Source organism: Pithys albifrons, chromosome 19, assembly GCF_047495875.1.
Source record: "Pithys albifrons albifrons isolate INPA30051 chromosome 19, PitAlb_v1, whole genome shotgun sequence".
NCBI classification, from domain to species: Eukaryota; Metazoa; Chordata; class Aves; order Passeriformes; family Thamnophilidae; genus Pithys; species Pithys albifrons.
This window is the reverse complement of record NC_092476.1, coordinates 6,445,331-6,502,764: the sequence shown is the minus strand read 5'-3', so window position 1 is coordinate 6,502,764 and position 57,434 is coordinate 6,445,331. Positions and strand designations below refer to the sequence as shown.

Genomic DNA, 57,434 nt, shown 5'->3' with positions numbered 1-57,434 from the left:
GCCATGGCATTGCATTGATTTCTGTGTTGTAGGGTCCCTTCAGGAGTTCAGTGTTACAGTGAAAATCAATAAATAACTCTGCATACAAAAATGTTCATATATTTAAAAAAATCATTATCTATTAAAAAAAAAAAGAAAAAAAGAGAAAAATCTCTATCATCCCCCAGACTGTATTGCCCACATCATCTTTATGATTATTGAGCCCTGATTCAGGAAAGCTGAGAAAAAAAGTGTGCTAGAGCAATCCCATATCAGGACCAGCCCAGGACCACACATACAGCTCTCCTTGGGAAGAGGAGGCTGCAGTGATGCCTCCCTGGAGAGAAAGGAGAACCGCAGGGGCTGGTACAGGGAAGGGTCAAGAGGGCCCATGTCCATGGGTGATACAGAGAGGAAAGATTAAAATGTTTCCCAAGGCCTTTGATGGTCACCAGTTTGTTTTTCACATCTCTGCAGGGGAGTGATTTCCGACTGGCCGTACCAGAAGATGAAGTGTTTTCCCTTTCTGTGCCTTCCAGGCCTGTGTCAGCCCCTCGTACCCTCTGGATCTCTGTGTACAGGCAGGACCCGACTGTCCAAAGGTGCTGAGCACCTTCTGGAGAGTTCATTGGCATGGAGTGAACAGGCTTTACACAGGAAGGTAAGTCTCTGCATGAACCAAGGGTAATCACCCTGATCTTGCTCTGGACACCTTCCTTTTTTTATCTCTTTTCTTTTAAACTTTAAGAACTTCAGACACACACAGAGGCACATCCACACACAAGTAGCAAAAATAAAATCTGGACTATGTTTGGATGATCTTCACTGACAGTTCATAAATGCCCCAACACTGCAAGGGGACATGATTCAGGCAGTGCTGGGGACCCCTTGGGACATCTGGGCATCTCCCAGCCCTGGGGTAGGAAGAAGGTGGATTGCTTGAGGAGGATCTCATCTTCCTTGTGAAGGAGTTCTTTAGGACACGATGTAGACCTCCAGCAAACTGGCCACTGCGTGCATCCGGTAGAAGATCCCAAAGGGCAGGCAAATGTCCACGATGGCTGGCCACATGGAATCACCATAGAAGTTCAGTTCTGTGTCATTGTCAAACTGGGGCCGGGCACCAAACGCTGGCATGATCCAGAGCTGTTGGAGGAAACAGGAGAGTGGCACCACAGTGAGAATGATGTGAGGTACAGCAAAGTACCTGCAGCCACAGCTACCCAGGGATGGGAAAGGAGCGACCTTTTGAGCACAGGGCCTGTGCCAGCAGCCTGCTCTGCAATAAGATCAAGCACAATCTAGTGCTGTACCCTAAGACTGGGTTTGATTCATGCTCAGAGATAGGCTTGGACCAAGGGCTGAAGCACTCACTGGGGGAAGAACTTCAGTGTGTTGTGTGTTAGCACAGACCTGGCCTGTGCCAACTCTGTGGATGGAACAAGCATGGGAAAGGCTGAGCTGGGATTAGCTTGGTCTCCCTAAGCCACATGCATTTGGCTCAGAAGCCCACCCAGCACGTGTGTCTGATTGCATGGGAGTTGTCTGCTCATCCTCTGTGAGCTTGTGTGTGAAATCAATGTGAGGACAGGCTGTAACTGACCAGCTGGGGATTTGGAGGCTCTCTAGAGACATAACGTGCTTGGCTTCCTTGGAGGTGCAGCTGTAATCCTACATTTCTCTGGCAGGGAACTGCAGTCCCCTGGCTGCTCGTGAAGTGGAAACTTCAGCTGAGGTTGTCAGTGACCAGTTTCTCCTCACAGCAACTGGGATCAGGGGTTGGGTTCCTGAGCCTGGGGTTTGAGAACAGATGTGCTGCCATTTCTCAAGAAAACCCAGACTTCACCCTAATTATTTGTCACTTTGCAACCTTTCTCTGGGGGTGAAGGGAAGGGTTTAATGTATTTTATTACTTTTAATAAGCTTTTCTACACATCCACTAATCCACAATAAAAATACTGAAACTGTTTCTCTATTGTGCCTGATATTCTGGTGTTAAGTGACAGGTCTATTGGTGTAGCCTAAAATGTCTGAACTTCAGGGCAGTTGCTCTTTTTTTTTAGGGACAAGGGAATCACAAATCTGAACTTAAAAACATGACTATGTGTGTTCTCTGTACAGCAGAGGCACAGAACGGACTGTTTTTCCATGGCGCACCTCCTTTCCTTTACAGACCCTTCTCCTATGTGCTTGCTCCCCTCTTCCCCCTGCCCAAACTCTTCCCTCTGCAGGTACTCACTATGACATTGCTCAGCAGGAGGAACATGGAGATCTCCCTTAAGAACTTCCTCCTCCAGTTCATCTTCTTGGGGGCGGTGAGGGACCGCACGAGGTCAGAAGGACACACGGTCTCAGTGCCAGAGGCAGTGCCAGGGGCCAAGGTGCTGCCAGTGTCGGGCATTCGGAGGGACACCGCGTTGATGTTGACAAAGGTGAGCCCATAGAGATCCTTCTGGTGGGAGTCATGCTTACAGTCCTCCTTGGGGGGCTGTCGATGAAGGCCTTCGATGATGAAGATGTTCTGGAAGGTGTGCTGGGCTATCATCAGCAGGGCATAGGTGAGGTTGAGTGCGCTGATAGTGTCCCTTGGTGTGCTGGCCACAATGGCCACAATGGAGTAGTAAGAAATGGCATATGGCCCCAGGGCTGCCCCCATCAGCAGGGCCACGTCCAGGGTCCTGGTGGGGTTCTTGTGTCGGTCCATGTCCCTCTTGTCAAAGCGGTAGATGACAGAGCCACCGATGCAGACAAGAGACATCAGGCTTAGACAAACAATGTTGAAGATGTAGTACATGGTGAGCGCTTGGCTCTTCTTGCTGGACTCAGTGTTGGAGTTTACCTGCACCTCATAAAGAATGAGGACTCCCAGACCACTCACCAGAATGATGAGGCCCAGCATGATGCCTACAAAGAAGGTCCTTCGGAAGAGCCTGAACTTCAGGCGCTGAATGTAGTGGGAGTGGTGGTCTATGAAGCGTCCAACGTTCTTCCACATGACATAGACCATGGCAGAGGCAAAGAGACTGTACTCAATGTTAAAGGGATACAGCCAAAAGTAGCCATTCTTGAAGATCTGGCAGATTTGGCTGTTGCAATTGCATTCGTCAACTGAGCTACTTCTCATTCCCACTGAAACCAGAAAAAAACCAGATAGATGCAGTGGGATTAAAACAAGGAGTGAACAATCATTAGCAGCTCTGAAAAGCTGGATGCACAGGGTCAGTGAAAAACAAAGCCAAGGACAAAAGAGCATGTGAGCCCTTTGAAAACACAGACACTTCAACCTCAGCTTTCTGCTGCTCATGTTCTTCCTTACAAAGTTAACTGGCAGGTTGAATCTCTCTTTTTTCTTCCCTTCTTCATTCCCATCCCATTTGTCTTCCACCTTTCTGACTCCTCTGTGATATACATTAAATAAACATCCAGACCTGGCTTTTAACAAACCAGCTCTGCCAAAGGCATCTACTGCTCTAGACAGGCCCTCCAAAAAGGCATAAAACCTGACTCGCTGAACAATTTCTGCCTCATGGGCTTTCTCTCTGGACCAGATGGCTTCACAAATGGCCAAATTACCTTTCAGGAGCCATCTGAAGATTTCCTCTGTCACGTTCTTCTTCAGCTTTGAATGTGCTTTGTGAACAGACTCGTCTGTCACTGCTGACATCCACACTGCCAGGTTTGTAGTCAGTGTCAGCATCAAGCCACACCTGCAGAAGGAGGAGAAGGTTCTTGAGACTAAAGCAGTGGCTGTAGGCCATGTTGCTCCCATCCATGGTATTGATGTGCATGTGCTCAGAGGGACTGGGAACTGCCTGATAGTGGTGTGAGGACTCCAGTGGTCCAGGCTAGAAATCCTGACCCTTGCTTTGCTGCCCTCACTCTCCTCTCTTCCTATTTTTTATCCCTGTTCATGAGAACTTGCAAAACCTGATTCCTGTTGTTAGTTATTAGATCTGGATTGGTCTCCGCAGATTGAGTCTTGCAAAAGTGGACAAGATCTTATTTTAGCCTGAGGCTTGCCCACTGTATTATCTTTCCCAGGGAAGCAAAAGTCAGTTATGAATCATTTTATTTAGTGATAGGTATTTATTTAATACTATCTACTTTCAGTAATGCTTGTATTCTTTAATTGAGTCCCAACCCTGATAGATCCACAGGTCATTAACCTCAACTGTTTGAGATGGGATGTAAGGTTAGCTGGAGACACTGAGCAGGTGTAGTTTTGGGCAGCATTGAGGGAGATGAGATTATCCCCTTGTTGCATCCTAGCTGTGTAAGAGAGAAAGTTTGTGGTGGCTCAGATCTCCTGGGCCAGTGGGGCTCAAAGATCAGCTGTGCTCACCTGGTAACATTCAGGTGCACGTGGATGCAGTCTTTGGCAGAGACCCACAGGAAGTATGTCTGGCAGGGGCAAGAAAAGGAGTTGTTATTTCCAACAAGACAATAAAGCAAAGCACACATCCTGAGAGAAGGGCCTCTTTTGCTTGGGTCCATAAGGGCCCAGTCTACTAGCCCATAATCCTGGCCATTTGCTGGATGTCCATTTTTTTTTCTCCCACTGTCCTTTTTTTGCCCATGTCTAAATTGTCCCTCTCTGATCCCTTCCCTCCTTGGCATTGTCTGAGAGCAAGTGGTTCTCTGTCCTCCTCCTCTGTGCTTCATGAGAAAGGAGGCCTGGCTGGACTGGGGCTACTTAGAGTCTGTAACAAGTCAAAATATCAGAGGATGGGAACAAGTTTAAATCAATGCCTTCAAGTGAGTTGCCACAGCTGGAAATTTTCATGGCTGGAAGGAGAAGATGTGGGCTGGGTGGGGGCTGAGTTAAGCCTCTGCATTTGTTGCTGGGGCAGCTGAACTATGTTCATGAGGTCAGAGCTCCTTCCACTGGTGCCTGTGTCTTTCTACCCCTCCCCAAGAGAGGGCAGAACCATCTCACCTGGGTGACCACGAATATTGCTTGCACGATGGGGTAGATGATTTTGATTGCAGACAGGCAGCTGTAGAAGCTTGAGTAATATCCTATTTTGAACACATCCATGACAAGGCTGAAAATGGCAAATAGGATCAGGCCTCCTGTTGAGGAACAAAAATATCTGTAGTTGGACAGATGTGTGAACACATGGGCTAATGCAGATAGATGACAGGAAGAAGAGGAACTATTGGCATGAAGAGGCTTTGCTTCTACTGCTGTTTCTCCTTTTCCGCCACCCAAATTATCATGGCACCAACAGAATCATACAATAATTTTGGCTGGAATGGATTTTCAATCAACCCTGTACTCTGGGGCTAACAGCTCTGGCAAAAGCTGTGAAGGATCCTGGTGTCAGTTACCAAGAGCCCTTGCAGATACAGGGAGATCTGGCAGTGAATCCAGTGGAGGGAGCAGGAGCTGACTTGAAGCAGGGCATGGTGCCATGCCCCAGTACAGGAGGAGGCTGTGTCCACAGGGTTGCTGCTTCTCATGTAATAACTGGTGCTCCCATGAACTGTCCACCCTGTATCTCCCCTCCAAGCCCAGCACCCAAGCACTCCTACCTCTCAGCCAGATGGGCCCAGCATGGGAGTCCTTGCAGAGGATGGCACCTGGGCACCGGGAGGTGCCAGCGAGGTAGAAGATGATCCATATGATGACTATCAGCATCATGACAGTCAGCAGGAAGAAGACATCATAGTCATGCACAGCAATCTTCTCAAAAGCCCCGCTGCTCACCAGCGTGCAGGCCAGCAGGGCCAAGTGCACGGCCAGCAGGATGGAGAACATGCGGCCACCCTTTTTCCACACTTCCTTGGAGGCAGGAGTGGAGGGGGCCTGGTGGCTGAAAGATGCTATCTGGCTCAGGCCCAGGCTGGCCTTGTCATCCTTGTGTCCACAGCCCATGCTGGAGTTGGGGTGTCCAATGTCGCTGTCCTTCCGCCGGGGCTCTTCGGTCATGGTTCAGCCAATGCTCTGCCTGAGGTCAGTGCTGTTGGGAGGAAAGTCCCATGAGTGAGAGGTGACACTTCATTTGGGACAGCCCAGGGCTGGACCAAAGCAGGACACGTCATGAGGAGAGGACGTATCAGAGGAACAGGGAAGGCTGAGACAGGGACCGCAAGAAGAGGGATGAGCTCATTTTCAACCTTTCCTTTCCTGGTTCCCTGAAGGCTGTTCTTGCTTAAGATGCTTTTGCTCAGTGAGATTCCAGGTCAGTTTAACAAAGCGATTCTAATTGGTCACGTAACATTTACGTGTTTATTGATGCAAGATATTGGAAAAGCACCAAAAAGCACTCACAGGATCAGATATCCTGGGGCAAACAGCCAATGTGGTTTGGTTTCTAAATGCCAAATACTAGACATTATGAGAAGTGGTTTTACTTCCTGGATGAAGAACAGGCCAGGAGAAAGGTAAAAATCCCCGGGAATCTTTGGACCATCGCATCGTAATTTTTACCAGCTCCTGCAGGAAGGGTGTGAGCTATCTCTGCTGTCACACCCTCTAAAGTCCTTTGCCCATGTCAAGTTTGGTATTTCATTGATTCTCAATGAGAAGCCTAAAACAAAGCAAATTAACCACACAAAAAAGGCCATTCCACCAACCTGTTTTGCCGCCTGGGATCTAAATCTCTGTTCTTGCCAGGCTGAGAAGTTTCCCTGTAGCTGCAGCTTGTTCAGTCAAAGAATTTAAACCTGTTGAAATGTCTCTGTGATTTATACCATGTCTGGAGCTGACAGCAGGGCTTCGTGGGTTTCTCAGAGAAAATCACGTGATCCATTTTGTGCAACAGCTGATTTTGGGGAAGCTGGACAAAGATGAGGAGATAAGGATTATTTACCCAATGAAAGCATGAGTTGACAACACTGCTAAGCTTGGCATGGACCGCTCGGTCACAGGGTCACGGTCACCAGAGAGCAAAGTCACTCCATCAAACCCAAACCCCATATATCCATGAGATCTCTTCCCTTGAGAGAAGATGGCTTAGATTATGAACTTCTCTTTGCTGATGATTTTGTGCTTGACCTTCTGCTTAACTGAGCACAATAAATATTGTGCCTCGCCCTGTCCTATTCAAATCAGTCTGCTCTAGGCCTGGAACATCTCTGAGGAAAAGGAAGAAATTTGCATTTGTATCTGTTCAATGCCAAGGGTAACTCAATCCTTTCCTACCCATGACAGCAACAATGAGGAAGAGCACTAGAGCAGGGCAGGATTTGGGGACCAGATTTTGTGTTCCACTTTGTTGACACACTGCTTTTGGTTTTTCAGGGTGGGGACACCTTTCTCTGGCCCTCAGGAGCTTAACTTCTCTCCTTCCAAGGAAACAGTCATATTATAAACCACAGCACAGATGGGATTCAAGCTTTAGCCAGGTGAGGTGAGAGCTTCTCCTCAATGTCTCTTTCACCCCAGCTGTGTGTTTCGTGGAGGAGACGGGCGGACCCAGGGCAGTTCTGAGAGGATGGGGACAAGTTTTAGTCCTTGGGGATGCCCCTTTTGGAGATGTCCCTGCCACTTTCCCCCTCTAGGGCAGGCACAGAGGCCGTTTGCTGTGTGTTTTTCTCAGCCCCATTCCTGCCCGCTCATCACTGCGCTCCTTCTCGCGGCGCTGCAGGGGCAGCACCAAACTGGGCTGCGTGGGATGGAGAAGGAGCTCAGGATCCGCCGTACAGCCCAGGGAGATGTCCGTATGTCCCTCCCGTGCTGCCACCAGCTGGCTGTCACCAGCAGCACTGACTCTGCTCTGCTGATCCTCAGGGCTTCCTTTTGGAATCAATGTCTTTTCTCAGTCTGTAGCCTTTCCCAGGGGAAGAAGTAAATCTGAGCTGATAATGACGTTTTTGCAGAAGCCAAAGGTTCAGAGGACCCTCGGGCTAAATGCATGGTTTATCCTCCCTCTTTTGTCCTTAACAGCCAGTAATAGAGGAAAGAGTGTTTACTGCCTCGGGCAATGCCCCCAGTCCCCCTGGCAGAGATCTTAGAACACTCGTTTCATGACAACAGCGTAACAAACTTAATTAGTAGTAATACAAGAATCATTAAATAACCCCGGTAATGAATTGCAGACATTACTGTGCTGCTTTTTCACCTGGAAGGATCCCGGCCACAAATACCTCCGTGGCTACTACATCCAACAGGACTAGCCCAGGGAGGCTGAGCTGATGCAAACATACCTGCCGAGGTTAGCAACCCCTGAGGGGAGCAGCAGACCCTGCCTGGGGCACTTAGAAGTGTCCCCAGGCAGCCGGGATGGTCACTCCGTGTCTGTCTCTTGGGGGTTAATCACTGCAGCCGTGTGGGTGCACCTGGCACTGCTTTAGGGCCACCCTCCAGTTCTGGGGCATTTTTCTCCTTACAAAAATACGTTGCATTTCTCTTAGTTTTTCTTCCTCTCTGCTCAGTGCCTTCCAGCCCTCTCTGCTGCTGACCTTCAGTCTTCCCCCATTTTTCCACTCTTCCTACCTTTCTCACCCATCTAATGGCTCTGCCTTCACCTTCTCCAAACCCCATGTACTGACCCAGGGCCTTGGTGACACATGCAGGGTCCAGCCCTGCAGATCTCCATTCCCAAAGCCAGGACATGACAGGCAAAACGAACAAGAGAGGAGCAGAAAATTCCTCCTCCATGACAGCATATCTCAGGGGATACAATTCACCGGTTCACCGTTGGGTGAGTGTGCTGGGACAAGTTTTGTGATTTGCTAAATGTCAGGGCTTGGTTCCATCCTTCCTGTCAGCAGAGGGTGCCCAGGGCCCATGGATGCTGTGCTGAAGACATTGCCTGGGGTTGTCCTGCCCCTCGAGGGTCTCACCCAACCAGGAATTCTGTGTCAGCATAAAAGACACCAGAGGCCAGACACTGCACCCCGTGCACATCTAGTGAATACTGAGTTACTGACAGGAGTGGGTTTGGTGTTTTAGTCTCCAGAGAGGAAAACAGGGTGAAGAAGGGAATTTTTCCAGCCTATGCAATTTTCTTTGGTTTATCAAGGATTTCTGTTTGTGCAGTTCATTTGTGCAATTCCCAGGAAAGCAGAATTCTGTGGGTATAGGCAGGGTAGAAGAGGGACAGGGATGGTGACTGAGTCTGCTGTTGTCTTCCTAGTAACACTAGGGATGTATATATATGGATAGATAGATATATATGTATGCTTGTTTTGTGTTTGGAAGGGGGGGGTTGTTTTGTTTTTTTTAATGGAAAAGCTGAGCTGTGAACACCTGAACACCCATGGCATTGCTTAGAAATCAGTCACAAACTGCTCTCACCCATCTCTGCATGGAGCAGGATTACCCATCCAGGTCCCAGGTGCTGCTCTGCTCTGACAGGGATGTGAGTGGAGGCAGTAGGACCTCATGCTCCATTGACCCACTCTTCCTCCTGTGATTGCTGAGATGGGGTAGCTATGGAGAGGGTCATGGAAGGGTATCAGGGATACAATTCATGAGCCTTTCTGGCAGCCTGCTCTGCTTTGGGGATGTGTAGACCTGGCAAACTGTCACTGTGTGACCCTGTGCCCAAGTTCTTGGCTGAGCCCGACGCAGTGATGCTGCTTAATTGGAGCTTTTAATGTGCCGTGCAGCTGGTGTGTGTTACAAGGAGCCGCCGGGGCCGGAGGATGCTTAGGACCCAGGGGAAGCGCTGTGGAGCCTGGCTGGCTGAGCTTGGAACAGCTCCTGCCTCCCCAGCCAGGACTTCTCAGGTGTCCTGGTACGGCGGAGCTGCGCAAGGCAAGCGGGGTCCTCCTGGCAGCTGCCCCTGCCCCACGTCCATGCCCATCCTCTGAACCCCCTGGGCACCCATGTGCTCGCCCAGGGACTCCTTTGCACCATGAATGACCAGTACCACCGGGCTGCCCGGGACGGCTACCTGGACCTGCTGAAGGAAGCCACCAAGAAGGACCTAAACTCGCCGGATGAGGATGGCATGACCCCGACCCTCTGGGCTGCCTACCATGGCAACCTGGACGCCCTGCGCCTCATTGTCAGCAGAGGGTGAGTGTGGGCGAGTGCACGGTGCTGGTCTGGGGGATGGAGTAGCTGGGATCCCATCTTTCCCCCTTCCCTGCTCGCAGGTTGGTGTGCCCCCCAAAATGATGGATTCTGTCCACAACACCCTGATCCTGTCCACCCGGCTGTTAATTTTCTCTGCTTATGGTGCTTTGAGTCTAATCCAGGGCCCCTGGTAACTGCTGTTTTCCCCAGGTCCTCTGACCCTATAAACACTCCTGCCCCCAGCCCCATTTGCAGCTCCCTGGGTGGGGATGGGTCCTCCCTGCAAGTGCTTCATGGTCCTTTACAGACCCTGTAAAGACAAGAACATTGGGGCACTGCCATGAAAAAAGCCCTTTTGAATGAGGGGGCAGAGAGAATAACTGCTCCTTCTGCCCCAAGAATGCTCAGAGAGAGGTGTGTGCAGTGCCAGCTGGCAGTGGGTGACACTTGCTTGTTTTACCCAAAGCAAGGCCCCAGTATGTGATCCCTGGGCAGCCTGTCATGCACCTGGAGCCCAGGAAATTCAGAAGCAGGTTTTCCAAGAGCAGATTTCTTTAAGCCCAGTCTCCCCCACAGGGGCTGCTGGTGTGTCTTCTGAACCTCACCTCAGGCTGCTAAATCTTAGGGTTTCTGGCTCTGTAAGAGTGCATGTGGTGGAGAGGAGGGAGTGGGACTGAGGGGACTTGTCAGACCAGAGGGAACTACACAAGAAGGTCTGTGCCAAGACAAGATCTGCCATTCCTGGTTCCTCCCGGAGCAGTATATGACTCATGTGTTCTTACCAAACCCCAAGGACATGTGCCAGCATTTTCTTACGCTCCAGTACCTTTTTTGAGCACCTCATCTAAAGGCAGCCAAGGTGGGGGTGGCCTCTGCCTTGTGCTGAGAAATTGGTGGTGGTGCTCATTTTGATTTATGTCTTTCTAATACTGAGGAATGATGCTGAGGAGATTGGCACCCTGGATGTACCTTGTGCCACCTTGGAAAGGCTTTTCTTCTCCATGTTGCGCCAGGGCTTGGAAAGGCTATCAACTCCCAGGGAGGGATTTTCTGTGTTGACCCTAAACTGTGTTAGCAGCCACACCTCTACTGTGCCTGTTCCTGGGCTCTTTGCATCTCCTGAAACTCTGGTTTGCTTGTGCAAAACCTTCAGCCGACTTCCTGACTGTAATTAAAGGCAGACCTCCTCCACCCATTGCTGTCCTTCCATTATAAAGCATTTCCCACAAAGCCCAAGGGCTGCTTTTTCATGGACAGGCCCATTTATAAATTCACATTGGATTAAAAGGTCCTTGTGGGCTCAGTCATGTTTGAGTGCAGCTTGGCTGCTGTTTAATTAACAGCCTAATATACATTTGTTCCTGACAAGGAAAATAGCCTGGCAAAAGCCCAGTGCCCTTTCCGTGATGGATGGTGGAGCAAAGTGTACAGCTGTGGGTCTGCAGGATGTGTTTGCATTCATGCATTCATTGCCACATGTCAGATCCTTGTCCAGGGCCACACAGAGATCAGCAAAGTGCTCAGCCTGGAGGCAGGCACATCCCTGCTCCCTGGAGATGGCTTTGGGTCTGTGAGAGGCAGGAAAGTCCCAGCCTGGGGTCAAGGCTGCCAGAGAAGTGAAATAGTGCAGGACCCAGGAGAGCCTGAGGGCAGACCCTGTAATCTTCTGCCAGTGCTTAGGATGATATGCCATGGTATTTAAGTCTTGTTCAGAGATGAAACTCAATGCTGTGTTGTGTATGTTACTATCACACCTGCACTATAACAACTGCAAGGCAAGAGGGAGGACCCCTGAGTATCCCAAAACATCAGGAAATTTTACTCTGACCTCTGCTGCCAAAACATTCCTCCTTTGGAACAGAGAGCCCTGTACTATGAGGGAGGGAAGTGTAGGACCATGGAGTGGAGGCTTTGGAGCTGGGCTGTCTCTGTGCAGGGATGGGGTGGGGGGCAGCTTCAGGGTCTGAGGGGGCTGGTGAGCTCCAGCTGGGGTCCAGGGGGATGTCAAAGCGCAGAGAGGGATGGGAGAGTCCCAGGGCAGTAAGAAACACCAAAATCTCCTTGCCAGTGCTGGACAGTGGCATTGGTGCCCAAACAAGCCAGGAGATTGAGTGCTGGGGCCAGGCTGTTATGAAATGTCTTTAGTGAGGGTGGCCAGAGGCACCCTAGGAATGCAAGGCTGTGGGAGGGAGCTGCTGGGGGCCAAGATCTGATGGTCATGCTAGTCTGATGGACACTTGGGGTTATCCAGGCTCCTTAGTGAAGGAGACCTATCCATATGCTGTGTTCAGCAGATTGTGGTGTTGGGCTGAAATGGGGAGGGAGAAAGGAAATACAGTAAATCAGTTGGTGGATCCTTGAAGAAAACTTCTTGCCTCAGCCTATGGGGAAAGGGTAATGAAGCAGGCTTATTGCTCTGTCTATATCAGCTGGTTATGTGTCTGTGCCTCTGTGCCCCCTTTGCAAGGAGATGGAGAGAAGCTTTGGGATGGAAGGATAAGCAGTGGCTCATCCTTCTTGTTTGCCACACAAAAAGCCTTTTTCTTCCTCCTGGCTGGGCTCCAGTGAGGAAAACAAACTCAATTAACATGATGGCTGGGAAGAGGCAGACTAGCTGGCATTTAGCACTGCAGCTTTTCAGAGGCAGTAATTCTTCAGTTCATTATGAACTGCTGTGGCAGTGGCAGGCACCAGTCCAGCTCCAGTTAGCTGCAGGTCTGGGGGCCTTGGTGGGGAACAGTGGACTTGGAGTGGACCTCAGGAGACGGTGAGGATGTGTCTGCAGGTCTGCACTCAGCTTTGTCACCCAGCATTCCTTGGCAGAGGACGCTTGGGAGGTCAGTGGCAGAGGGGACGAGTGGCTCAGCGATGGTTTGGGGGTGACAGTGGCTCCTGACATCAGCCAGGCTGCTCGAGGGCATCCTGTCACCCTGGCCAGGGCAGGATTGCAGCGGAGGTTGCAGCAAGGCACGTGAAGGTGATGTGCATCCTTTGCACGCCACAGGTTGCTGGGAGCAGCGTGGCTGTGTTGGTGGGGACCTTCCCCTGGGTGATGACCTGTCGGGAAGGTGAAGGAGCAGGGTGGAGCACTCTTGCAGCTCCTTTGCTTCCAGCTCCTGAGCTGTCTGCTGGGAGTGAGGGTGAGCCCTGGGCACGGCGAGGTGCTAAGCCAGCAGACGTGCCCCCGGGCACTGCCACAGCACTAACAGTCACCCATCACAGTTACTGCCAGCCCAACTGTTTGCTGGGACAAGAGGCACAGAGCCCTGAGATGACCCTCACCTACAGCATTGGTGCTGGATTTTTGGGGTCTGAACTTGGGGAACAGCTGAACCCTTGAGCTACTATCACTTGGGCAAAACTTGTAAAACAGGACCCAAAGCTTTGCTCTGAGTCCAAACCCTCATCTATTCTGCTCATTTCTAAGTCTTGCTTGGGTCACTGCCCTGACTGGCTGTGCTGAAAGTAGTGAGGATTGTTCCTCAAGACATGCATTACTTTTTTTTTCTCTTCCTCTATCTAAAAACATTTTATGAGAGCCAGAGACGCTCTGCACCCAGCTGGCTCCTGGTCTCACGGCCCGATTCCTCACACACACCCATGAGCCAAGGGTGAGCCAGCCCATTGCTATTGGAGGAACTCCACACACGCACCCAGGGAAGAACATTTGTAAGTGCCACTGGATTCCCTGGCTAATTGGGATCCTATGGGAGAAGTGGAGGGGAAAAACCGGCAGGAAGGGAGTGAGTGTGCATGTCATGGTGCAAACGCAGTGACTCAGGACATGTACATGTCCACCTAAGGGGCCCAATTAACAGTGTTTTTAATAATGATTATTACAGTTGACTCAGCACTTGAAAACGCTTTGAAGTAGAGAGGTGCTACACTTTACACCTGTTATTAAAATACGTTCCCACTTAGTGGACCCTGCAGTCAGCAACTCCTCGTGTGCAGTGCCTTGGAGGTGAAGTTTTGCTCAGACAGACACCTGCCAGAGGGAGGGCCTCATGTTTATTATCTGAGCTGGATCAAACATCCCTACTTTGCAAGTCACCATTCTTCTTCGCTTCTGATGCATTTTTAGCGCCTGCGGCAGACATTTATAGGGCAAAGGCCCTGAGATACCTAATTTTGCTTTAATACTCTTGTTTCTAGGCAGTGGGAATGTCCAGGGAAAGCTGGTTTTGCTGCTCTTTCCCCTCACTTCCTCTCTGATGAAAGTAGACCTTCAAATATGAATCCCCCAAGACCTGCCTGGCTTTTTCCCCTGATCCCTGAACTGGACAGACACAAGGAAAGGCTCCAAGATGCACTTTATGGTTTGAGGATCCACACACTTGGCTTGGGGAGTAAGACTATTTGCAGTGAGTCCACTGCTCAGTCACTGTCCACATCATGAGTCCATGTACATGTTGGGACCCTCATGGTATCCTGGCTCACCTGCCACACACATCAGGCTCATTCAGAGCACACATAAACAAACGAACAGCCCTTCACACACTCCAGTCCCACTGCGAGCACCAGCAGTTCCAGTTTCACTGGCTCTTTAAATCCAGCACCATCAATAATTTACTCCTCTCTTGCAATTCATCAAATATTTATCCTCCCCATGCATTTCCCAGCCTGGACGTGTCACTACGAGGGTAGAGGCAAGGGCTGTGGAGTTACCACTCCTTTAAACTCAGGATTGCTGGAGCACTGGCTGCATCTTCCTCTCCCTTTCTTGGCTTCATGGCTCCTCAACTCTGTGATCTCCTGCCCTTCTCCTCCCTATCATCCATCTCTGAAGCCTTTCTCTGCTTCTATGAGAGATATTGAAGGCTCTGGCTACAGAAGACCTGCAGGATTTGTGGGTATTTTTGGCCCTTGCACAGTTCTGAACCTTTTGAATAACTTGCTGAACTTGCCAGAGGGCTCAAGGTTGTACTTACTAAGTGTAAATTTTGTGAAAACATGTGCATGGTGGAGCTACTGCTCATGTTCCCACGGGGAAAGCTGAGCACACCTCATAGCAGCTCTCAGGGAATACAGCCAGGGAATACAGCCATGTCCTGGGTCCAAATCTCCAGCTTAACCTCTGGACTCTGTCTTTATTACTTCTGGCTCTGCTGCTCCCTGGACAGCAGTGTCCCCAGTGGGCAGTGGGGTCCCCGCCTGCAGTGGGAGGGGGATAGTGTGCTGGATGAGGCTGATCCTGGGGCTTGTGTGCTGGCACTAATGATGAAGGTGCAAAGCAGCAGGAAAAAGAGGCCCTTCTGCTCCTGTGACCTCTTACTCTTTCTCTGGAGTAGTTTTCAGATCCTTTGAAGTAAGACAAGGCATAACACAGAGCTCATGGGATTTGGAAGAGCGTTCTCGCCTCTGCTGCTCCCAGCTCTTGTCGACACAGATTCTAAAGCAGCAAGGAGTTAAGTAACACAGGGTGAAGGTCTCAAGTGTGCATTTCAGGAGTTGGACTTGATGATCCTTGTGGGTCACTTCCAACTCTAAATATTCTATGATTTGCCTTCTGCACTCCTGGTGTCACCATGGATTGGAGCTGAGGTCTCTGTGGCAGAGGAACAGTGCTTGGTTCCTGTGGAACTCTCTGAAAACGTGGTGCAGAAATGGGCAGGAGCTGTGCTGATCCAGAGCTCTGCTGCTCAAGAGCAACTCTCTTGAGGGTGGTGGAGCTGCACAGCCTTAATAAAAGGCTTTGCCTTATCCATGTGCACGAAGGGAGAGTGCCTTGTTGACAGATACTGCTGCTGGCTGCATATCATTAGCACAGCTCTGGAGAAGGCTGGTGCCAGCAGGGGTGTGAACTATCTCTTGTTTCACCCGAACACAAATACAGAGGAATGTCAGGAGGACAGACTTCTCTTGAATCCCAGGTTTGTGTCTGTCCTGTCACAGGAGGCAGGAGATGTGGGCAAGCGGTTGTGTCCTGTCAGCAGCTTGCTGAGGCAGGGGCTGGCATGGTGTGAGAAGAGATGCTAATGGCAGTAGTTGAGTGCCCAGCTCTTGAGGAGTGCAGAAACCTAATCTCTACTTTCTCTGAAACTGGATTCTCAGGATGTGCTAATACCAATGTGCTTCAAGCTGTGCAATTGAGACCAAGCACACTACAGCAAAATGTCCCACAAAACCCCTATGCCAAGGCCAATGCCGGAAAATTCACTTTTATTCTCTACTATCAACAGGCACCTTGTACCCCAAATTTCCCCAGGCACCAAGGAACAGGAGGGTGGGAAGGTGCAGCATCTGGTGGGTTTCAAAACCATTGCTGATGGTTGTTTCATGGTGATGCTACTGCTATAGTGGGATCCCAAAGTGTCCCACCCAGGATGTGAGGTACAGAAAGGTGTTTTGGGTGCCTCTCCACAGAATCTGAATGAAGCCAAGATCTGAAGTCAGAATCTGACTAGAATTTAATGGGATGTTTGAGATCTGAAACTTTATAACAAGCTTAAGTCCTGAGCTGGAATCAGCCCTGTCTCAGTTCTGAGATATTCAAAACCTAGTTTGTCTCCCTCCAAAAGTTGGTTTCATGCAGGAACTTATTTTTCCTGCAACCTGACTTCAAGTTATGTGAATTGCCACAGATTTGCGTGTCAGACCTTGACTTTTGCCTCAATGATTCCATGTCGTACAGCCCTCTAGAAGACCCCTTTAAATTAAGCTCTGGGGGTCAGAAGAATATAGCTTCATATTTCAAGGAGTCAGCACTTTATGGTACTGATTTGTCCCTGCACTGCTGGGAATATCTCAGTGGACTCTGTCAGCTATGCCTGAATGCTAACTGGTTGTTTTTGTTGCTGTCTAGGGGTGATCCAGACAAATGTGACATCTGGGGGAACACCCCTCTCCACCTGGCAGCAGCCAACGGCCACCTGAACTGCCTTTCCTTCCTCATCTCCTTTGGGGCCAACATCTGGTGCCTGGACAATGACTACCACACCCCGCTGGACATGGCAGCCATGAAGGGGCACATGGAGTGCGTGCGGTACCTGGACTCTATCGCTGCCAAGCAGAGCAGCCTCAACCCCAAGCTGGTGAGCAAACTGAAGGACAAGGCCTTTCGGGACGCGGAGCGGAGGATTAAGGACTGTGTGAAGCTGCAGAAGAAGCACCATGAAAGGATGGAGAAACGGTACAGAAAGGAGATGTCGGATAATTCAGATACCATGAGCTTTTCCAGCTATTCAAGCAGCACCTTAAGCAAGAAGTTCCAGCACATGTCTATGGTGACTTCCCTGCCATACTCACAGGCCACCATCCATGGCACAGCCAAGGGAAAGACAAAAATACAGAAGAAACTAGAGAAGAAAAAGCAGGTGGATGGGACTTTCAAGATCTATGAGGATGGGAGGAAGAGTGTGCGATCTCTGTCTGGTCTGCAGCTGGGCAACGACGTCATGTTTGTGAAGCAGGGCACATACGCCAGCCCCAAAGAGTGGACTCGCCGTAATATCAGGGACATGTTCCTCACGGATGAAGACACTGTCTCCCGTGCCATAAGTGACCCGGGTTTGCACATGGACTCAGCCCACTCGGAAGTCAGCACTGACTCTGGCCATGAGTCCCTGTTCAATCGCCCCGGGCTGGGCACCATGGTGTTCCGGCGCAACTACATCAGCAGTGGGCTCTTTGGGATCGGCCAGGAGGACGGGGGCACGCTGGGCGAAGACAACACAGATGGGATGGGGGTCAAACTGCGGAGCCGCCTGCAGCGCTCGCCAAGTCTCAACGACAGCATTGGCAGTGCCAACAGCCTGCAGGAGAGGAATGCAGAGGAGCTGCCCTGGGACGAGGTGGAGCTGGGCTTGGACGATGATGACGAACCAGACACCAGCCCCTTGGAGACTTTTCTGGCTTCCCTGCACATGTTTGAGTTCATCTCCATCCTGAAGAAGGAAAAGATTGACTTGGAGGCCCTCATGCTATGCTCAGACAATGACCTGAAGAGCATCAATATCCCACTGGGCCCCAGGAAAAAGATTGTGGATGCCATCCAGAGGAGACGACAAACTCTGGAGAAGCCAGATGTCATTGTAGACACTGAACTGTAAGTAGGAGATGGGGCCTCTGAGTGGTTAAACCCTTCAGGAGGTTGAGATGTGGATAATGTAAGGCCTTGTTTACAACCTTCTTGGAAGAGTAGGAGTCCAGGTAACCTCAGCACTTCTGTGTGTGGGCAAATTCCTGCTCGTGCGGAAACAATGAGAGTTTGGAGAGGTGGCAATAGCGTTAGCTCATTACTCAACAGCCCTAATGTGACTGGGCAGGACGTGAAGCCCTTGTTTCATTTCATAACCAATATGAATGCAGACTGCTCTGTGGTCTGATGCTTCTCAGTCTCTATAGCTGAGATTTTCCACCACACTCAGGCTTGTCTTGACTTTCCACCTTTTGAAGACATTAGGAAATCAACCGCAGTTCCCGGTGGGAACAGGCTGATGGCAGTGTCCGGTAGCATTGGGAATCCTTGCCCAACTGCTTGAGATCTTACTCAGACCTCTGAAGATTGCATGTCTGGGTTGGAGTTGTTGCTGTTTTATGGTGTTTCCAGGGTTTGGTTGGGTTGGGTTAAAGGACTGTGTGCCTGAATAGAGGTGAAGGGAAGGCACTGGTGTGGGTGTCCCCATGTCCACTGACACACCAATTCACTGTGTTGTTTGGGTTTTCCAGCCTTCAAATACCTGTGTGCTGCTTTTACATGCTTTCAGTACAGCTCAGTCTTGGATCCTCTGTGTGCTGACAGATTTTTCTCTTTCCCTTTGCAGATAGCATCAGCATCTTTTTTTTTTTTTTTTTTTTTTTTTTTTTTAATGCTTGAGAAACAAACCCAGTTCTAAGTTGCCAGAAAACACAAGCCAGAGACTCCCTTCCTGGGGCAGCTGAAAGCTACAGCCATCCCCACCAGTCCTACTGGACTGCTCCCTCGCTCTGCCCAATGTCTGTGCGATGCTCCCAGGCCGTACCTGGTACAGAGGGACAACTGCTGAGATTGGACCAGGCAGCACCAACCTGCCAACCTTGAAGGAACCATGGTCTCCTGCTCACTGGAGGAAGAAGTGAACTGCACAGATGGCTTGGACACTGCTGTCACAGGCTGTGAGACCACATGAAGCCATGAGTGGAAGGAGATAACAAAATATTTTCAAAGGGACCCAAAATAAATAATTACAACCCATTATTTCTTGAGCGAGTGGTTGTTTTGGGGTTTGGGCTTGAGGAGCAGAGGGATGGGGAGCTCTGTTCTCTCTTCTAGTCCTTGTTTGGTGAGACGCATCATCTCATTTGATTCTGTGCTTTTGGAAGGGTGTTCACATTACCATGGTTTGGGGCTGTTCAGCCTGAGACACACCAAGCCTGACTTGAGCCAGCAGGTGCCCAGCATGTCTGTGGATCTGGTCTGTGCTGACTGGAGAGCAACAATCCAAAATGAAATAGTGGTTTGAACATGTGGGTAGTTGCCATCCAGAGGTCAAATGGTTGTTTTATGGATGCAACATTTCTGTCCCATCTCTCCAGGGCACTGAGCTGTGTCAGCAGTTTGTGTGTGAAAGACCTTGACTTTTGCCTCAAGGATCTTCCCAGAACCAATATAACACTGAGTTGCAACTCAGAGCCTCCTCCAGGCATCCCTGATGCATCAGTGCTCAAAGCTCTGCTCTGAACCACAGCATCAGATGCTCCCACAGACCCACTGCACTCTTGCTGACCACTGCATACTGAGCCCTCAGCTCCCAGCGCCAATGCACCATTTCTCATACATGATCTCTGGATGGCTCCTGGCTGGCAGGAGTGTTTCTGGGGTCTGGCAGTGGGATGGGGACCTGGACACATCCTCATGGCCCCTTGCCATGTGGTGCTGGCAACATGCCTGTCCAGGCTGTCATGCAAACTGCCACATCAGGGAAGTGCTGCAAGTTGTTACTGGTGCTGCTCGTCAACCTTCTCTCACGGATGCAAACAATAAGGAATGACCTCGTTATGCTCATCCTGGGCCTGGCTGGGATCTGGACCACACTTGCCCCTTTGGAGATGTGGAGGCTGTGGTTTTGCTGCTTGGAGGACGGGTATTTGTTTGGTGTGAAGCTGTGCTGCTCCCTGACTGTGCTTGCCCTAGGTGTGTGGGTGTAGGGGAACAAAACTACTCTTTGGAAATTAGAAATACTCTTTGCAAAGTATTTCTCTGTCCTACTGCCCCCCAGGTGGCTGAAGCCAGAGACCAGGAGCACTGTGGAGTCCCAGGCTCATGTCACTGCACACAGAGAAGATCCTGGATGAGCTAAACACCATCACTGCCCTGACAGTCCAAGATCTTTCTGCGCAGATGCAAACTGATTAGTTTTTAAAGTAATTTTAGAGCTAACAGTGCATTTATATTTGAAATTGCAAGTTCTGCATAACTCTTGGCTCAGTTTCCAGGTGAAAGGGCGAGTGATCAGATGTGCTGACTCTGCAAGTTTGCCGTGAAGGCTGCGCAGCACTGGGGCCCCAGCGCTGTTTTCTTTGGTCCCTCTCCAAAGCCCGGGGCTGCTGTCCCAGCAGGGAGAGAGGTGGCTTGGCTGATGTCACAGCTCCCTCTGCCGGGACCGGGTCTGGGAGAGCAGGATAGAACCCACAGCCCACTGGCACACCCCCAGAGCCTTGGCACACCCCCAGAGCCTTTTGTGGGCCAGGCACCAGCATGTGGTGGGTATTTGGGGACTGCCAGGAAGCTGGAGTTTGCAGACTCCCTAACTTTTCTTGTTTGCTTAGGAGCAACCAAACAGTTGCTGATGCTGACAGAGATCCTTTCTTCCAACTTGTCTTTCCTTCAAAGAGTCATTGAAAAGGTTTGGTGCCATGACAGTACCCAAATGCCATGTGACATTTCCCTGCACAGGTACAGGACCAAGCCCAGAAATACCACTTGGTATCACTGAGCTCTGACACCAACGTGATCACCTCTGTGATGCAGGGAGAGATCAAAACTGAGCTGTGGCACCAGTGCAGTGTGGCAGAGCCCAAGACATGGGCTTGGAGCCATGGCTGCTCCAGGTGAGGTGAGAAAGATGTCTGTGGGCATGGGGATGGCTGTCAGAGGCACCAGCAAACACCCACCCAGAGCAAACACCCACATCTGGAGCTCATGCATATTCCTTGGATTTAGGTTTTTTCCTCGGTTTCCAACCAGGTTGTCTGCCACAAAGTGTGGGGCCACAGCCCTTGCAGGACATGGCATTCAAAGCCCTGGCCAAAGAGGTGTCTCCTGCTTTCCAACTCCCTCCATCCAGCTGTGCTGCTGCATCCCACTGGGCTCCTGATGGAGGAAGCACGAGGAGGGAACACGTTTGTGCCCAGATTCTCATCACTGTTGGCCCTGCCACTGCTCTGCCCATTGACAGCCCATCTTCCACGGGAAACCTCAGAGTGCTCATTACTGTCCACAACTGAGAACAACAAGCTCCTTTCCGAGAGGGTGCTTGTGAAAGCAGGGTGGAGGCCTGAGCTGGCACACCCTGGAGAACACCCTTAAATACCCTCCCAAACAGAAACCCAGCCAGGCCACAGGGTTCCCGGACCGCTGCTGCCAGCAAGCAAACACCATCCTTCATCCCTGCCCGTGGCACCAGAGCTGTCAGGCACGCGGCAGGTCCTACGGACACTGTGGCAGTGGATGGCAGCACCTCCCCATCAGGAAACCTGTGATTCTGGGGATGGTCATCCCTTAACACCCCAAACCACAAATGCCAAACTGTCCTGTACCTGCATTAAATGGGGCTTCCCAGCAAAACCAGTCCCTTGGTGCAGGAGGGGGTGTGTAGGGAGCAGAGCAAGGCCAAGGGGCCCTGCCAGCAGTCCAGCCACTGCATGGATGCCCCATCCTTGAGCCAGACATCCCCAGCTCCTCAACTGTGAGCATCACTCAGAAGTGATGCTGATTCACAGGCCATGCCTTTATTCCCTGGCAGCTGCTGCAAGGGTGAAGGTATTGGCACTGATTAGCGCTCAGGTGCTTTTGTCTCCCCATCCTTGGGAGCTGGCTGGGCCCCCAAACCACAGGCTGGAGGATGGAGAAGGCAGGGGATGTTTTGGGGATGAACAAGGTGTGTGGTGGTGCTGTTGGAGATGCAGGTTTGCAGGTACCAAGTGAGCATTGGAGCATTCCTGCTTGGGTGCTGGATACCACCACTGGCCCATAGGGACGTGGCTGCTTCCCCTGGCTGCTGGGAGCACGGTGATTATTGACTGCTCCTCTGGGATGGCACGTGTAGTCTGTCATGCCACGTGGGACTGACACGGAAACCAAGAAAGGGCATCACCCAGAGGGCACCAGGTAGGTCCTACAGGCAGAAGGGACCAGAGGGAGGAATGTCCCATGGGCTGGAGCACCCAGTTCTCAGCCCTCCCTTCCCCAGCCTTGCCTAGGGCCTGTGATGGCCGTGGTGTCCACACTGGAGGGTGACACTGGGGTCTGGGACCTGCCAGGCCAGCACAGCCCATTGCATCCCACTTGCTTTACTATTTCCTGCCCATCCTGTCAGGGATTCATTTCCTGGCCCAGCAGCTGAGTAACACAAGGCTGTAGGAAAGTGGAGGGCCAGGATGGGAGCAAGGGGGAAGGGGGTCCGTGTGGAGTCCCCCTGGCATGCCACGGCTTTGCCATACCTTCCACGGTCCCCCCAGCAGTCCAGCACAGGGCTGGATATGGCACCAGTATAGACTGGTTTGGATTGCAACACCTCACAGGGGCCTCGAAACTGCTTTTGGGACCCTCCATGGCTATTCTGAAAACCAAAGTGCCCTGAAAAGCAGCAGCATGGACACAGATCAGTGTGTCTGTGAGAGAGCTACTGAGCAGGTTGGGAAAGCGGGAGGAGGAGGGTCATTTTATTTTGATTCTGGCTTTAGGTATTAACAGGGTAAATTATTTTTTACATTTGCTTAATGCAATTCAAAAATATTACCAAAATATCATTCAATGCCATGGATTCTGCTATCCATTTTCTCAGGGCTGGAGTGAACTCCTTGGTACCACATTGTCCCATAACCCATGGCCCCAGCTTGCACCCAATAAGAAGCACAGGGACACACCTGCAGATGGCACTGACCATCCCAGGGGGAGCCAGGGCAGAACAAGGTGTGGGGCATCCCTGATACCCCAGACACATCTGTCTGGATTCATCCCACTGGTCACTGACAGAGCTGCTGGGAATAAGTCTGCTTCAAGCACAGGCACCACCTGATCATCCCAGGTCATTATCATCCCCAGCTGCTGAAAATCCCTGGCCCCCATGACACCTGAGCTCCTGGCTTGCTCTGGCATAGCCCTGAAACCAGCAGTGAGGATGGGGTTGTGTCCAGCACTGATCATGGAAATGCTGAAGCTGGAGGGAAACTGAAACCAGGAAACCGTTACCAGGAAACTGTTTTAGGAGGACTTGAATCAAGCCCAGTGATGGAGCTGGGTCTGTGCCATCCCACGTGCTGGGGTGAGGGTACTGAGCAGCTGGGTAACCCAGCACCACAGCATGCCCTGTGTGAACAAGGGATCAGCTCACCAGTCCCAGGGGTGGCAGATCAGATCAGATCAGATCAGATCAGATCAGATCAGATCAGATCAGCAGGGGAATGCAGGTTCTAGGGGTGATGGTGAGTGGGAAACTCTTGACAGCTGTGACAATACCAGCACCAGCTCGTTGGTAGCATTGCTAAATGGGATCATGTGCTCTGCTAGGGTGAACACTGGCACTGCAGGATTGATGCCCTGTACATCCTGCCCTGGATGCTTTGGTGGGAGAAAGCTGAGTGGCAAAGGCAGAGAGAGGGCTGTGGGACCCTTGGCTGTTGTGTAGGCCAGGCCAGTGCCTGTCACTGCATGTGATGCAGCACTACCTGCCCTGTGGCACCAGGGACTCCTGGTGAACTCTGCAATATGAGCCTGAGCTCTGGGGGAGCTCTGAGGGGAGTGGTGACCTCAGCTTTCATCATTATCTCTCACTTTTTGGAGTGACAGGGACAACTTCCAGCTGTTCCTGCTCACTGATCTCTGCCTAAGCTTTAACCTTTCAGGATGCACTTTGACAACATTTTCCTGTTGCAGGACACCAAGCTCTAACACATGAGCACTCTACAAAGCCAGTAGAGCCCAGGAGGACCTGGTGGGGGAGCAGCCATCACCAGAGGAGACACCCAGGCAAAGGCTGGACCACCTGACCACTTACGGAATTGCACTGGCTGGAGCAGAAAGTGCAGGGCTGCCAGGAGGGCATCCAGCCCAGAAACCACCTAAACCCAGACAGTCCTGTACAAGCAGAGATGGATTTCCCAAGGGTTCTGTCCCCCCTCTGGTGAGGCTGCAGCTGCTGGTGCCTTGCAGAGGTAGCAGCAGGCTCAGCATAACACTGCTGTGGCCCAAGGACAGGCTCTGTCCTCGCAGGAGGCGCCAGGGACAGACCCGTCTGCCACAACATCCCTTTGTTCCCACATGTTATCTCACCACCGAGAAGCAGCAAAGCTGGGCTGGCATGGCCATGCCCCAGTAAAGCCTGGCCCTGGCTGCGGGGACCCTCACCCATGCTCATCCCTCTGGACACTGTCCTGAGCCCTCTGGCTGTGTTTTGGAAACATGCCCATGGCTGGGATAGCCACCCTTCCCATGTCCATGTCCCTGGAGTGCAGTGCCATCAGCTGTGGGCATTGATGGTGACAAACACAGAGGAACATGCAGGAATGCTGGAATGCCAAAAGGCCCGAACAGAGCAGAAGATGGATCCTGGCAACTGGCCTGCTGCTGCCTTTTACCTCTGCTGTGATAAAGCCACAGCTTGACCCTTCTCCACAGCCACAAACAACTCCTGAGCATGTCACCATGGTTTGGCAGGTGCACCAGCACCTGGGATGGCCGTGGGCTACAGCACTGGGGTCAGCTGGGGATGCCAACCCCCAAACCCTTCCTTGTCCCTGTCTCTGTAAACTTCCCATATGAACATCCCGTATTTCAGCCACTCCAACCTCACTGGAGTTTCGGAGCAGACCTCCCAGGGCAGGGGGCTCCCGCGGGGTCCCACGAGGTGAGGGAAGGCAGAGCAGCAGGGCTGCCCACCTGAGGAGGGATGGGGAGATGCACGGGGCACCCGTGACCCCATCGGAGCCGCTACCTCCGAAGCAGGGAGCCCAGCCCTCGGCCCCGCTCAATAACCGAGCTAACGAGAGCCGCTGTCAACAAGTCCGCAGCTCCCCAGCCGGCGCAGGAAGGACGCCTGCTCCGGGGATCCGGGAGGAGAAACCTGTTTCACTGACCTTGCTCCATCACCGCCTTCCTGGCTGCGCCGTGGGCGTTTGGGGCTGCGGCGGGGGGCGAGCGGCTCGGCCGCCCCTCAGGGGCACGGCGAGGAGGAGGAGGAGGAGAAGAAGGAGGAGGAGCGGGGCTGGGGCCGCATCGCCGGCGGGTCGGGGCTGCGGGGGACGCGGCGGGCGGGAGTGCGAGACCCCGCTCCGTCGATGCGGTGCCTCGGCGGGGCTCCTCGCCTGCCTGCGGAGCCTCGCTCCACCCCTCACCAGCTAATAAAGCCTCCGCCGCGCCGGTCCCTCCTTTGCCACTGACTCACGAGCTGACCCAGCCCAACCCCCGAACTGCCCCGCAACTCCATTTTTTGACCTACAAAGCCGGGCTCATCCCCACCACTCTCCTGCTGCCTTACATAAGAGAACCCAGCACCCAACCAAACTATGCGGCTCTTGGACCCCTGCAAGTGATGCCCGAGGGGCAGCAGTGGGTGCTCGACGGTGGGGTCTGGGCTCACTCACACATGTGCAGGGACTGCGCTGCCCTCGAGGGCACTCACAGATGCCCACAGAAAGCATCTCCCCAGGGGCTTTGCCTCCATTTCAGGGGGTGGGAAGGGGAAGTGAGTAGCAGGTGTTGTTCTTGGCACAGTGTCCTGCCTGCTCTGGTGCCAGTGAATGCCTTTACCCCACTGTCCTGGTGCTTTGGCACCCCTCCAGGACCCCGAAACCCAGCCAGTCGGGTTTGGAAAGCAGGCCAGGGGTGGCTGGGAAGGTGGAGCCTTTATGGGCACCTGTCGGGCTGTGATGGTCTGTGCTGGTCCCCACTGCTGCTCAGGCAGCAGCTCTGGCCACATCCTGTCCCTTCTCCTCTGCCCTGGGAAAAGCATAAAAACATACTTTTTGGTTTTGAGTTGCTTTCACAGACAAGCGGGAAAGTGTGAAGTGGGACTATGCCCCAAAGGGTCCTGAGGTGGAGGATGAGCATCCTTGGGTGAGAGCGTGGACAAGGTGACAGCGCCTGCCAGCATCCCTGTGGGAAGGCTGCTGGCAGAGGGGCCTGTGGGGGACCTGGCAGATGCAGGAATAGCCAGGGAACTTTGTGCCCCAGGATTGGCCGCGGTGCCAGGCCAGGATGGGCAGGGAGAGAGGCAGGAGCCGGCTCGGCCACAGCCCAGCGCTGCCTGACGTAAGAGGTTATACAAGCCCGTGCAGGAGGGTGCTGGGAGTAGCACTGGCATGTCTGTGACCAGAACCCTGCTCTGGCTCCAGGATAACGCCTACAGGAATGGGAAAGCCCTGCCTCGTGCCGGGCACCCCTCTCAAAACCCCAGCCTGGCAGAGAGTGCTCCCTGACCCTCCCCAGGAGGCATTTTGGAGGTGGTGAGAGAGGCCCCTGTGTGCCAGCAGAGTAGCACATCTCCTCCCGCTGGCACCAGGTGAGAGATCAGCCCTCGGTATTCGAGGCAGGCAGCGGAAGGTGTTACTCACCTGGCCCGGGGCTGCTCAGCTCCGCCGGGCAGGGATGCCACGTGCTCAAGCTGCCTTTCCCAAGGGAACATCACCCAGTGCCTCCTGGGCGGCTTTCCATGCCAGCGGGGATGAGCAGGTCCCCAGCCCTCCCCAGGCATCCCATGGCACCAGGATCTAGAGGAGCAACACGGGACGGATGCCTTCCCTTCTGGTGACCACAAGCTCTCTTTCTCACGACTCCAGGGACAGGTGATGCCAAGAACTGACCCAGTCCTGACAGCAGGATAAGGCTATGTTGGGACTGAATGCCAAAAGAATATTTTTTTACATTGTTTCTTCTCAAAATTATTGTGTATGTAAAGGAGGGAGAGCTGGCAGCACTGTCTGTCTCTACTGAGATGTTCTCCCCACCCTGGATCCCCACCAGTGCCACCACCAGCAGACTCTTCCCAAGGGACTGAGGGTATGTGCCCTGTGCTTCCATGGGGCAGGGGATGAGCATGAGAACCTACTCATGATATCACTGTGGGCTTGTCTTCTGAAAAGGTAGTTTTATTAACCACAGAACTTTTTACTGCAGGACTTTTTACTATGGGTTTCCCAGATCTGCTCTTGGGGCGAACCAAAGGTCATAGGAATATTTTTTCATGTCTGACAGTGGGTTTTCTCCCACTCTAGAGCAGATGGAGTGAAGTCCTGGGTGACAAGTTGTCCGTGGCCTGGGAAAACCCAATGATCCACATGCAGGCTGGACCTGGGATTTCCTATCAGTTCCAAGGAGACTGATTTCACCCCTTTTTCCAATGAAACACGAGTCTTAGTCACCCCTCTTAGTCACCCCTCTTCCAGCAAATTTCCTGGTTTCCCACCTTTGCCACGTGCTGGAAGGTGATATCCATCTTGGGAAGTTGATCCAGGCTGGCCAGTGGGGCTATTCCCAGAACTGCGCCTGCCCCTCTTGGTAAATCTCACTATCAGCTCCCTGCCTGGCTCCAGCTGCTCGTGACCCAGACGGGAACGTGGTCACAGGATAAATTCTGTGTTTTTCAGTGGATCCAGCCACCCTTGGGCTCTCTGGTCTGGCAGGTGCCTGGGTGGTGCTGGCGACACCACGTGAGCCCTCTGTGCACTTTGGTGGAACCCTCCAGGCCTTGCCAAGAGCCCTGTGACGTGCCACCGCAAGTGCTGCAGGAGGCCAGTCTTATCTCACCTTGTGCCAAGCTTGGCTTTATTGTTGATTGTTCTCTTGCCAATCAGGAAGGTAAAAACAAACCCTACTTTTTCTGCAGAATTGCCCTCTAGGTCTTCATTCTTGCTGTGTCACTGTCCAGCTGCTCCAGAACCTCCAGAACCTCTGGAGGATCATGGCCACCTGATGGACCCAAAGATTCCTTGCAGGATAAAGTGATGGCTTCAGGGCTGAGCTCTTGTTCATTTTGCACCCAGCCTCATCCCTGTGGTCCCTCTTTACCTGTGCCCTCTAGCCCAGCAACTCCTAGAACTGAAGGATTGGCAACCCTGGAAATTTGAGGATGCTGAGGATGGCTTGGAGGTCCCCATGGCTGCTGGAGCTGGTGGCTCTGCCTGCTGCAACAGCTTCTACACCCACAGTTTAGCCCTAACCTGGGTTCTATTCTAAGCCCTATTTTTTTTCATTGGCCTCCTCCCTCTTTTGCTGTGCCCCACTTTGCCCTCCTGTTGGTGAGCTCTGGCTGCCCCTGACCCCAATCCCAGCAGGACCTTGCTGAAGTCAGTAATAAAACACACTGGTGAGGTGAGGTTGCTTGGGTCAGGGGTGGCTTCTGCTTCCCCAGGCTGGGATTAAGGAGCAGCACCTTGGATTTACCTGCAACAACTTATGATGGGAGGGCAAAAGCAGGAGGAATGGGGCCAGGGAGATGTTTCTTTCGTGGGAAAACCACTTGGGGGATTAACAGCTTTCCTGGTGTTTGTGTTTTCTTAGTAGGTTGCAAAAAGGCCAGTTTTAAAGCACTGGGGATGGAAAATGGCTCCTTCACCCAGTGGTGCTGGTAGGGCTGGGGATAAAGCCATGTGCCAGGCAGAGCTGACCCACAGCCTCCTCTGGGCTCCTCCAGATATTCCCTTGGCGGACTAGGATCCAGAGCACCACTACTCCAAAGGTATCATTAGAGGAGTCGGGTTTTTCCAAGCTAACTGGTTGTATGGGTCGGGCCATGCTGATGAAATAGCTGCCAGGCAGCAGGTGAGTTATCCCTCTGGATGGCAGGGAGCACTGGGCGCCTGCCTGGAAGAAGAAACAAAAACTGCCCTTGCTGTGGTGGCCAGTTCAGCAAAGGCTCTGGTGGGTTGGCTGCCTGTGCCCACTGGGAAGGAGGTAATGGGCAAGGTGGACACACTTGGATGAATCCCCAAGCCTGACAGGGAGATGAAGTTGCAACAGACCCTCTCCCCATCCCCTCGGCTCAACCATCTCCTCCTCACAGAAGCCAAAAGAGGGAAAATAGGCTACGGTTGAGCGAGACCTGTGAGATGGGAGCGCGTTCTTGGACTCCAGCTGGATTTGGGCAGCACTTTGGCTCCCAACCAAATTTCCAGCCCGAATGAGTGACACAGCTCATTGGCTTCTCACCCTGACTGGGAGTCTCGCTCCCTTCCAGGCACTGCCTCCCGGGCACAGCAGGTTACATCATGGCCCCAGCTGTCCTCACCTCCCCTCCGGCGGGAGCAGTGTGGGATCGGGCACCTGCCTGGAGACTGTGGCACCTAATTGCTGTTTGCACCCAGGGTGGCACCAACCTGTCATGCCAGAGAAGAGCACAGACCCGTGCCTGGTGGAGGGCAGTGCCCATCCCAGGTGCAGGGACAGCATCGTACAATCCCTCCTCTTGCCAATTAAAGCTGTACATGGGCTTCTTAATGAGCACGGAGTCTTCTGTCTTGCAAGAATTCCTGGTTTCCATGATTTCAATGTATCCTGATCCCACAAAGAGAAGCAACAAAGTCAAGATTCAGGTCCTGGTTGGTGCCCACATTAGCTTTGTTTGCTTAAACTGGGCAAACTCAGCAGCCCCAACAGAGCCTATCAAAAAACTCCTGGGGGAAAAGACAAAAGAGACTCAGCCCTGAGCCCTGAACTCCCTCCTAGCCCCTTTCCCTTCTCGCATGTGAAGCCAGCAGTGGAAGTTGGCAGGGAGACTTGGCCCCCAATAATAGCTGTGGGTAGTGGCACTGAACCATCCCATCTAACCATCCTTACTCGGCCATGGATCAGCCCAAGGTGGCAAGTGCCAGGTAATGCCATTCTGGGGTCCTCATCCTCCCTCCGCATGCTGAGGAGGTTGGAAATGTCCCTCTTTCCTCGAGAGGGCAGAGGATGGAGCCTGGAGTTACCCTGCCTGCACCCAGCATTAAAAATGTTGTGTGGGTGTCTGACAGGGAGCTGCTGGGCTGGGTGCCTGCCCACGGGGACATGTGTGTGGCCAGCCCTGGTGGCTCTGGTTGGGGGTCAGGAGAGCACCTGGGATCTGGGAGGGCTGGGGTTGGGAAGCGCCATGTTCACAAGGAAAAACATACTCAATTTCTGAGAACTAGAAGTGTAATGTTGTGTCCAGGAGTGTTGTTCCAACCTCTGGCTGATGACTGGTCCTGAAGCGGTGGCTGGTTCCCTCCTCAGGGCTGATTGTTGCCAGAACAGGACCTCATAGAATTCCAGGCTCACAAAAGAGCTGCCAGGCCAGCAAGTGAAAAGACCCTTGGTGGTACCATTGGTGGCAGGCTCAGAATTTTGGAAGCGGAGAGGAATGGACCCCACGGCATCTGCACCGCACACTGGCGTTGGGTAACACCTGGCCAGGCAGTGACGCCAGGGACAGAGGGGTGGGGGCAAGCAGTTTCGGTCGGGGTAAGAGCAGAGGCACCCAAACCAGTGATTACCTTGGCCCTGAGCTGCTAAGTGGAGGAAGTCTGTGATTAGTTGACACCTCCAGCCAGGCTTTGGAAATTAAACCGGGCTGGAACTGAGGTGGATGACAACTACTTTATTCACTGCTGATATATAAAACTGAAAACACAGTCTGGGTACACTATCAGGCTGTTCTGGTGGTGGATATGCAGTGAGTCTCCAGGGGCATTTGAGGTGTTCATGGGCAAAGGTAGGTTTTGGTGCTGTGGCTTTCAGCTGTGGGCTGGGATGTCCAAAGGCTCAAGGCAGGGCTTTGTGCTGGATTTGGTTTTCATGTGCTTTGAATAAACCTCTCTCCACCAGCCACTCTTGTGGGTCTCACTCAGCCTTGGGAAGGGAAGGAATTACACCTTGGGGCTAGTCCCTGAGCTTTGGGTTCCTTGTGTTTGCAGGTGGCTACCGGGAATTGTAGAAGGGCGGAGGTTGTGTTTCCCTCCATGGTATAGCTCATACCAAGCATGTGTCCAGCCCCACACAAGGAAGAACCTCCCACTCTGCTGGGAAGTCCAATGGGTCTGTCACCACCCTGCAAATGGTGGAATGCTCGTGGTCTAGCCCTGCAGAACAAGAGCACGCTGGCCTGGCCAGGACCTGGAGGACCATCATCCCAATCCCAGAACAAAGCCCATTGAGGTTCTGCCATGCCATGTAGCCTCTAAAGCTGACAGGAGCAAGGAGTTAGGTGATGTCTCTACACCTGTCTGCTGCTGGCAGGTAAACCCCAGCTCCTCTCACCTTGGGGTGAACAACATTGAGGTTTAGCAGAGCAATTCTCCAAGTCTGACCTCTCCATCACTCCCAGCTGGAGGTGAAATGGCAGCGATGAAAAGGAAGGTGTTACAGACACCGAAGTTGTGGGGCCTGCACCTCCTTTCTGGCTGGACAATGCCCTTTGTGGGGGTTTTGCCATTCAGTCATTTCCCAGCAGAGGTGCTGGGGCAGTGCAGGGTGGCACTGGAGCAACACAGAGCCTGGATAAGAGCAGGCCTGTGTCCACAATGCCTCCCCCGCAGCTGGTGCACGACCCAGGACGGGGCAGTGAGGCTTTGCCTGCCCCGTCTTGCCATCGTCCGGTCTATGCTATGCAAACAGATTGGCCAGATTAGCCAGTGCTGGCATCCAGTTTCTTCCCGGAGCTGCTGAGCACGTGTGGGAAGTTTTCTGTTGCCCAAGGTGGCCACTTGTGCCCTGCAAACAGTGAGGTGTCCTGGAGACAGTATTTATTTAAGGTTTAAAGCATGAACTTGCCACTTTCCGGCAGGGCTGAGAGGACATGGGCTACCAAGTAGCTCTGGATAGATCTGGCATCTCGCCATCCCTGCCAGCCCCATCCCAGCCGGGCACCACTGGAGCTTGGAGGGAGGCTGTGGCTGCACCCAAGGTCTTGATCCATAAGAGGAGACTCTGCACCCCATGGGATGGGGCTTGATAGCTGTGCCACCCCTGGCACCCAAGGTTTTGGTCCCTGGGAGGGGAGTACGCATCTCACGAGCCAGGGGGCAGTGACTGTGCCCCCACCATCACCCACTGAGAGTTTCTTGTCCTGATACATGGATCAGGCTGGGTCTCATGTATTGGAAGCCCTCCAGCCCAAGTCTGAGCATCCCTTGGGAACCCATCCCTTGGGAACCCACCAGCCCAGGGCTAAACATCCCTTGGGAACCCACCAGCCCAGGGCTAAACATCCCTTGGGAACCCACCAGCCCAGGGCTAAACATCCCTTGGGAACCCGCCAGCCCAGGGCTAAACATCCCTTGGGAACCCACCAGCCCAGGGCTAAACATCCCTTGGGAACCCACCAGCCCAGGGCTAAACATCCCTTGGGAACCTGCCAGCCCAGGGCTAAACATCCCTTGGAAATCCGCCAGCCCAAGGCAGAGATTCCTGCACTTTTGGTCAAACGACAACACGAGCAGCTGTACGGAGCTGTAACTCCCCCTGGTGCCTGCCCTGAGGCTTCCGAGCTCTTCCTTCGAGTTTCCCTCATTCCGCAGTCCCAGGGATGCAGAGTTTGGGATGTCCCAGCTGGCGCTGGGGCAGCTGTGGGGTGAGTGGGTGAGTGGGAACCTGAGCTAATCTCCTACCTTGGAGCTGCCTGGCTGTGACCCTAACCCAAACACCCTTATGCCAGGGCCTGAATGTGGGGGGAAGGAGCTGCTTTCGGGGCGATGGAGACAGAGTTTTACCTGCAGATGGAGCTCCTCGCTCAGCCGCTGGGCTCAGGGAGAGGGGCGGGACGAGGTGATGAATCCGGAGAATTCCTCTTTCTTGAGAATCCCTTGACTCTGCCAGACCCCAAAACACAGAAAGGACTGTGCTTAAGCTCTCCCTGCTGGGCAGGGTATGGTGGTAATCAATCCCTCATTAAGTTAATTACCCAAATGAAAGAGGAGATGATGGTGGTGGGAATCACACCAGGTATTACAAAAGTGAATCTCTGTGACCCCAGAGATGTCAGGGTAAGGGGGGAGGGTGGTTTTGGGGTGTCTGGCTGTGGCAGGCAGGAGGGCTGATGGTGCCCCATTGCCAGCCCCTGCAGCCTGCACCTTTCTCCCCTGGGAAAGGAGGAGGGTGAGCAAGGTGGGTGTCTGCAGGAATGGAGGGGCTGCTGAGGGGGGGCTCTTCCCAACACACCCCCTTAAAACCTCGGTGTGCAAATACTGCAATTTTTGCAAACTCCTGGATTTAGGGCTGGAAAGAGCACTCTTTGGGGCTGCAGCAGGTACTGCCCCATAGGCTGAGAGAAGTCTGGGAGGGGTCAGCAGGGAGCACTTGCAGCCACTGGGTCCTGCCAACCTGGCAGGTGCACCCTTGTGCCAGGCTAAAATGGTCTGCTTTCCCCTTGGTTGGGAGCAGGGACATGAGACGAGCCTGCAGGGGGCTAAATTTGGCCTGTCCGGTGACTGAGCTCAGTCTGGGGAGCAGAGAGGTCAGATGAGGACAGTGGTGGGGGTGGAGTCTGCCTGTGGGACCCCCAAGCTGCCTGGCGTGAGGGGCAGCTGTGGGGTCAGCAGCTGCTGGCAAGAGCTCATTGTTCCAGGGATTACACTGATCCCCTCCAGCTGCCCTGCTGTGTGCTGAACCATTTCTGAGTCTTAAACAGGTTTTCCCTACTAAATTGGAGGTCTTCATGCCCACGGTGCAAGGGCCAAGTCAGTGTTTGCTTTGATCCCTAAAATCTCAGTTGGTCGGGGGGATTGTGTGACTTGTCCTGTGTGTGGTGGGAGACAAGATGCAAACTGGGGTTTAAAAGTTTCTTTTGAAATTGGAACTCTGCAAGGCAGCAGATTCAGAGCTACAATCCTGAACCTGCTCACTGTCCTTATGGCTTTGCAGACTTTCATTATGGTTTCCACTCTCTTGTCAGCATTGGGAGTCCTCCCTTAGCTGTACCTTAAAGGAAGCAGCTTTCATGGATTCAACTCTTTCTCCCAGAAGCCAAAACACAGCCTCTACCACACAGTCTTCAACTCACTAATTGTCCTCTTCTCCCAGGTGGTCTCTTGGTCCTGTTGGCAGCACAGGACCAAGTGATGCCTCTGCCCACGCACACTGGCACGCTTGCTGCTGGTTGCAGTGGCATCCTGATGGACCATGTTGGTCCTGGATGTGTGGCTGATCCCCACCTCCTCCTCCTCCTCCTCAGCCTTCACCACATAACCAGTTCTGCCCCATTGTGCAATGGCAGCCCCACCACCTCTCACCTTTGGCTCCACCAAATGGCAGCCCGGTGCCTTCGGAGCAGCGTTGTCACTGCGCCGCTACTGTCCCTTGTGGTGACATCCAACGTGTGACAGAGGTAATGGAGGCGTCACTCAAGAGCAGCCGCACCCGATGCATCTTTGGGTCTGACACCCACGTCCCCTGGCCTGACAGCACCCATGGGTGATGAAAGCCACGGGGCGTATCAGAATGAATCACTGGCTGGGCTTCATGCTGTGATTCCTCAGTGCCCCTGGCACTAGAAATGGTCTTTCCTAATACAAGAAGCTCTTACAGTGGAAATGAAGCCTTAGCAGGTCTCTGAGGCACCCTTGGCTCTGATCCTTTGGCAGCAGCTGGGTTTTTAAAAAATTATTATTAATTTTTTTTCCAGAGTATGATGGCAGTTCTCTGGGGCTTGGTACAGCTTGGGTGTGAGGTCACTGCAGTGATATGATGTTACTGGAGGTGCTGAGTCTATCCCATTTTGGGGATGGGATACCTCAACAGTGGGTATAGCTAACCAGCCTTGTTTGTTGCTAATCCACAGGGATTAGCTGGACGTCAACATTCATTAAGGTTTTGGTGGATCAGTTGAGTTGATTTGGGGTTTGGTAAGGAGAAATTATGAAGCAAGAAGAAATCCAGTACCACAGTAAGCAGCAGTGTGATTTTAGCCTTCCTCCATAAAGAAATGGGGCTCAAGAGGTCATGATCTGCACACAGATGCTTTTGGATCCCTGTGTTGTGTTTGGGTCAGTTAGGAGGTGGCCACCAAAAAGGGAAGAAATTCTTACAGAAATCATGGGAACAGCTCAGAAGTAAAGAGGGAACCTGTGGGGCTCAGGGCTGGGTGCCAGACCTTCTAGGGGCACATTTGGGGTGAACTGGTCCCTGGCAGAGGAGGGAGCCCAGCGGCCCCGCAGCAGCAGCACTTTGGGCAGGCACAGACAGCCGTGCGCTGGCCCCTCCTTCCTGCAGCCAGCTCTTTGCTGTGGAAAAGGCCGTTTTTCTCCTCAAAACAGTCCCTCGTGGGACAGGCGACGTTTGCTTCCTCTTCCCAGCAGAAGCGAAACCCTATCCTCGTCCTCAGCGCTCCGCTTGGGTTTCTCAAGGCTATTTCTGGCACTTGGCTCCTTTGCCTCCAGCGTTTCCACTCCCTCTCTCCATCTTTTTTTCCGCTCCTTCCCTCCTCCGCTGCCGTCGCCTCCCCGTGCCCTCGCCGAGTGTCCTCCCCACGGCCCCGCCGCCACGGCTGCTCCCCGAAATGGGCCACCAAGGCGGATTATTGCCATCGCTAATCTGCATTCGCCCTCCTCCCAGTCCTCCCCTGCTCCTCCCTTCTCCAAATCGCTGCTGTACGGCACCGGCACCGGTGTGCGGAGCCGCACGGGCTGACCGGCCACTCTGGGAGGGCCAGCGCCGGGAGAGCCACCGAGCCGGGACTGGCGTGAGTAGGGGGCTATGGTGGCCGGGGTGTCCCTGAGGTGGGAGGCTGGGTGGCTCTCCAGCCGGCTCTGCTGGCTGCATCTTCTTGGATTGTTTATTTTTTTCCATCCCTGCCCTTCCCGTGTCCTTCGAGAGCCGGGAAGCGCGTCTGCGGTGGGTCGGGGTGCTGGGGCTGATCCCCTGCCGGTCATACCCTGCGTGGCTTCTGCTCAGCAGGGAGATGCCGCTGGAGAACGGGGACACGGCGACGCAGAGGGGACAGCAGGTCAACGGTGAGGTCAGCGGGACCCCCCGGCTCAGGGGGATGAGGGATCCCCCGCACCGGGACACGACAGCGCCTGAAGGCAACAGGACAGAAGTGACAGCAGCGGGCTGGGAGCTGGGGCCAGCGCTGGGTGGCGAGGATGTGACCCCCGGGGGAACACCACAGCGAGCAGGGCAGCAGGAAGCCCTGATGACTGAGCTCTCGGAGCTGGTGCAGAAGGTGGTGAAGAGCAGCAGCTGGTGGGAGCGGCACGGCGTGGACATCAGCATCCTTGCCTGCAGCTTCCTCCTGCTCCCGGCAGGTAACTCGGCTCTGCCGCCCCAAATCACAGCCAGGGGGGTGGCGGGGGTCGCACTGCCTCCTCGTGACTGTTGCACTGCCGGAAGCCTGCTAGCCCCTATTAAGGCTGTAAGAAATACACAATTACCCCTTCACCCCATGACATGAGACACTCTGAGCTCAACAGAAACTCAAAGTAGGTGACAATGTCACCTGGGGTACACCCTGGGATGAGGGGACAGTGGCACCTGGGATGCAGCCTGGGGTGAGGGGATGGTGACAGCAGGGGTACAGAGGGGTTGAGGTCTGGGCACAGTGCAGGACAGGGGGGGATGTGTCCTATCTGTGCCCTACCATGGGACAGGGAAACCCTGGTGGTTTTGGTGGCAATGGCCACCAGAGTGGTGAGCAGGGAGACACAGTCGAGCGTGGATCTCCAGTGGCATGGTGGGAAAGCTTGGACCTTCCCTTCCTTTTGAACTCCTGGGGATGCTGAAATCCTGGCAGAGTCATGTCACTGGTGGGATCCCAGCCACAGTCATGGGGTGGGATTTGGCACCAGCAGTGCCCGGTGCCATTGTGACTGGAAGTGAACAAACCTTCAGTGTTTTGGTGAGCATGGATAGTCCATCCCTGAGGGCAGTGAGGAGGCAAACTCTCTGGCTTGGGTGGTAAATACTACAGCTGAAAAACAGGTTTAGGGCAGTGGCGTGTTTAGGTGTAGCAACACCTCCAGCCCAGCTCAGAGGGCCACAGGACATGTCCGTGGCCAAGCTCCTGCCCGGCTGGTTTCTCCACAGGGTTCCTGTGCCTGCGGTCAGCCCAGGCCATCCCTTTCCTGGTGGGTGTCCTCACCCTTGGCGTGGTGCATCACACCCTGACCGTCAAGGGCAGCCACCTGGCCAGTCACAACGCCTTGACCGAGTCCAAGTCCTGGAGCAAAGTCTGGGCCATCTTTTTCATTGAGGTGAGTGGGATATGGGTGATAACCCCCTAGAATTGCCTCATCAGCACCTTGGCATGGTGGGCAATGGTGGGAATGGTTTTCAGTGTTTATTAAAAAGTCCATTTCCAGATGGATGTGGAATCTGTGGGGTGCAGATCATCTCCCCTGGGTCCTTCCTTATGGTTCCAGAGAATCTCTCCTGGATTCCTCTCCCACAAGCCCAAGCCAGGCAGTGCCCATCCCAGGGGTCACAACTGTAAGCACCTCCTCTCCTTTCTCTTCCCTCTCAGCTCTGCTCAGCTTTCACAGTCGAGCAGGGCATCTACAACCATGTGAAGATCCACCATGGCTACACCAATGTCATTGGCCTGGGAGACTCCAGCACCTGGAAAATTCCTTTCCTGAACTGCTACGTCTACATGTTCATCGCACCTCTCGCAGTGCCCATCTTAACCCCTCTGGTTGCACTTGGTACGTATCCCAGCCACCCTGGGACAGGGTGGTGGGTGTGGGGAGCTTGTGACTGTCCAGGTCTCACTCCACCTAAGGGTCCTGTCTTGTTTGGAGGCATCACATTAACTACACCAGCCCATGGCAGGACACCAGGCTGCAGGAAAGGCAGGGAATGCTGCATGTGTCCCTGGGGACAGCATCTGCTGCATCTCCTTTCTTCTGGTTCTCAGAAAAAAATTTCACCTTTTCCTATGCTGGATGTTGAAAGCTCTGGCAAAAGCCACTGTGAGCCTCAATCACCCCAAATTTGCTCTCCTTGAACTCAGACCCTTGGCCATAGTGGGGTTCAGTGTCACATGTGGGTCTCAGGATGCTCAGAGCATTGCATGAGGTGTGTTTGTGTGTTGGGTGGAGGTGTGGGAGGGCTGTGGGGGCAGGGATGCAAAGAGCTCAGGAAGGCAAAGTGGTGTATCTGGGGAAATAATGGTGCCAGGAAACGATCAGGGAGAAGAGCCCAGAAAGCAGTAAGAGCCTGAGGAAGCAGCCCTCTAGGCTGCACAACCCAGCTCTGGGCAGCACCAACAGCATGGACAATGACTTGACAAGTTGTAAGAGATGCATCTAAATCCCCTGTGCGATGATGCACATCTGGATCAGCTGCCCTGGAGGGACTGTGGGACCCACCCCCAAAAACCCAGCAGGACTATGGGATTTGGGCCAGCCTGGAGGATGGTGGAAGGGAGATGACAGGATACAGCGGAATGGGTTGTAGGGTTATTGCCACATGGGGCAGCCTGGCTGATGGTGTAACAGTGGTGGCAGAGAAGCATCAGCACCTCTCCCACATGCTTTTCCTTTTGCAGGTTTGTTGAGGAATGTGGAGTGGAAAGCAGCTCTCCGGACTGTCTGTTGCATGTTCCTGGGTTTTTACTGCCATTACTGGCTGCTGCTCCATGTCTCGGGCTTCCAGTCACCGTGGTCTGCCCTGCTTTGCATGCTGCTCACCCGCTCCCTCCTGGCCCATCCCTACATCCACGTCAACATATTCCAGGTAGAGACCTGAAGCTCCTAGATATTGCAACAGTGCTGGAGACAGGCCAGCAAGCACCCCGTGCTGGTGACATAGCCCTGATGCTGCTGGCTGGAACTTATGTCACCTTAAGGCAAGCAGCCTCAGTTGTCACCTCCCTTGTGCTGATGTTGTCACCAGGAGGATCAGGCTGGTGGTCCTGGGTGAGAAGTGGTGGCCCTGGGAGAATGTCAGGCCACATGGGTGTAAAGTGCAGGAGGCTGTGGCTTGCAGGACTGGGAGGGTGTGTTTGAAGGTGTTGGTGCAGGTGGTGTTACAGGTCCTGGGATGAGGAGAGGCCTGTGGTTCAAAGTGTGGGTGTGTTGGGGGAACAGAGCCTGGGAGCTTCTTGGTGTCCATGGACAGACAAGCACGGGATGGAATGACTTTAGGGATAACCCCAGCTCTGGGGTTTTGCAGTCAAACCTCAAAGTATGGCTCAGCCTGGCTGGCCCCTTCATGCCCATGCACTGCCAGAGCTGCCATTGGTTCTGCTGGGAAGAGGCTGGGGAGGTGACAGGTGCCACAGGGTCCCCATCCTGCCTCTCCCACAGCACATCGGCCTCCCCATGTTTGCACCTGATCGCAAACCCAAGCGGATCCACCTCATGAGCCTGGGTGTCCTCAACCTGCCCCGCAACGCCCTCCTCGACTGGTCCTTCGGCCACTCGCTCATCAGCTGCCATGTGGAGCATCACCTCTTCCCCAGCCTCTCGGACAACATGTGCCTGAAGGTGGGGCAGTCCTGCAGGGTGGCTGAGAGCACTGGGAGGTGACATGGGGATGAGACCATCCATCTCCCCACCACCCCCTCTCCCCACTGCCAGACCTCTCTGTGCCGCATTCCCCCTGTGCTAGAGACCTCTCATTACTTTTTAATGGCCCCTAACCCACTTCCCTCCATCCCATTCCTGTTTCTCCTGGGTTTCACTTGTTCCAAATTCCAGCCCAAAGCAGCCTTCCAGGATCCTCCCAGCTCTTCTGCTGGGAAAGTATCCCAAGTGTTGCGCAGTCTGATTTTTGGTTCAACCAGCATCCTGGCAAACTTCCTATAATTTTGATCATGCCCTTACTTGTTGCTGTCAGGTGTGGAGTGTGTTCAGTGGGCTCTGAGCACTGCCCCAGCTCAAGGGAATCCCAAGGTAGGTCCATGTGCTGCCCTTTGGCACAGGATCACCACTTGTTTAATGCTGTGCACCCATTTTCAGTGCCCTTTGCTCGAGCTCACGGGGCTGGCAGGGCCTGTCTCCCACAAAGACATGTTGCAGAGAAGGGGGTAATTACATGGTGGCACCTCCCAGCTGTGCTGCCAAGCCAGCTGTGTGGGCACGTGGGGATAACTATGGGTGTGAGTGCTGAGCATGCGTGGTTGCCTCTCATTAGAGGCCTCATTAGAAGCGTCATCTCTTAATTCAGAGCTCTACAAAGGCAGTTTGCCAAGGTCAACTCCCTGCGTTGCTGCAAGTGGAAACCACCTTCCTCTTAATTTTCATGACAAAGATGTTATAGCTTGGTGCTGGCTTCTCCAGCCATGTTTTGGGCATGTGGGATGTGTTTTCTGGGCACCTTTCAGGGGTGCAGGCTGGGAACATTGTACAGACACCTGGGCATCCCACACAGAGGTGACATCACCTTTTCTTTTGCAGATCAAGCCCATTGTCTCCCAGTACCTGAAGCAGAAGAAGCTGCCCTACAATGAGGACACTTACAGCTCCAGGCTCTGGCTGTTCCTCCAGAGATACGAGGAGCTGATGGTCCATGCTCCTCCCATCACGGAGCTGGTGGGCATCCAGTGAGGATGGAGCCACAGGACTCAGGGGGGGCTTTCCCACGGGGACTCGCAGCAGGGATGGTTTTAGCAGGATTGGGGCCACACAGACCAACGCTTCCGTAAAGCCATCACATGGGAAACATCCCTCCCTGATGTCTTGCTTTGGGTGGAAAATGGTGCACAAAGACACTGCAGGAGGAGAGCCAGGCGGTGCAATACCGGGGGCAGAAGAATTGGACTCACTCACACTTATTCCCAGCCAGGACATAGTTTTATTCACTCTGCTTTCACGCTTGGGGAGAGGAAACCCCCTCTCTGTGGAGGATGTGGCACAGTGTCCGGGACCTCCAGAGCTGAGAACCACCAGGACCTGTAGGATGGAGCTGCAGCTGTGTGGCTGGAGCCTCAAGGAAGGGATGGATGGTGTGGAGGGGGTTGTGTCACTGCTGCTTGTGCTTTGCCTGACTTTGGGCTAAATCAGTCCTTTTAAGGAACAATGGTTTGGCAAATTTAGCCTTAACACTTTGAAGTGGATTTTCTTTGTTATTGGGTTTTGTTGCTGTAGCAAGTCATATGGGTATCCTGTGGTGCCTGAGACAGGGATAGGGGAAAGAGCCTCACCCCATGGTGGGTGTCTGTACTGGGGTGTCAGAGGTGACCCCAGACCTGGTCATTGCTATTACAGGGGAATAACCTGTCAGATGCAGGCAAGTGTCCAGGTCCTCGAAGACTTTCCCTATTTGGGGAGGGTGAACTCTGCCCACTGCACTGCTGCCAGGGGCTGGATGTTCATGTGGCTTGCTATCCCAGGCCTGCAAGACTGATGACAAAGTTCAACCCAGTGTCACAGTGGGGAGCTGGCAGCAGAAAGGGCAGCTGGCTAAAGTGGGACCAGTGTGGCTTTGCTCCCTGATTTGGGCTGTCCTCCCATTTGGGCTGGACACCCTCAGCTGGGATTTATAAGGCTCCCCATCTCAAATGTATCCCAAGGCTCAAGGATGCTCTGCCCTGGTCTTCGCCTGTGCCAAGGTGATGTTTGCAGCAGGCATTCCATGGTGTTTTCCCTCCTGTGGGCATCTCATGTCCCCTTCTCCACCACCAAGTACAGAGACATCCTGAGACCCACTGGAGAAGTGTCCTTGGGTGGCCACTGTGATGTGGGGCTGGATCTGGGGCAGCCATGGCATGGCCCTGTGTAACAGAACAGGGAAAACTGGCCCTGGATGTGTCCAGTGTGACCCCTTTGGCATCAGAATTGGGGAATTACTGATTTTTGCTGGGCTGGGGCCCAGGGGATGCTGATGGCCTGGTCTGGTGACATTGCCACCTCTATCTGGCCCCATGTGGGGTCATTGATCCAGGACATTGTGAAACATCCAAAGGGCAGATTCTCATTTAGGCAGGACTTAGGCTGGGTCTGTAGGTGGGGGAGAAGCTGGGGGGGTGTTGGATGGACCAAATGGCCCTAGAGCTCTTGTGGGTCACTCAGAGGTGCCCTCCTGCCCCCATGATTAACCTCTTAAATGAGCATCAGAGCTCAATGAAGGTAAATGTGCCAAGTTGATGGTGTTCCTGGCTCGGGGAGGAGGTGAGGGAGCATTAGAGGTGCTTTCGGTTCAGGCGGGGTAATCTCAGCCTCACGTGCTCCCGCTTGTGGGCACAAAATGCCCTTTCTCCTCTCCTACTGCAAAGGGATCAGTCCCAAAATGTTTCCAAGCACTGGTCGGAGCAACAGCCCTTTTCCCAGCTGGATTTCATGGATGTTATTTAACGCAGTGCCATCTAAAGGCAAGTGGTCGCAGGTCCTTCAGCCAACGGGAGGCGACCTGTGGTTTGGGAAATATATAATTAGTCCTTGTTAGAAGTGGCGGATACAGAAGTTAATGGGGGAAGGGAGAATTCTGGGGAAAAGGGTAGTTCTGACCCGTGCTCAGAACCTTCCAAGTTTAAACTCAGCTGTTCCTGTGGATGACATCTATGGTGATTTTTGGAGCCTTCAGTCTCGTCTCTCTGGGCTGGGCTGGGCTGGGCTGGGCTGGGCTGGGCTGAGAGTAGGGCTTGGAGCCGTCGGAAATCCCGGTCCTTGCCACAACGCCCCCGAGGGAGCGGGAGCAGACGGAGGCACAGGACCAGCTGCCGTTCTCAGCGTGCCTTTGCAGAAAGCCATCAGCCAATTTCCCAGACCATGAGAGAAACCGTGTGGGTTTTATGACCCGTATTACAACCACCTTCCAGCTGTAAAGACCTCTCGCTCGTAATTGCATTTTAAAAGCCCTGTCAGTGCTCTCCTGCGTGCTCTGGCACCTGCCCAACTCTTAAACATCTCTTGGACCCGCTGAGATGGTTTCCCTGACTGGTGCAATGTGCAGGGAGCTGAACCAAGGCAGGATGATGCTCCTGCACGGGAGGTGTGACCAGTTGCATCTGAAATGAGCTGAGTGATGGGGATTAAAGAGGCAATAAAGCAGCGATCATGGTGGAGGCTGGAAGCAGCAGTTTGCCTCTAATGTCTTATCCTTTATGGAGGGCATACTGTGGGTTTCTCCCAGCACGAGGCTGTACAAGTGGATACTTAAAATCAGTCTGAGCTTCGGTTTCCCTCGGCAGTTGATCTCTTTGGGCAATAACGGGACGCAGGCAATTAAAACAATTAACAGTGGGGATGATGGAGACGATGGTGATGCTGCTGCGGAACGGGCCGGGTACCTCGGAGGCCTCACCATTGAGAGCGGCGGCGCGAACAGCCGCAGCACGGCCGCTCCTTCCTCCCCTCTCTATGGTAGCGCTCGCTTCCGGACCTCCGCGCTGGGGACGGCGCCCCGCCATTGGCTGGGGATACAGGGGCGGGGCTTAGCGGTGGGTGAGGGGCGGGGTTATGGCACTCGAGGCGCTGTTCCGCCTCGCCATTGGTCTGCGGGGAGGAGGGGCGGGGCCTACGCGCTGAGGGGCGGGGCCTGGCGGCGGCGCCGGCAGCGGGTCTGGGGGACACGTGTTGGGGACCGGGTGGGGGTACCGGGCCCTGAGGGCTGCGAGAACCGTGTCCCGCACGCCTCTGCTCCATCCTTGGGCGACTGAAAGGCTCGGGGCCCCTCGGGCCGCGATCAGGGCCCCTCGGGAGCGCAGGGCCGGGGGTCTCGGTGCTGGCGCTCTGGGGCAGGTGACACCCCCCGATCCCCTCCGGTCCCACCGGCCCCGGCCCGGCCGTAAGCGCCAAGGCCGCCGGCCCTGACCTCGGGGCGTTTCCGCGTCCCCGGGGCCGGTACATAAAGCCCGGCCCCGCTCCGCTTCGGCTGCGGCGATGGCAGCGGGACGAGCCCCGCTGGGTGGGTGCCGCGCTCCGGGGAAGGGCTGTGGTGGCCCCTGGCAGGTGGCAGCTCGCGGGACCTCACGCCTGCCCTGTCCTTCTCCCCCGCAGGGCTGCGGCGGTGGCTGTCCTCGCCCGCCCCGGCTCCGCGGGTCTGCGTGGTGGGCAGCGGCCCCGCCGGCTTCTACACGGCTCAGCACATCCTCAAGGTACCGGATTTGGCCGCGGGTGAGGGCAGAAACCTGCGGCTGGGGGAGGCATCTCGGTGCTGCCTGGCTCACAGTGGGCTTGGGAGGTGGGTTGTTGGGGTCCCGGCCCCACTCCAGCCAGATCTGTGTTATTTGGGTCTGCTTGGGGCAGCCCAGACACCACAGTGTCCTCCTGGGCCCCTTTGGGGTAGGTACTGCTGCCCCCATCCCTGCCTTGCACCTGGGCCATCCACACCAGATCCACGTTGGTTGCCATGAGTTCATCCCAAGTGATTTTTCTAGAATCAAAGCAGCAGACATCTGCCTCGGAGCTGTTGTCACCCAGCAGAAATGACATTTAACCGTGTGTTGGAGTGGATGTGTGGGACCTGCTCTCCTCCCTCCTCCTCATCCAGCTGAATTAAGACACGTGGGTGATGCTTTACTTGCTGTCTGCAAACCTCAGTGCTCTGGGCAGTCAGGTCTGCTGGGAAGTGAGACCTGAGCACAGAGCTGGGCTGCTGGCACCCACCAGAGATGCAGCAGCTTAACCCTGTCATTAAACCATGCTGTGTTGTCTCTGGTATGTGTTGGAAAATAGCTGTTACTAAGCCTCAGGGACAAATTTCAGGGCTGCTTAATCTCCAGGAAGAGGCTGACTCAAAATACAAGATAACAAAAGCCTTGCAGCCAAACATCTGTCTAAAATTCCGACCCTGATGTGACTCAGCCCAGGGGATCTCAGGGCATGAGCATCTCTGCTGGAGGCTGGTAGATGTCTGGAAGGTTCACCAGCACCCAGGGTGCTGAACTGGGTGCTTCCCAGGCTCTTTTGATCAGCCCCCTGGGTACTGGATAGTCACCAGGTTAGTGTGGAAGACAAGCTGAGGGGTGGATAGGGCAATGGAGCCCTCAGGAGCTGTTCTTGATGGTGATTGGGATCATTTTGTGATCTGAGTAACAGATACAGCATCATCCTGTGCATGGAAAAGGCTGTTTGTGGCTGTGGGATCTTGGTGCAGCCCTCCCTCCTGCCCTGTGTTTCCCCCAGCAGCAGATGAGTGTTGCCAGGCTCCTGTGCCCCCTCTGTCCTCATCCCCTGACTGTGACTTTCTTTTCCCACAGCACCACGGCGGGGCCCAGGTGGACATCTATGAGAAGCTGCCTGTTCCCTTTGGGCTCGTCCGTTTTGGGGTGGCCCCAGACCACCCTGAAGTGAAGGTTTGTGCTCCCTCCCCTTGCCCATGTGGTGAAATGTGATGATGATGTGGAGCTGTCACATTTGGAGAAGTCCATATCTCCTCCTGGTCCGTGCTGAGGCCACGGCAGGGTGATATGGGATGCCTGGGATGTTGGGTGTCTGGGTCCAAAACAGAGGCTTGTGATGAGAAGTGTTGATCCCAGTGCTGGTCAGCCTGGCCTAGAGTAAGGCCAAGAAACATGGATGGGCTTTTTTGTACCTGGACACTTTATACCAGCAGGATCTTGCCTGCTCGTTGTTGCTGCTGTTTGCCCTTCCTTTGGGAACACTCAGACCTGCTGTTGGGAGTGATGGAACTGGGCTGTAGGTGCCTAGCCCTGGGCAAGGAAAAGCCAAGGATTTCACAACCATTTTCCTTTGCCTGGCAGTGAGTTGTACTCAGAGGTATCCGCTGTGTCTGAGCTGGGGCAGAGGTGGTTGGAGGGGTAAGACACAAGAGATCCAGACACGGGAGATACGCAGCAATATCTTGCAATGGTTTCCTCTAATCCCTGGAGATCTTGAGACCAAAATGCCTGGACCCCTTTGGGCTGAGAAAGGAGGAGTAGATCTAACAGATGTGAGTTTGGGACAGTGGAATCTGTGCTGTCTCCTGGCTGAGGCCAGCTGGAGCTGCAGTGGGAGCTGCAGTGTGTAGCCCAAATTACTCAGAAAAAAGGCTCTGGATGCCATCCTGCCTTCATCTTTTCTTGAGGAAGCAAGTTTCAGGAAGAGTTAAGATGAGAGGCTGGCAGTGGGGATCTGGCAGGCAACACCCTGGATGGAAGGATATGTTGGTTGGGGTTCCCTTGCAAGCCTCACCTTTGGGAAGTTTTCCCTTGCAGTGGTGTTTATTCCAAGGGGCTGAAGGCACTGAAAGGATCCTGTCCTCACCAGGGTAGTGGAAAAAAATGGATTTTTCTTTCCACAAAGGACAGTGGAGAGAGTGTCAAGTCACAGCTATGCTTATCTCCCTGTGAGTTATCTTTGGCTGTTGGCAGATAAGAGTCTCAGAATAACCAACTGGGCAAGGGGGAAAAGCATCTCAAGGCTGGAGAGGATGGGAACAGGAATCTCCTGTCAGCAGCAGGCCTTGGCCCTGGCTGTGGCTCAGACTTAACTCCAGGTCTCTGCTCTCTGCAGAATGTGATCAACACCTTCACGCAGACGGCGCGCTCGGAGCGCTGTGCCTACTACGGGAATGTCACCGTGGGAAGGGACGTCACGGTGCCGGAGCTGCGGCAGGCGTACCACGCCGTGGTGCTGGTGGGTACCTGTGCTGCCAGAAATCACAAAGGTCTGCAGAGTTATTACCTACTGGGATCTCAGGAAGAGGGTCTGGATGAGACATTTCTGGGTGCCTTATTACCATAGGAACTCCTCCCAGCTTTGGGACAGCTCCGATGCTCCAAAGCTTGTCCAAAGCCCTTGCAGGAGCACGTACTTAAACATGGCAGGTCTCTGAAACCTCTTCCCTGTGATGGCAAATGCCTGTTTCAGCCCAGCACAGATTTGCTCAGTCCTCAGCTTGTCCTCTGCTTTGCCCTAGAGAGGTCAAGTTTGGCTCTGGAGCCCAGGGGGATGGGATGGATAAAGCCCCTGTGCTTGGGCTGTGTTCAGCCCCTCCATTGACTATCCCAGCCTTTGGGAAGAGCTGGCAGCTGTGCAGTGTCCCTGGCAGCAGCTGGAAGGGGAGATTTTTGTTTTGGTACCAGGCCCTGTACATGGGAACATCTCTGACTGTGTCTGCTCCCTCCTCAGAGTTATGGTGCTGAAGACAACCGGGTCCTGGGGATCCCAGGGGAGAACCTCTCTGGTGTTTATTCGGCCCGAGCGTTCGTGGGCTGGTACAATGGACTGCCCGAGAACTGGGATGTGAGTACAGCCACATGCTTCCCTGCCCTTCCTCCCATCCTTCTTCCCATCCCAATGCAGACATTCAGCTCCAGATTAAGTCCTGAAAGGCCTGCAATTGGAAAAGATTAGCAGGAGCCATGTTAAATCCTTCTTAGATGGTAGAAATATGAACAATTTGCACATCAGTGAGAGAGGATTAGCTGTCTCTGTACGTTGGCAGCATATTTTGGCTGGGCCAGATGGGAAGTTGGAGGGGAGATGCTCTGCATCCTGAGGAGGCTTTTTGGCCAAGACAGCTCTTGCTCCCAGATACACCATTGCTGGAGGAGTGGGGAGAGGGATCAGCCAAGGACGTCTGTGTTGCTGTGTCTGCTTGGGGTGGAGCCTGGTGTGGTGTTTCCCCATCTGCATCACCTCTTTTTGGAGCAAAGAGGGCTGGAAGGGAATTTGGGTGGTGGGAACAGGTCTGAGGGGCTGTACATCATGGAGGCATTGTGGATTCACTCACAGCTGGATCTTTCTCTACTCACAGCTGAAGCCTGACCTGAGCTGTGAGACAGCACTGATTCTGGGTCATGGCAACGTGGCACTGGACATTGCCCGGATCCTCCTGTCCCCACTGCAACTCCTCAGGGTGAGTGATGGATGCTCTGCACCATGGAGGCAGCCCAGGGCCCAGATCCTCCCCCTGCTGGAGTTCCCACCCTTCTCAGCACAACCTCAGACTCCTCTGTCTGGGTTCTTTCCCAGGGAAGTCTGTTGCCTCTCAGGTGCACCCATGGACTCACAGTCTCTAGGGAGTGATCCAAGGCTGTGACCATACCTTGGATAATGCTGCAGAGCTGTCTGGATTGCTCTGCTGATGTCCAAAAAGTTGGAAATTGAGCTTCATCCCTTCTTTTTCTATGAGAAGCAAAGGAGGAGCCACTTGCCCTCCTCCACTAACAAACTGGAAGCTTCTCTTGGGATTTTTTTTTTAATGCTGCAGCTGTGGGCAGCAGCCCGGTTTCTGCTGGTGTTACTGGGCACACTGGTGGCTGGTCCAAGCTGATGGGCTTCTCTTCTATAGACAGCTGGGGGCTGGTGTACTCCAGCTGCTCCCTATAGCTGCTACCCCAGATGTTGGCAGCAAAGGCTTTCCCTCCTGGAGAAATGCCATGAGGTTTGTTACAGCTGTGCAACAACTGCCTGTGTTAACATCTAAATTAAATTAAAAAAAAACAAAACCAAACTTGGAGGCACTGGAACCAGGGGCTGAAACCAGCTGGTAGCAGTGCTGCAAAGGACATGGCACTGGAAATGAGTGCCAGTGTGGTCAGGCAGTGTCCTGTTAGGAATATTGGTCTGGAATGGTTTATCCTGTTGTCCCTCCAATCATATTTTCTCTGGAAAAGATCTGGCAGTCTATATATAGATACACACATGACTGAGACAGAGCACAGGGTTGCTGCAAGGTGTCAGTGCCAGGTGAGCCCAGGCCATGCTTGTGCTGCAGCTGCCTGGGGCAGGCAGGTGGTGATTTGAGCTGTGGTTTGCAGCGGTTTTCATCCACAGCCTGTATACCCTGAGCTGGGAAGTCACCCAACAGCATCTGCAGGCACCTCACAATCAGGATCATTGGAAGGCTTTGCTCTGTTAGCCCCAAGGTGAACCTGCCTGGGTGGATCCCCCGAGGCAGTCTCACGGGGTGCTGGCTCGTTACCTCTGGTGCATTATGGCCTCGGAAAGAACATTCAGTGATGAGGGACCAGCTGTGCAAATAGCTCTGTGCAAAGGGAGATGACTTGTTTTCTGTCCTCTCCCAGGCTCTCTGCATGCACAGCCAGCTTTTCTGCTGATTTTTCACCTTCAGAGGCTGTGCCTTCCCCCCAGCTCCCTCCAGATCTGCCCTCATCCCACTCTCCTGAATCTGTTTTGCAGAAGACAGACATCACTGACAGCTCCCTGGCAGCTCTTGCCTGCAGCAAGGTGAAGCGTGTCTGGCTGGTCGGGAGGAGGGGACCTCTCCAAGTTGCTTTCACTATCAAGGTGAGGCTTGGGGTGCTGCAGGGCAGGTGTATCCCAGCAATGAGCCCCAGACTGGCCATCCCAGGAGAAGGAAGGTGATTTGGGGATGGGTGTGGAACCCAGGCATCCTCCTTCCTGCACCCATTTCCTGACTTCTAGCCCAGACTGCTGGGGAAGAGTGCCTGGGGCTGTTGGGTGACCTCTGTGCTGGAGGTAACATCTTCCTGCCCACAATTCCCAGGAGCTGCGGGAGATGATAAACCTGCCTGGTGCCAGAGCTGTCCTGAACCCTGCTGACTTCACAGGCCTCGAAAATGCTGTTAAAGGTGAGGGAGGTGTGTCACGCTCCTCCAGACAGGGACTCACCTTCACAGGTGAGCACCCAGGAGTGACCTGGAGATGCTTGGAATAAGCATTAGAGAAACTGCTGTTCTGTACTTAATGCCCAGGGCATCAAAACCTGGTGACCATGGTGCGTCTCCTCCTCAGAGTGCTGGGAGGCACCAACACAAGGGAACAGCCTGTTTCTCTGTTTGTGCAGCCATTTTGCTGTGTGGAAGCAGTGGTTACTCTCTGAGTGATGAGAGCATGAGGTTCAGGAGGGCTGAGGGAACCTTGCAGGGCAGATCCCAAGGCTATTGATTTAAGAGAGCTAAAAAAGAAAACACTGAGTTCAAGGGTGTCCAGAGACCTGCTCTTCTCCACAGGCTGCTGCCTCTGAGCATCAGCAAGACAGGAAAATTGCAGGCTTTGATTTGTGTGTCCCACTGGCCTGAAGCCTCAGGGGCTCTTCTAGTCACTTTGACTTGCAGTTTGTCATCTCAAAGGCGTTGGGCTCCCATTGACATGACAGACTCACATAGCAACACTGCCTTGATGTGGCCTTGGCTCTGTGCTGTGTGCCATGGGGCTTTTGCTGATTCCTGTCGTGAAGATCTCTCTTTTCTTCTTAGATGCTCCCAGGCCCCGGAAGCGACTGACTGAGTTGATGATCAAAACAGCCCTGGAGAAGCCAGTGGAGGTGCAGGCAACAGCAGGAGAGGCAGCAGCCCCCCGGGAGTGGAGGCTGAAGTTCCAGCGCAGCCCTCAGGAAGTGCTGCCCACCCCTGACGGGAGGAGAGCAAGGGGAGTCCGTATGGCTGTGACCCACCTGGAGGTACGGGCTCAGGGGGGCTGGTATGGCCCTGGGAAGCTTGCAGGGATGGAGCAGGACACTGTTGCACCCCTCATGAATCTCTCCAAGGACCAATTTGTATTTCTATCTGCTTGGGGAATCTGGTACCACCACGAGCCTCTCCCCTTCCAAAGGGAGCTCTTTCCATGCTGTTTTGGGAAATACCCAGGGACCAAAGATGCCAAAGGGGACTCGAGGAGACTGTAGCTCTTCGGGGGTGACTTTGGTGGTCAGCAGCCTCTTCCTCTTTCTCCCAGGGCTCAGGTGACTCTGCCAGAGCCATCCCCACTGGAGATGTGGAGGAGCTGGAGTGTGGGCTGGTGCTTAGCAGCATCGGGTACCGGAGCCTGCCACTGGACCCATCCGTGCCCTTTGACACCCAGCGTGGCATCATCCCCAACAGCTCGGGCAGAGTGGAGGGTGTCCCAGGTCTGTATCCATAGGGATCTGCATGGGACATGTCAATCATGGTTGGTGGATTAGGAGCTTTGGGGTGGGAAGCTCTGCTCACCAAGGGCATGGATGCAAGGTGGTTGCACACCTTGGAGAGTGGAAACTGAGAAAATGACCAGCCTCTACCAGGGGTTAAGAGCTGGCCCATCCCCAGCTCATATTAGGATATCTGGTTTTTGCACACTGTGGGTTTGGATCCTGTTACTAAAGCGACACAGTCTGTATGACTGCTTAGTGCCTGTGTGCAGGTGCACAAATTCCTGTGACAGAACCATCCCAGTGGGGAACAGGGCAAGGACTTGCAGCCAGGAGGGTCCATGGCCATGTGCTGACCTGAGCCTGGCTGCTTTGTGTGCTCTTGCAGGTCTGTACTGCAGCGGGTGGGTGAAGAGAGGACCCACGGGCGTGATCATCACCACCATGAATGACAGCTTTGACACTGCCCAGTCTGTGCTGGAGGATCTGCAGGGGGGTGTGCTGGACATGTCCCCTTCCAGAGAAGGCTTTGGGGCTGTGGAGAGCATCCTGCGCAGCCGAGGTCAGTGCAGGGTGGGTGAGCTGCTGTAGCAGCCAGCAGGAAGGTACAGTGCAGGCAAACTCCTCCTGCATCTGGGTATTCTGGGGCAGTGAGTCCTGCAAGCCACTTATGGGAGCAGAGTCTGAACCATGGGAATGTGTTTTGCTGCTGTTTCAATGTTCCAAAGCCCAGGGAGAGCAGGACTTGAATTCCCTCAGACTGTGTCATTGCTAAGGTTAATGACCACTTTCTGGGAAGGGCCATTAAAAGCAGCACAGACCTTGGGTAAAATGTCACTGTCAGCTGCTGAGACAGTGAGCTATTGCTCTTGAGTGGTTTTCCTAGTAATCCTTCCAAGCAAGTTAGGGGAAAGATTAAAATGCCCAGGAGAGTAATTTGCTGTAGCTGTGTTTAAAGACATTCAATTAAAGTGTGTGTGTGTGTTTTGCCTCTTAAACTGGCTGAGGCTTAACAGCAAACTTGGAAGGATTTTGTCCCCTGAGGTGGTTCCGTGCTCGCCGTTGTTACGGCTCGCAAAGGTCTGACTGATCCAAGTTGACTGGAACCTGCCCTCCCTCTCCTCACAGCATTAGAAATTATTTCTCCTTTGTGAGATTGAGGTCAGAAAAGGGCAGGTTTGCTGGTACATCAGGTCCCTGCCAATGGGGAGGTGAGGCTGAGCTTGTTTTCACCTGGTTAAGTCCTCTCTCCCATCTGTCGCCATCCCCCCAGGGGTCCGTCCTGTTTCCTTCTCGGACTGGGAGAAGATAGATGCTGCTGAAGTGGCAAGAGGCAAAGCTGCTGGCAAACCCCGAGAGAAGATCGTGGATCCTGTGGAGATGCTGCAGCTGATCGGGCACTAGGGCAGCAGGGGTGGGAATGTGGCACTGCTCCAGTGGTACCGACCTGGGGCAACACCAGCAGGTCATGAGCAGAGCCTGGGAGCACAGGGCTTGTGCCCAGGGCTGGTGACTGCTCTGGAGAGGTGTGTGACACTGAGGCCTCTCTGGTAAAATGAACTCTGGGTTCCCAATGTGAATGTCTCAAGACAGGAGGCTGCTGGCTGGCCCTGCATCCCTGCAGCTGGCTGCCATTCCTGGGGGTGACTCCTGTCCTTTGTGTCCTTGACTCACGCAGTGCAGGTGTGGGGAGGTGTGTGTGCATCTGAAGAAGTCCTACCAGCCACTTTCCCCAGGGCAAGTCTCCTGGAGAAGCTTCCCTGTGCCATGCTGCCTCTCCTTTAAGCCACAAGCCAAATGGCTTTGTTGCCTTGTAATTTATGCCAGAGGCATCTTTTAATAATAATCATTTTTTAAATAAAACCTTCCAGGGAAGCCAGATTGGACCTGCTGCTTGAGTCTGGCTTTTTTGTCTGTGACTGCCTTAACCTGGGAGCTGCCAGCCCAGCTCCACAGCTCCTGTGACATGTCCCAAAGCAGGGCAGCTCCACACAGGGAGGGACTGCATGCTCTCCAATTGTTGTGAGCTCTGTGCAGGCAGAAAAGGGCATTAATTTGCTTTCTGCCTCCCCCAGTTAAACCCTGGCAGAGCCTGGGTGCTGTCTGATGGGGTGGATTGGGATAACAAGCCTGTAATTGCCTTATTCCAGATCATGAGGGATCCTGTGTCCATCAGTACCTGCCAGCACTGACTGGTGCAAACAGTGCCTTGAGCCCTTTCACTCTGTTCACTGGTGGGGTTATTTTTTTGGCCTGTGTGTTTCGAAGCTTATTAAATGCTTCTCTTAGCCCAGATTGCCTACGGTGACGGTGTCAGGTTTTAAGCCAGATTACAAGCCGTGAGCTGTAATCTCCTCTTTATCCGTGGCGCAGAGGCAGCGTCAGAGGGGCCCCTTCCCTGGCTGTCCCCAACTCCCCCCCCTGCTCTCTGCCAGACTGGAACCCCTCCTCTCTGCCCTGTGTAAATGGTGACAGTGGCTCTGTGATGGAGGCAGAGGGTAAATTGAGCCAGGGCAGCCATCAATGGTTTGTCCACACACAAATTCCGTCTCAGCCCAGTTCTCTCCCACAGCAGACGACTTGCCCAAGGGGCACTGTACTCGAACCCCACCTCTGTCCCAGCCTTAAGGAAGGAAGATCTCTGACTTGTATTTTTTCCTTTTTTTTCTCCCATACATTTCTATTTAAATCTCATTTGCAAGCTCATTAAGAAACTCGGGAAATGTGATACTGGGAACTCGTACGCAAACGAGCAATAAAGCTTTTGTGGAACAGCTGCTTGTTGTGATGTGGCTCTCCTTACGTCTCATGGCTGATGCAGCCTTAATGCTGAACTCTTGAGCAGGAGATTACATCAGCTCTGGGTTTTGAGATGAATCAGAGCTTTGGGAGGGGGGTATGGAGGTGAGGGGGCTGCACCCAGTGCAGGGAGCAGCTATGTGGGTTGGCAGCCCAGAGAGAAACAGGATGGCAAAGTGGTTGTTGTGGCTGCATCAACTCTGAAGGTTTTGGGAAGAGGTGATCCAGCTGCTCCCCAGGGGTTTCTTCCATGTTGCCTGGAATGTTGATGTCAGGGTGCTTTTGTCGCTGTGATAAAGGCCCCTGTGCTCCTGCTGAGCATGATGAACGGCTGCTCCCAAACTGAGGATGCTTCAGGGTAGTTTTTGGGCACTGATAACAGATTAAGGGGAGTGTCTGTCCTTGCTGAGCTGAATGACCTTGCTCAACCCTGAACTTGGCCAAGGCCCTGGGATTAATGCTGCGCTGTGGGAAAACCATGGGATGGTGAAGGTCAGCGAAGGGCAGGGATGGGGGACTGAGCCTTATGGGCAGAAGAAGGACCACTGCGATCATATAAATCATTATTCAGTACCTCCCTTCCTCTGCTGCCTGTGCCCCCAGGGGTCCCAGCCAGGTGTCCTGCTGCCTCCTGCCTCCCTGCTCTCCATTCTTGTCTCGAGGGACCGAGATGTGTCTGGTTTTCCCGGGAAGGTCTTTGTCCCCGGCCCGTGTCGTTAGGTGGCGCTGGGAGGCCGTACCGGGGAGCGGAGATGCTGAGCGAGGACGGAGGGGTGACCTGGCACCCCCGGGGCTGGGGGGTCCCAGCAATCCTGCTGCCTGCCTGGTCTCCAGGCAGCCGGGGGAGACCCCTCACAGGCTCCTGCTCACATTCGGATTTCGCTCCAGGTATGTCCCCACTGTGGTGGTCCAAGGGGACAGGGGGGCAGCCCTGCCAGGCAACTACCCACCCCTTCGCTCTCTGCTCTCCTGAGCTGCCAGAGGAGCTGCTCCAAGGCCGTTTTCCGACACAGATAAGGAGCTGGGAAGGAGATGTTGTGAGTGACACCTGATTCCTGTTGGAAAGAGGCCTGAAATGCTGAAAAGTCGCTGCCAGCTTTTCATGTAGACTGCCCTGCTCGGATGAGTTATGGCTCAGCTTAGCTTTAATGAGGCTGCACAAAGCTGGTGGAGGTCAGCATCTGGTAAGCAATGGCCCCGAGAGCAGCTGGACATGCTGCACGGTGCTTTCATGAGACATCCTGCCCCACATTCTCCTTGCTGTTGTGCTGCTCTGCAAGGCAGCCAGGCTGGACGTGGGACAGAGAGCTCATCACACTGTGGGGTGATAGCAGAGTTTCAGTGGAGTCTTTGCAACCTCCTCTTGCTGCTTTGCTCTGCTGTGCCTCAGTTTTCCTGGTCTGAAGACTGTGCAGACAAGCTCTTCGCTGCCCTGGGGCTCCTGCCTTGGAGTAATCCAGGGGAGTAGTAAGTCTGATACACCCCAGAAGCTCCTGTTGATGGTGTATTTTCCAGTTACTCCCAGAAGACAAGTGCAGAGCTCCCACTGGATTCGCTACTAGGCTGCTTGCTGAACTTGGCCTTTTCCATCGTGCCCTTATAGAGCCCATGAAATGGGAGGTTTCCTGTGCTCTGCAATAAGGGAAAAACCAGTGTGAATTGGATCTCTGGCCCGGCAGTGAGGGGCTGTGTCGCTGTTTAAAAGCCAGCTCACGCGACCAGAAAAATGGTTGAAAAGGCTTTTCCCCAGCGTGGCTAACACACGATTTTCCAGCCCCGTCCCCGGAGTTGGTGCGGCGCAGAGGCGGTGTCCGGCTTTGCGCCGTCCCCGCGCCGCGTGAATCACCGAATTGCGGCACCCGCTGCCGGGGGCCCGGGCGAGTCCGTCTGCGCCGGGGCTTCGCTGGGAACAGATGGCTCGGAGAGTGCTGACCTCAGCGTTCTGGCTTAGCACGGCATCGGCCCCTGACTCTGCCCACCCTTACCACTTGCTCTTCCAAGCATATCTTCTCATACCTTGTGTGCTCTTCCCTCTAGATCCATCCCCAGTCCCAGACAGGGATGGAGAACAGGTTGGGTACCAATGTCTGGGTCACTGGAGCGGGTTATGAGCTCCACTGTGCCCAGGGAGCCACTTTCCTCCTGCCACAATATAACCCCTTCATCCCAAGTGCATCTTTGGTTCCAGATCCACCAGAGACTCATGGTTGCCACTCCAAGTCTTAGACATCCCACCTTCCTGGGGTCCTGCACTCACCAAAGTATTGATGGTGGTTGGAGGGCTGTGCTGGGGTAGGAAGTGGTGCTGCAAGTCGAGAGGTTTTCCCTCTACTTGGGATGAGTTACTTTGGAAACTGGGACTGCATGAGCCCAAGGTCAAGAGGGGAGAAGGAGTGAAGGAGATGTAAACTCCCAGCAGTTGCTTCCAGGACTTATTTAGGGATATGACAGTGGCAAATAAAGTTGTTGGAGGGTGATGGCTGGTTACACCCCAGAAAGAAGCATCTTCCTCCCTTCCTGGGTAATTTCCATTTCCACAGCTTTGTCTGCCTCATCCCCAACATCCAGGGCAGCCCTGCAGGCACACACCACCCCAGAGGGAGGAATTATTCCCACAGGGATAAAACCATCCTTGTTTATTTTTGTTCCTTAATTATTGCGAGGGTAGGACATGGTGACAGCAGAGCTGAGCTGTGCCAGATTGGAGCTGTGCCTGATCTATGCCAGGTGTGCACCAAGCACAGCATCATCCCCATGGTCTCTGTCCCACCCTTCTCCTTGCTCCACTCTCTGCCTTGATTGTTTTTATGGCTGCTGGGATTGAAGATACCAGACAGCTCCATGTGGTTGTGAAAGCACCAAAACCCTGAATTCCCTATGGGATGGAGCAGGCAGGGGAGGTGGGGATGGTGGGGTGGCCCTGGGAGCTGAAGGCGGCACAGGGAGGGAGAAGAAGGTCTACACCTGTGTTTACTTCTTAAATGAGACCGAGGGGACAGGGACAGGTGGGTGCCCAAAAGCAGGAGCAGCTGGGCTCAGACCTTCATGATTTTTGGCCAGACTTCTGGGAAACGGAAGGTTGGCAGCCAACAGACAGGATGGGGATGGATGCAGGACCAGGAAAAGGGCAGGATTAGGACTGGGTGTAGGTCAAATTTCAGGAGTCACAAGTGTGACCTGCAAGATTCAGGTCTGGCAGAGGAACCTTCAGGCCTGGTGCTGGGTTTGTCGTGTTCAGCATCAGATGCCATTAGCGGGATGCAGATGTCTGTGGGAAGCAGGCCCGTTTGTGTCACTCAGATGCCACCCTGCCTTTCCAGGGACAGCTCTGGCTTTGTGCTGACAGTGCACAGACCCAGGTCCTCTCCTTCCCAAAGTCCTGGTTTAGGGCACACATGGGTTAAAAAACCCTCAGCTGATTTTTCTCCTGCAAACAGGAGGTTGACGCTGGATCTCACTCTGCAGAGCTGGTGTTGGCCTGGATGGATTTGTGCAAAGCTGGACTAGCATCAGGCTCCCAACAGAGCCCTTCCACATTCCCCTCTCTCCCCTGGCCTGGCTGCCAGCAGGCTCTTCCCTGCAGGAGGTGGCTGCACACCAGGAGCTGTTGGAGCGCGGCACCTTGCATTTATCAACCTGCTTACAGAGCCTCCTGCAAGAGAAGGTGCCAGGGAAAGGTAACGAGGCGATGGAGAAACTGGCTGAGCTCCCTTTTGTCAGGGCTGTGCTATGTTTGAGGGTCCAGCTGGGATACTGATGGTCCTGCTCTGGGGCACCATCACAGCGGTGGGAAGGAGGAAGATGAAGGTGCAAAAGGCAACTTTGTTCTTGTGTTATCCCCACCCAGCCCAGAAAGTAAAGAGGGCACAGCATCCT

General features: G+C 53.8%; 4 protein-coding genes across 8 annotated transcripts; 3 read left to right on the top strand and 1 right to left on the bottom strand.

Moving 5' to 3' along the window:
- Positions 1–764: 764 nt before the first annotated feature.
- Positions 765–25,449, bottom strand: OTOP2 (otopetrin 2). Its single transcript, XM_071573470.1, has 8 exons — positions 25,226–25,449; positions 6,559–6,761; positions 5,515–5,942; positions 4,916–5,052; positions 4,322–4,380; positions 3,553–3,686; positions 2,219–3,108; positions 765–1,125 (listed from the first exon to the last, which is right to left on the bottom strand). Exons 3-8 carry the CDS (start codon positions 5,909–5,911, stop codon positions 955–957), a joined length of 1,788 nt encoding a protein of 595 aa, XP_071429571.1. The 5' UTR covers positions 5,912–5,942; positions 6,559–6,761; positions 25,226–25,449; the 3' UTR covers positions 765–954.
- On the top strand, positions 9,676–19,115 carry USH1G (USH1 protein network component sans). Of its 2 annotated transcripts, XM_071573595.1 has the most exons (3): positions 9,676–9,949; positions 16,755–17,996; positions 18,715–19,115. In XM_071573595.1, the coding sequence occupies exons 1-3, from the start codon at positions 9,786–9,788 to the stop codon at positions 18,716–18,718; spliced, it is 1,410 nt and encodes a 469-aa protein (XP_071429696.1). In that variant the 5' UTR covers positions 9,676–9,785; the 3' UTR covers positions 18,719–19,115. The 2 variants fall into 2 exon arrangements, with proteins under 2 accessions (XP_071429696.1, XP_071429697.1); XM_071573596.1 differs by lacking the exon at positions 18,715–19,115 and having other exon boundaries at positions 16,755–18,000.
- Positions 25,450–34,593: 9,144 nt separating the features above from the next.
- Positions 34,594–41,080, top strand: FADS6 (fatty acid desaturase 6). 3 transcript variants are annotated; one of them, XM_071573603.1, is made up of 8 exons: positions 34,594–34,645; positions 35,652–35,778; positions 35,994–36,343; positions 37,122–37,288; positions 37,558–37,738; positions 38,584–38,771; positions 39,344–39,523; positions 40,436–41,080. In XM_071573603.1, exons 1-8 carry the CDS (start codon positions 34,594–34,596, stop codon positions 40,583–40,585), a joined length of 1,395 nt encoding a protein of 464 aa, XP_071429704.1. In that variant the 3' UTR covers positions 40,586–41,080. The 3 variants fall into 3 exon arrangements, with proteins under 3 accessions (XP_071429704.1, XP_071429703.1, XP_071429705.1); XM_071573602.1 differs by having other exon boundaries at positions 35,991–36,343; XM_071573604.1 differs by lacking the exon at positions 34,594–34,645 and having other exon boundaries at positions 35,588–35,778; positions 35,991–36,343.
- A 91-nt stretch (positions 41,081–41,171) lies between these two features.
- FDXR (ferredoxin reductase) lies at positions 41,172–53,536 on the top strand. Of its 2 annotated transcripts, none has more exons than XM_071573600.1 (12): positions 41,172–42,348; positions 43,976–44,073; positions 45,178–45,273; positions 46,436–46,558; positions 47,054–47,167; positions 47,682–47,783; positions 49,070–49,177; positions 49,398–49,482; positions 50,110–50,312; positions 50,588–50,759; positions 51,148–51,321; positions 52,033–53,536. In XM_071573600.1, the coding sequence occupies exons 1-12, from the start codon at positions 42,225–42,227 to the stop codon at positions 52,161–52,163; spliced, it is 1,530 nt and encodes a 509-aa protein (XP_071429701.1). In that variant the 5' UTR covers positions 41,172–42,224; the 3' UTR covers positions 52,164–53,536. The 2 variants fall into 2 exon arrangements, with proteins under 2 accessions (XP_071429701.1, XP_071429702.1); XM_071573601.1 differs by lacking the exon at positions 41,172–42,348 and adding an exon at positions 43,532–43,883.
- Positions 53,537–57,434: the final 3,898 nt, after the last annotated feature.

Bases quoted from the DNA above. Each gene is read 5' to 3' on its own strand.
- OTOP2 (XM_071573470.1), bottom strand. From the start codon at position 5,911: ATGACCGAAGAGCCCCGGCGGAAGGACAGCGACATTGGACACCCCAAC. The intron at 4,381-4,915 runs GTGAGATGGTTC...TGCCCCTGCCAG, and splicing joins CAATATTCGTGGTCACCCAG to ACATACTTCCTGTGGGTCTC. The intron at 1,126-2,218 runs GTGAGTACCTGC...TTCCTCCAACAG, and splicing joins TCCTGCTGAGCAATGTCATA to CTCTGGATCATGCCAGCGTT.
- USH1G (XM_071573595.1), top strand. From the start codon at position 9,786: ATGAATGACCAGTACCACCGGGCTGCCCGGGACGGCTACCTGGACCTG. The intron at 9,950-16,754 runs GTGAGTGTGGGC...GTTGCTGTCTAG, and splicing joins CGCCTCATTGTCAGCAGAGG to GGGTGATCCAGACAAATGTG.
- FADS6 (XM_071573602.1), top strand. From the start codon at position 34,594: ATGGTCTTTCCTAATACAAGAAGCTCTTACAGTGGAAATGAAGCCTTA. The intron at 34,646-35,651 runs GTCTCTGAGGCA...CCCTCCTCCCAG, and splicing joins TGGAAATGAAGCCTTAGCAG to TCCTCCCCTGCTCCTCCCTT. The intron at 39,524-40,435 runs GTGGGGCAGTCC...TTTCTTTTGCAG, and splicing joins CGGACAACATGTGCCTGAAG to ATCAAGCCCATTGTCTCCCA.
- FDXR (XM_071573600.1), top strand. From the start codon at position 42,225: ATGCCCTTTCTCCTCTCCTACTGCAAAGGGATCAGTCCCAAAATGTTT. The intron at 44,074-45,177 runs GTACCGGATTTG...CTTTTCCCACAG, and splicing joins CGGCTCAGCACATCCTCAAG to CACCACGGCGGGGCCCAGGT. The intron at 49,178-49,397 runs GTGAGGCTTGGG...CACAATTCCCAG, and splicing joins AAGTTGCTTTCACTATCAAG to GAGCTGCGGGAGATGATAAA.